This window comes from Coloeus monedula, assembly GCF_965178545.1.
Source record: "Coloeus monedula genome assembly, chromosome: 3".
Taxonomy (NCBI): domain Eukaryota; kingdom Metazoa; phylum Chordata; class Aves; order Passeriformes; family Corvidae; genus Coloeus; species Coloeus monedula.
In genome coordinates this window covers 89962678-90020869 of record NC_138783.1, presented here as the reverse complement: position 1 = coordinate 90020869, position 58192 = coordinate 89962678, and the positions used below count along the sequence as shown (strand labels likewise).

The 58192-nt window shown below is 40.4% G+C and overlaps 2 protein-coding genes across 2 annotated transcripts; both read right to left on the bottom strand.

Moving 5' to 3' along the window:
* Nucleotides 1-2089: 2089 nt before the first annotated feature.
* SLC9A4 (solute carrier family 9 member A4) lies at nucleotides 2090-34583 on the bottom strand (the record flags this gene model as incomplete). Its single annotated transcript, XM_082278460.1, has 12 exons — nucleotides 2090-2388; nucleotides 5757-5844; nucleotides 6558-6689; nucleotides 8454-8550; nucleotides 14264-14425; nucleotides 16707-16777; nucleotides 17986-18072; nucleotides 19200-19402; nucleotides 22865-23082; nucleotides 26136-26395; nucleotides 31673-32136; nucleotides 34322-34583. The coding sequence occupies 12 exons, from the start codon at nucleotides 34581-34583 to the stop codon at nucleotides 2090-2092; spliced, it is 2343 nt and encodes a 780-aa protein (XP_082134586.1).
* A 2516-nt stretch (nucleotides 34584-37099) lies between these two features.
* On the bottom strand, nucleotides 37100-51797 carry IL18RAP (interleukin 18 receptor accessory protein; the record flags this gene model as incomplete). Its single annotated transcript, XM_082277843.1, has 10 exons — nucleotides 37100-37470; nucleotides 38104-38274; nucleotides 41770-41907; nucleotides 43137-43291; nucleotides 45710-45830; nucleotides 45997-46065; nucleotides 48568-48742; nucleotides 50088-50262; nucleotides 50402-50669; nucleotides 51728-51797. 10 exons carry the CDS (start codon nucleotides 51795-51797, stop codon nucleotides 37100-37102), a joined length of 1713 nt encoding a protein of 570 aa, XP_082133969.1.
* Between the last annotated feature and the right edge of the window lie 6395 nt (nucleotides 51798-58192).

Genomic DNA, 58192 nt, shown 5'->3' with positions numbered 1-58192 from the left:
ATTTAAGACCTGATTTTGTATGATAACTCTTTCCCTTAATATCGTGTTTTAATTTAGGTTTATGATATGTCAATATAACTTGCTATAGGACTGAGATCTGGCACAGGGCTTTTGTTTAAAAAGCTGTGGAGCACTTCCTCCTTTGGTGGAGCTGGGTTTATTTGTTGATTTTCAGGTACAGAACTGTATTTCATTGTTAATTCAGTATCGGTACAGAAGCAAAATCCTACCCTGTTTTAATAACATACCACTGTTTTAATAAAAGGAAGTCATATAATTTCTCTGGCACAATAAGGAAATACAAACAGAACTAAAGTTTCGTAAAGCTTTGTACAGTTTCAGTACAGATGATTCATTATAACTTACTTAGCATAAAACCTTCAGACATGAGAAAATGGGGAAAAGAGCTTGTAGGGTGTTTTTCCTCTGGTGGTGCTTTTCAAATTTGTTAGTTTATATTCTACCTGTCTTGAATCAGAAACCCTTTGTAAGAAATGGGAAATGATAACTTACAGAAATAAGTTATTTTATGACCAGGACAGACAAGTGCTTACCAGCAATATAAAAAACAGAAACAAGTAGGTAGCACTGCTAACTCTAACTCTTGCCTCTCTGACTCTTAGAGTATCACTTACAGATACTTGAGTTGGGCAGCCAAAGTCTGAGTGGAGGAGACAGAAGGAAACTTGACAAAAACACGACTGAACTTGGTGCATTTCTTAACCATAGCTTTGACTTTAGTGCAGCTGTAATGGCGGGTTTATGGACTTATGGACTCCAGCTCAACTACGGTGCCACGACACAGAAGACAGTGGCGATGCTGTTTCCATTCTGCAGAAAATAACTTCATAAGAGGAACTAGGTGTCTAAGACTTAGCTAAAATTACTCAAGACCATACTTCTTGCTTCTCCTGCTGCTAGGGAGACCCACCATTGAGAGTGGAGCATGGGCACAGAGAGCCACTTGGAAGGGAGCTTTGTAGAAAGGTTTAGAGGTCAAGGGCTGTAGTGCACATCCCTCTGGTTATTTCCACTTTTTTAAAGGAAAAGTTTCTCTGTACAACATATAGGCAGACACACCACAAAAAGCTGGGAGAAAAATATACGGCCTCTCTTTCCTGCTAGCTAGCAGGCTACAGGATTAGGGTCCCTTTACCTTTAATCCCAGATTCTTGCTTCCTATCTGCAACTTCCGGTTGTAGCATGAAGAATGGTGTATGCATTTGAGCATACAAGGTGGGATTGGGGAATGGAGAAGTTACATACTTTAAAAGGAAGTTTCCCACTTGCTGAATCACAGGAATATTGTGTATGTTCTTGCCAGCCCATGCTTACAAATTAAATCCTGACAGCACTCCTGCCTGAAAACTCCTCTGGATTTGTACATACAAGGATACCTCCTTTATCTGTCCAAAACAACCATAGGTGAGAGATAGGAGCCTGCATGTTGAAATTGATTTAAGTGGCAGGAGTCATGGATCATCACAGCAGCTGACTTTAGGCACTTTTGCACAGCCAAAACCTAAGCTACCAAGAGGTTCCCAAGTGCTGAAGATGTCTACCAAAAATCCTTTTGACTTAAGGTCTTGCTTAGACACCTTCAGTAACATTTACATGCCCTGAAAAATGCCTTTCTGTTTTTAACTATTTCCTGGAATTGCAGCTAATCTGAGGTCAAAAGCAAGTTGAAGTAATCAATCTGTGCATTCACATGTCAAGGATGCCTTTATATATGTCTTTCCTCTGGATGCAGACCATAGTATGAAACAAAGGCAGTGTCAGCTTCCACCCATAGCATTGCATGCACCCAACTACTGCTGTTTAAATCCACGTCCAAACCCCTACAAATATCATGTTCTCCTCTTTCCTGCAGTGTTTAATTGGAAAGAAAGCTTGATATAGGCACAGAAGAATTTGAGTCTTCTCTGAGCCACTAGGTACCTTAATACAGCTCTTGAAAGTGATATGAGAACCAGTATGCTGGTCCCCAGAGGAAAATCATACTTTGGGCTGTATAAGAGCTTTGTTATTTCTTTTGAAGCAGTGTATGAGGGGCCCTAGAGATGCAAACACTGATCTTCTCTGCTCCTCATATAACTAATGGCCTGGCTGGTGCCATCGTTTCTGTCTCTTCTTCTGACTCATACTCTTCTACTTCTCTGACAGCAAACCGAGCCTTTGGCATTGGAGCTAGATTGTCTGCTCTGGTGAAGCGATGACGGCCACTTGAATTTCCTCTTTGACCTGGCAGATTGGATGGAGCTGCTCCTCTATCCAAGTGTGCCATTGGAATCAGTTCTTGGCGGTGCTTGGATTCCAGTGGCCGTAGTCGGGGCTGGGATCTCGACACTAATGGGAACGCAGCATCAGAGCCACTTCTATGCTGATCTAAAGAAAAATAGACAAATAACACATTTTTTAGAGAAAAGAGAAATGCCATGGTATTGTCAAGGAGAGATAAAGGGTATTCAATACAATACAATACCCTGGAACTGAAGCATTTTAAATAATTACTATAGAATAAGGGAGAAGTCAAGAACTAAAAATAGCCCTAGTTTTTAATTTTCATCTCAAAGCTGATGTTTAAAATATTTTATTTATCTTATCTCAGCTCTGAAACCCCAGAGGATAAGCACATTCAGCTACCTTTGGGTGTCTCACAGACCTGCCCTGTGCCTTCACTGCAAGGGTGAAGGGCAAGAGTGAAATGCAAGAGTGTTCCTTTATGTAATTTGAATTTTCCTCAAATTTCACAAGTATACCTCGTGCCAAGGTATAAAGCATTTTGAAACCCACAGTGATGAAGAAGAAAACTCTAGTCCATTAAAAATCAAGTTTACCAGTGTCCTGTGACTAAGAAGAGGGAAGAGAAGGGTTTCATCTGAAACCAGGGGTGCTTTGATTACTTTAGATGTCTCAGATCTGCTCCTACCAGCTTGCTTTGCCGTAAGTACATTGTGAAAATTTGTCTGCAATAAGCCAATAACTGACATTCTCATCCTGTTGAGTTTATAGAATATAACTTTTCACTTTTCTTAAAGCCACTTTTAGTCTAACTACACAGTAGCAAAGTAGTTAATGTAAGAAACAACTAACAATCTAAGTAGGAGGCTCTGGGATGTAAGCACAAAAGTCTATGAACAATAAAATTAGTCCAAATCCTGCTACAGTTAAAGTGCACATGTATTGCATATGGTCACTGAGTCAAAATTTAACAAATTATTGCAGATCCATAATTATTACATTATTGTAAGCTAATATTTATTTCACAGTTGGCACAGTAAAGCACTGCTGCTCATATGCCACGTGGACATATTACACCCTAAGCAGGATAGGATTTCTCAGATTTCAAGGGCTTCTACCTAGCCCTTTGGGAGCATTACTTCTTCGAAGTATGAATGATATATATTGCCAAAGAAATAATTCATGGAATCATAGACTGGTTAGGGTTGGAAGGGACCCTTAAGATCCCTTACTTCCAGGCCCCCTTCCATGAACAGGAAACCTTCCACTAGACCAGGTTCTCAGTCCCATTCAGCTTACTAATGAGCACCTCCAGGGATGGGGAGTCCATAACTTGGCTGGGCAACAACAACCTCTCTGGACAATTCATTTATATGAGTGGCAAAAAGAGCTGATAGGTGACTTAAGGTTCTAATTGTGGTCATTTCTGGCCTCTTAGTTACTAAACTTTCTGCACATGCTATATATAAGAGCTAAACCAAGCTTGCTGGAGGATGCTTTCTCCAGAAGGTCTCCCAGGCATAGACAGAAGAGATGACATTTATCTCTGCAAATGCATATGTGCATATATGAGGTTGTCACTCTAATTCCCTTCATACTGAGTACTTCTCTTTTTATTTTCCAAGTGCAATTCATCTTATCCCAAGAGTTTATGAGAGGACTTTAGGGTGGATTTTTCCTGCTGAAGACACCTAAAATGGTGTTAATGCTACACAACGGCCCTAAGATGGGACCAGAAGCTGGACCAAAAAGTCTATTTATTTGCATAGATCACAAGGCAGGGCTCAAATTCAGGCCTATCTAATAGTAAAAAAGTACCTCCATTCATTGCTTCAGGATTTAGCTCTCTCCCCACTAAAATAATATGCCTACCTCCTATAGCAGCATTTGGTCCCTTGAAAGTGTCTGCAGTGATTTTAGGTCTGAGACTGCTGTGTGGAACACTTTAAACCTTTTAGAAAGACACATATCTCCTGTGATGATGTCCTGATGAAAAGGACAACAAAAATCCCCTTGAGTAACATTTATTTTCCCTTCTGAGTAGATCCTATTGGTTTCCATTTTGCTGTCGTCATGTGTGGGTGCCCATACCGGACTTAGGATGGAGTGTTTAAGGCAAGAACCAAAGACAGTGAAAGGAAGAATCTTGGGAAGTCCAGGGAGAAACTAGTGCAGGAAAATAAAGGAAAAGGAGGATAAAAAGGGCCAGTCAGTACATGTGTCCAGTAATGCCCTGCACTTGATCCACAGAGTTTATCCTGTTTTTTTCATTTGACTGTACTTCTGACTGTGTTCCTCTATTAGCAGCTCCCTATACTGTGTGCTTGTGTGTGTGGAGGGCTGAGTGCCAGCAACTGGAGGGACTGGGATGCATCTGTCAGTGCAAAATTACTGGCAATCATCAAGCCAGAGTAGCCATTAAGTAGGATAAGAGGCTTGGGAACTGCCTATTGGAGCAACCACGAGTTTGGAACAAAGACTGAGGAGGGCAGAAGGTCTGTAAGCTGACTACTGGAAGAAACACAAGGTCCAGAGCAGTGACTGAAGAGACCATGGGATCTGTGGTTGGCTACTAGTAAGGCCATAATCTGGACTGGGTACCAAAGAGAGGTTTGCATGTGTGTGTTCCTGTGTGTGAGGAGAGGAGACCAGGGGATCCAGGAAGCTGCTCCAGGGAAGACTGGCTGTCCAAGGCCAGCTACTGGAGGGTCCTACAATATATGGAGTGAAGACCACATCTCTGTGTGCATGTGTGTGCGTATGTGTAGGGCTGCGTACCAGCAGCTGTTATGGGGCTGTGTCTCCAGGGGCTTACATGCCCAAGTGCCACCAAATGTGCAGATGGAAGGTCCAGGGCCAGCTACTGAGAGAAGCATGTATGTCAGGCCATTTGCTGGGGATTCAGATAGCATGTATGTATTTATAATTTTTCACTAACAGTCTGTCAGCCTCATCAGCCAGAGAGGGGACAAGGATGACGCCATCAGTGCTGTTTGCATTTGTGTGAGCACTGTGCCATGTCTGTGCTGCTCTCTGTGTCTAGCTGTGTGTACACGTGCACTGAATTTTGGTGTGGGGCTGTGCATTGTGAATACCTGCTCAGTCTTGGTACCTGCAGGACCTGGGGGCATGGAGCTCCATCAGTCTCACCTGGACTGGGCTACAGGTTCAGCAACTCACAATAATTTTGCATACAGTTTTGTCTGTGGGGCTGCGGGGAGCACATAATTTGTGTTCTTGGGCTTGGCCAGGTGGAATTGCAGGGATCACAGGAATGTTTGTTCAGGAGGGAAAAAGAGAAAAGTAGGAGGTGCTGGAACAAAACAGAAACTGCTGCGGTAATGATCATATAAACAACACAGATAAAACAGAAAGGAGAGAAGGGTGTAGCTCATTTAAAGAGGCCATGGACTTCCATGGGAGTATTCACGTAGTACGGTTAAATCCACCAAACAACTGGCCAAGTTTCTTTTACTGCTGGAGTAGGACACAGAGTAAAGTGTTTCCATTACCTGTAAAAGTAACATGCCTGGTTTTCCTTCTAGTGGACTGGCGTGGACCCTGAGGCAAGGAGAGGTAGTGTACTTCCCTGGTGTTAACCTGTGTAGGAGACAGAAGTGTGTTCAGTGCCCGTGGTTGCCTCCACTTGGCACTCACTTGGTGAAACAGTAAAGAGGAATGGTAATATGCTGCACCTTTACAGCCAGATTTTGAGAGGTATGATCAATGGTTAATTTGGATGGTTGAACTCAACGTCAGCTCCAGTGAGAATGTCTGTCTGATATAATAGTCATAGGGTTTTTTTACCATCAGTGGAGAAAAACATGTTCTTCTAAGATAAACCTTTCTTATTTCAGGTGAAAAATTTAAATACAAATCATGTATCCAAAAAGAACTTATTTCTCTTCCTTAGCTGTGATTATCTCAGCTGTAAATGTCTGTGCTGTTCAATGCCTACCTTTGGTCAGACAAATCTCTCACTGATTGAGAGCCCAAATCGTCAATGTGCCAGACACTTTGCATCAGGCCTTTTTTGATTACACTATACTTTGCACACGCAAAATCAATGCAAGTTACATTATTTTACTACAAGCAGCCAGAGTAGCTGATTTCTGACCAATGTATAGAGATCAGACATGAAAACTTTGCTGTTCACATGCTAAGTGAAGCTCTTTCTTCTTAGGTGCTGCATGAGCATACCGGGGGAAATATCCATTTTAATTATAGCAAAGAGCACATAAAAATGGGTGTCTTTCCATACTTGCAGAGAAGCAGAGGCAATTTTATATAAATAGCAGATAGATAACAGGTACCGGTCTACCCCAAGGCAAGCTGTTTCCCTTCCTGCAACTTTGCCTCAGGCTGTGTTCCCGACGGATGAGGATTTCTTGCGCTTGTTTCTCACTTGTGTTAGTAGGTAGATTGTGCCGGTTGTATGCTGGTGCCTGAAACAGAAAATGCACCCAGCTCATTTCTGTTGCATTTGCAATGTTAATCAGTCTGGTCAATCACAGGGCCAAGGGGACATCTGCCTCAGCTCGGTCACCAGCTCACCGCAGATCTCTCTGGTATCTCATGGCAAAATGCAGCCATGCACAAACCTCACTGCCAGAGCAAGATGTGAGGAAGCACGAACACAGCTCTAAGCCTCAGACCTCAAGGGCTGCATTTTGATGCCATTTTTGATAGCCTCTTTCCTGCTCATACTGCAGGTATATAAAATACACATGCCTAAGAAGGTTATTCTCATCTGGGCTTGTCATCTCTTTTCTCATCACACATTTGGGAGCTACAGATATGATGCAGGTCCCAAGAATGAGAACTCAGCTCTGAGCTTTGGTACTAATGCTACTGAGCATGGGGCAAGCTTCAGGTGCACTCAGGAACAAAGAATGTATCTCCAGAATGAGATGTACAGCTGAGTTACCTTTCCATACTTGGACAAACTACAAATTAATATTACCCTAAAACTGAGCATCGTTTAAGACAAGCTTTTTAGTTTATTGCATATATCTAGTGAAATGAAGGAAATCATTATCTGCCTTAAAGAGAAAAATTCATTGAAATTTATAAATGCTCTTAAAAAGTAGAATCTGATCTTAGTCTCATGTGCAAGGCTGCTTGTAAAGCTGGTCTGCTAAGCCAGAGCTTTTCAGAGCTGAAAAAAAGTAGTAGAAGTGGCCTTATTTTTCTTCCAATCTTTCATTTTCAAAAGCACAGCATTGTCAATACTACACAGGAAATGACTGGCAAAAATAGCCATTAATGTAATTGATTTTGAAGAGGGAGAGTTCATTTCAGTAAGCTAACTATATATGCAAATTGTCGCTGGTAAGATAAGAAATTAATATCATAAGGATAATTAGCCATGGCAAATCAAACAACGTTAGGAATGAATAACATATTAATAATGCCACATTTAAATGAGCAGGCCCTACCATTTTCTAGTACACGTGTGTTACATGAGTTAGCCCTGTTTATCAGCATAATTTCAAGGTTGCTCTAATACATCCTCTACCACTCATTGCTGTGGGCAAGCACTCAATTGTCTATTCAGTGCCCGAGACCGGATTAAGTAGATACCATACCCTGGGCTGCGTCAGGGTCAGTGCGAATTTCTGCAAAACACATCCCTGCTGAGGTATTATCACACCATTTTTACAGCGGAAAAAAATCCACCAAAAAACAAAAAACACTTAAATGTGTAAAATGAAGCTCCGGAGGACGTGGAAATTTTTTTCCTTCGTTTTTTTCCTCCTGTGGCGCGGGTAAATGCCGCTCCCACGCAGGGCTGCGCAGTGTTTGCCGGCGCTGGTCCGCCCGCCCCCGCAGCGGAGTTTCGCTGCTGCCAGAGCCCTGCCAGCCCTGCCTCCCGCAGCCAGGCTGCCCTCCCGGGAGCCCGGGGAGCCAAGAGAAGGCGGCTTCCCATCCAGACAGCTGTGCAGCGAGGGAAGCCTGACCTCTACAGCTCATTCATAGATTTTCCCGACTTTTCTCGATGCCGTCAGGGTGAAGCCAACGGAAAAAAAAAAAAACCCAGCTTTCATTTATTCCACCCAGATCAGTGCCCAAGCCCGGGGTTCTTCCCTGCTTGCCCTCCCCGGTCGGCTGGGAGCGGCTGCGGGCTCCCAGCAGGTGCCCCGGCACGGGGAGGGCAAACAAGAGCTGCGGGTCTGCAAACAGAGCGCGACAGCCGGTGGCTCACACACCCTTTGTCGCACTTGGTACAGGTTGTGTGCCAGGACATCTCTCATGGACTCCACCTCTGCGGGGGACAGCCTGTGTGCACGCCGGTTCCTGCTGCTCCTGTAAATAAAAGGGAAAATTAAATACGATATTAATGAGCTGATTAAATACTAATACCATTAAATAATGCACAGTCTATTTTTAGTGCTAGAACAGAAGGATATGAAGAGCCTTTCAGTGACCAGCAACACCTGGAAATCATCCAAAGATGAACAAAAAAAAGGTCAAATTTTGCTCTTTCATGGGTTTTATCCATACAGTGGGTAGTCAAATTGGGCCCTAAGTCGTCATACAGCTGGCAGCAGAAACTCTTCTTTCTTAAATAAGAACTTCTTTCTCCATAAAGAAGTTCCTATTTAAGGATTAGATTAGGCCATAGCCAGCTCAAGAAAGCACTGAAAGTTCCCTCCTCTGTCTGAATAAAGACCTCAGCATGGTCTAGCAGTCTGGGCCTTGTCATCTTACTGATTTTTACTCCTTTGAGAAAGTGAAGAAAATCCTTAAGAATGAAAGGGTATGCCAATTGTGAAGCCTGAGAGACCTGCCCTGTGGTGAGGAGCACATATAGAGTTTCCTTGCTACTGAAAGTGTTTCTCCCTTTGAAATGAAAGAAGTACCTAAAAGATTGTGTTTTTAAAAAACTTTGACAAGCCCACAGTCACTTGTAGCTGCCTGGTTTTTTCACTAGCAAAACAGTGGAGGAGGGCTGCGGTGAAATGTTATCGGGTTTCACTGCATCAGTCAATCACTGTGAGAGGTAGTGTTCAGATGAATTCCCAGGAAAAGAAAGGGAAATAGATAGTGATCATCCAGGATGAATCAGTCTGGGTTCATCTAGTTGTTTCTGATTTTTTCCTTTCTCCATGTTGTTTTCTTGCCTCTTAAAAAAAAAAAAAAAGTAATTGCAAGTGTTTGTTTTCAGCTGTTGTCCTAAAGTGATGTCTGTAAATTGTGCAATTAAAAAATTGATGATGATCAATGTACAGTATTGCCAAAGATTTGTGTGCATCTATCTCATACTTCCTCTAAAATAAATTAAAAACTTTTAATGGCAAAGGAAGATGGATCTCAAGCTAAACTGAGATTATGATGTAAACATAGGAAAAAGGCTGGAATTTGCAATTACATCTAGTTTAACAATATTACCACTGTTTTGTTCTATAATCTAACATGAACATCTTGAAAACTTTTAGGACCAACTTGAACTGCCTCGATTCTATATTTTACTGCCTCTTACCATCAAGTAGACAGTGATCCCTGGTGCCCTGGCCCTGTCCAAAGCCTCTGGAATATAAGAGTTAATTCCTAATATATTTCAAGGTTTCGGGATGTGTTTTCATTCTGCCATCAGACTAAAACTGAGATCTGACATTTTTTTTTTTTGTGAAGTAAAACCAGAGAGAAATTAACAACAGACTAAGGTGTAGTATCAGAACTAGGACTGGGATAAGCAAGAGGTTAAGGACCTCACTGAAGCATGAGACCCATGAGTCTGCCACTGAGCTGCTGGCAAGTCAGTGTGACAGAAAAGGACTGCCTTTCTGGATTTGACAAGAAATCTTATCTTGTCCCTGACAAATACTTCCCAACAAATATTTAATTGATATTCATCAAGTCTCAACAATTGTAGCAACAACAAAGTTATTTAGTTACCATTAGGAAAAAAAGACCTTCAGCACTGCCCAATTCCAGGCTGGCTGGGTGGGTGGGTGCATGGGTTGGTTGGTTCCCTTTTCATTTGCTTTCAGTTCCCAGAGATAACACTGAGACGATCCAGGGATGCTACATAAGGCTTGGGTGTACTGCACCTTTACTCCAGCTGGGTGTGGTGTGTCTCAGACTGGGGTTCAGCCCATGTATCCTGCCTTCCACAGCAAGGAATCCGGACTCCCTGCTGTCAGCAGCCCCCATCTGATGTCCCTTTGGACAACAGGGAGACCCTAGGTATACCTGGGAAAGTACACACAAGCACAAACCCTGCGGACTGTCAACAAGTATTGGTCTCTAAAATACAGGCTTGGCTCATTTGTGTAATGCAAATGGAACTGGAATAGTTGCTGCAGGTGGCTTTGACATCACAGGGAACAACTGCCTCCCTGCTTTGTGCTTCACTGAATGTGTCCACAGGGTCTTTATCCCTTACAGTTGGGAATAAATATGGGAAAGGATCTAAACAGGGAAAAGCTTGACTCCACTGGGGAAACATCAGATTCTCTCTTTACTTTTCCAGCTGCATACCTGACTTTCTCCACATGCCAGCACAGAAGTAGCCAGTTCTAAGTCGTTTAAAAGCTTATTATTTCACTCTTGAAGTGAATTAAATAGAATAAATAAAACTCCTTGAGTTTCAGTTGAGCTGGGGTAACAAGAGAACAAATAGCATGAAGATAATCTATATTGTTCTGGAGCACAAATAAAAAACAGTCATTCCTTTCATGGGATTGGATATTAACCTACCCAACTGATAACAATGCATATATATGGTAATAAGGAATAGATTGTTTTTACATTTTGCAATACCTTAAGGAAGGACTTTCAAAAAACCCCAAACATGTTCGGTATGTGAAGTAATCCTTATTGAAACAATTTCTTTGTTCTTATTGAATCTTCCAACATGTTACAACAAAGAATAGCACAGGATATATATTTGTGATGAAAAAAATTATAATACACCATGAAAACTGTCTCTCTGTAATGATAGCCATGACAGTATATCTTTCTTCCTTAGATATGGAGATAGTTGATACTTGATACATTGATGCTTGCACAAGCTGTGTAATACTATTTTTCATATTATATCTAAAATTTTGAACTTTGTAAACTCTCCATTAATCTTCACTAGTCCTGTGAAGGAATAACATTATTGGGCACAGCTCTCTCATAACTGTACTACCACAAATGACAACACACTTGGTTCTGATCTGTACTGTATTGATATGTTTTAAGATTTACCAAAGCCAACATTGCACCAATATGAAGCCAACATTAAGTAAACTCAGTATCAAACCATCTTTTTCTCTAATGGTCATATTTCCTACAATTTCCTACAAAAAACAGCCATAAACCCACAGTTTTGATAATATCTCCTAGACTCTGCTTTTGCCATTTCCATCCTTGTTTATAAGGCTTATATTCTCCAAAACATCATAACCAAATGCTCTGCTTTCATTCAAATGTGGATTTTTTGTTGCACAATCCATAGGCAAATTTTTTCACTCTGCACTGGAAATACTGTGAATTGGACACCCACTCCACCTGCAGGAATCACACCAGCATGAATGCAATTCTGCTAATCCACAGTATTGGAGATCTGCTTTGATTCTTATAAAGTAAATCTCTTTCTGTGCATAAAGGCTGCAAAACTGATCAGAAGTGTGAGTGAGAGTTTTCTCACTACTCTGGCGCTGCTAATAATGCTTTACTTGTCATACATTGGAATTTTATTTCAAATCTCCTCTTGTTCATGGTCAGAGTTTTGTATCCTCACTGAAGACAGGGACTTTGGGTACACGCTGTCTCAATTATATCAATCAGACAATTTATAAATACACTTAGAAACCTTTTCCACAGGTTCATTTAATTGCTGTGAGGAATGGCAACAGGAACTGCTGTATTGGCTCAGACCAAAGGTCCAGCTAGCTCAATATCTTGTCTCCTGCAGTGCTCAACAGCAGACACTTATCAATGAACAGAGGTGGGAAAACGTGTATTTTCCTAGAACTCTCACAGCTTGCAAGATCAGAATGGTTTTGAGCCACAGGCTGCTTTTTTGAAGTTGACACTTCATTTTTATAAAGGCTTTCTCATCAGAGGATGAAGCATAGCAAAATTCAATTATAGCCAGAGTAGAGACAGCAAAAATTAGTCCATCATATCAGCTGTTTATTAAAGAGTATTTTTCAATCTAAATTCTCAGCTCAGGAGAGAATTTCTGAACTCTGATGGAGCAATTTTTCTTATTTTCTCTCTCCCTTGGGAAAAGAAGAGGGATGTGGTTTGACTGCCATGGATTGTCTAACAACCTTGCACATTTTCTCTTGGCTCAGAATGGTTAAGGGATTACAGCAGACAGGAAGGAGCCTGGCATACATGCAGTCTTTTTTAATATCATCCATTCACCAAAGAATAATTTAGAGAGAAAAGGGCTAGGTCTTACATTGTGTGCTGACATCAGTACAAGAAAGCAGATTGATCTTGACATGATTAAGCCAAAGTTCCAAGAGAGATTTTAATTTAATATCCATTTGGTATTTGGATTTTCTGTTATTGGCAGAGATCATCATTCAAAAAAAATAATATGCTGGACCCTCTCAGAGGCTGCTGCAAAATGGAGAGCGGTTTAAGGATGCAACAGGGAAGAGCAGGCAACAGCAACACTGGGCAGCAAGAGCCTGGGAAAGAATTTATGGAGGCAAGTGCCTTCAGCAGTACCTGTACTCTGGACAGTGTGTTGCAAGGTGAGGATAAATACATGCATGTCAGTTATGGTGTGCAGGAGGGAAGATTTGTGCAGACTCTTCTCCTAGAGGGTAGTTCCCTCCGTTCCCTCTGGAGATCCCACCAGTTTTGTTCCCTGGTCAGTCTGATACCAAGTTGCATTACTGTTTGATAGAATCATAGAATGGCTTGCATCTGGTTCCAAACCCACCACAATGAGCAGGGACATCCTCAACTCTTGCCAGGTTGTTCAAAACCCCATCACATCCAACCTTGAATGTTTCCCAGGATGAGGCATCTACCACCTCCCAGAGCAACCTGTTCCAGATATTCACCACCCTCATCCTAAGAAAGTTCTTGTACCTAGTCTGAATCTACCTTCTCCTAGTCCTGCTGCTACAAAGCCTCCTAAAAGGCCTGTCCCCATCTTTCTTGTAAGCCCTCTTTAAGTACTGAAAAGTTGCAATCAAGTTTTCCCAGGGCCTTCTCTTCTCCAGGTTAAACAGCCCAAACTGTCTCAGCATTGTCTCGTAAGAGAGGCGCTTCAGCCTGCTTTGTGGCACTCCTCTGGACCTGCTCCAACAGGTCCATGTCTTTCCTGTACAGAGGATCCCAAAGCTGGACATAGCACTGTAGAGTCTCACAAGGACAGAGCAGCAGGAGAGAATCCCCTCCCTCAACCTGCTGGCCATGCTACTTTTGATGCAGGATATGGTTTGTCTTTCTGGGCTGCAAGTCCACGTTGACAGTTCATGTCCAGCATTTCCACCAGAAGCATTCTCAAGTCCTTCTTGGCAGGCTGCTCTCAGTGTTTAATTGGACAAAATTGTTTGTTTGGGAAATACCAAAATAAGGCAAGACGGTTACAGGATTGCAAACTGGAGTTGCAAAAATTGCAAATGATGCAAAAGAAATCTGCTCTCAGAAAAAAATTCATGGTTGGGATAATGGAGTCAGGAGCAGTATGCTAAGCCATCCCGCAGGTGTCTCAGCACCTGGCAGGGATTAACGAAACCCACTGGCCAGGTAAGTGATAAGTACATCTGTCTTGGGTCACTACTGTGATTTAAAGCAACTGGAGTGGCTTCTGTACCTGACTCATGGTTCAGGAGTGCCCATCATTGAAAAGAAACAGAGAAAATGTCCATGAATTTAATTTTCACTCTCTGAGCAAAGTGCAAATATGACAAACACCAAATTGCACCTGCTCTTTTCATAACTGTCTTCTTTTTGCTTATATTTCAATTGAAGTCATGGAGTACCTTGGGTACTTCCTCATTTTTGTCCCATTCTTTCCTGCCCCTACTCTGCAAAGGGTTGGGAGGTTGGTACTCACTGTAAAGAAGTAGAGGATGATTTTGAAATTTTCATGCTACTCTCAGCCATCTCAATGGCCAGTTTTATCTCCATCTTTTTGTACAATGACACAAGGCTGGATTTGGGCTGGTGTTCCCGAATTAAAATTTTCTTCAAATACTTATTGTCAAACTTCTTAAATCTGCAAAAAAGATAACAAAATCAATGGGTAAAAAAGGAAATATGTTTTCATTTCTGTAGTACAAGCTGATCTTCATTCAAATGCACACATCTACAATTCAGTGGTGGAAGCTGAATACAAATTAGAGGCACCTGTGGACTCCTGAAGGCCTGGTGAGCAGAGACTTTTAGGGGGATATTTGGCATAGTCTACTGGTCCGCAGAGATTGCAGAGCCCGCTAGACAAAAGAAAGAAACAAGCTGCAATCAGAGCAAAAAAGAGGGCTGCATGTATGTTTGCATATTACACTGCCACATTTGTCAGAAAAGAATATGGGCAGTCTCCCGGCTTTTGTACAAATGTTGTATTATAGTAGGGCATAACAGCAGCAGCTGCTCTTACTGTAATCCTGGCCTATTCAGCCAGTCACCAATGAGGCTCTAAGTGGCCCAGCAGTTACAGTAGTTAGGGCCCATTACATTGCTGATAATTTTGAATCCTGACAATTAGAGCGGAGAAAATACATTTCTTTGTACTCTGAATAACAGAGAAATTGAAAGGACCCCAAAATACTATGTGCTTGCATGCTGCAGATTGTAAAATATCACTAATGTGTGGCATAATTTGAATGCGAATGTGTGTGTGTGTCTTGGAACAGGTACGTGCTTTCAGGCAGACATTTAGCAGAACAACAGTAGATTTTCAGCCGAGCAACAGTTCCGTTTCTTTCAAAGGAACAGTTTACCACAGCAAGGTAAGGTGCTCCACAACGCTGGGAAAAGTACTACAGCATTTGTATCTTTTTTCCTTAGCAAAGGCCATTTTTTATTCATTAGTAGCAGAGGAAGGGACACAAATGTTTGCACAGGGATTAGAGCTCTTAATGTTTTTCTGTGTAACAGAAAGCCTCCTGGATTGTCATCGCTTAGGTAATTAATTCTGATACACAACTTTAAAGTTGCATAGATAGGTTTAGGGATTATTTTTCATATAATCTTCTTACATTAAATGTCTTCAGACACCGTGTGTTTTTTGAATGTCTGTGAACCAAAATACTACATTTATGGCTAGTTTGGGCAAAATTCTCTTTTCAGAGCTATCAGGTAGATGTGAGACAAAGAGATAGCATTTACTCACGGGTATGTGTAAATGCAGCAATTTCAATGGATTTACTGCTCCAACAGAGATTTGTTCCGTTTATTGACCGCACAGACAGTGATGTGGTCCCAGCAGATGGATGTCCTAAAGCTATCTCTGGACTGTCAGAGCCAAAAAGGCATTTTTAGTTTTGGGTTTTGCCCTAGTACATTATATTGTTACTCCCCACTGGGACAAGAATTGGGTGCAAACTAGTCATCCTCTTCCCACTGTTAATTCCTGGTTTCCATAGGGAGAAATCCAGTCATGAAAGGACTTGCCATGTGTCCCAGCAGACACCCTTGGCTGCGTTACTGGAGTCCAGTACTGAAAGGTCAGACAGGATTCCAGCACGGAAGTCTGGGCATAGCTAGGATAACGAGGGATAATTTTTAGCCCACAGTATCCTAATAAGATGTTTGGGGGAAAGAAAAATCAGTCTTTCCCCTACTTCCCTTCACATGCTCTGGTGGTGGCCACACCACACATGTCCACAGGGCTCCCTTAGGGAAAAGGTAGAGGGAGCAGCAGATCCATCTCTTCTGGACAGTGCTTGGAAGAGCCACAAAGCTTCACAAAACCACCTCATCCTGCCTATGGAAGAGACAAGGCGGGCCCTGCATTTCTGGGTGAACACTAGCTCGAGAGTATCTGCTTATGCTACTGGATGTTTAAATTCAAACAATCCTTTCAGCACTCTTATTTTAGATATTACTGAATGCAAAGACCTGTAAGGACAGGTGACTGATTATTACTGAATCTCTACTCACCAGCAAGGGATCCTATTTGCTATGGAGGCTCACAGCAAAAGCCAGTGTGGCATTGACACCATATGTAGCTTATGTTCTAAATCCAGAGTTAAAGAAGCATTGCCCAGGATCCTAGATTTATACCAAAGCTACGTACACAGGCTGCTGTCTGCAGCATGAGTTCCCATGCTATGTTTTTCTTTCTGAAGGCTTATTTTCTGCTTGTGCAGATTCAATTTAGCAGGCAATGTATGAGCAATGGACTCAAGAGTTAATGGTTACTCAGGAATTCACCTTTTTAAAAAGAGATATGGCACATGACCCCGGTGTTTTAATTTTCTATTCTATTTACCTACTATATTTTACATGATAGATAAGTTATTTTATTATATTAGACTGCAGTAAGAGTTACTTACTTATCTCTCAGCTGATAATGACTCCAATGTCCACATATGTCTTCAATACCAGCCTTCAAGTGATCCATCAACTGTAGAAAAAAAATTGAAAAATTTTAAGTGGCCATTGTGAAAAAAGAATGTTACCACATATACGCACTTGCTGACATGACTTTGAGATTTATTTTGTTATTGGAGCATGTAAGTTAATTCTGAAAGGACCTACATTTCTCTAAAAATCAAGGCAAAGATCCCACTGTGGCAGCTTGGCTTTTTTTTTGATGGAGGCAAAAAATTGCCTGGTCCTTTTTGCCTGCTGAACCCAAAAAATAAATTCTTGGTTCTGTCAACCAGGTTTCCCCTCTGCATGTGTGACCTTCCTGGGAGAGGCACAGGGCCAGGTACCAACACTTTCACCTTGACTGGTAAGGTGTCTGAGGAATTTGCAGAATGATGTGAGACTGGTCATTGCTAACCATGATTACTTTCAGCCATTTTTTTGTGCATTTCTAGCATTATAGAGACAGAAAAATGCCAATTTTTACAGACATATTGTCATAAGGAATGCTTTTAAATGCAAGGTTAAGTGTAAATGTTCAAATAGTAAGAATTTAATTCACTTTAAATTCAAAATCACTTGAGATACTCTAATTTTGCCAATGTCTCTGTGTGTGTTTCATTTGAAGGCACAGCGTTTCTGTTAATTTCAAACTTATCCCCGGTTGTGAAATGAAAGAAGGTACATACCTTTTCTATAACGTTAAATCAGATAGAGCAACTTTCTGTTATTTTATATAATAGTAATTTGAGAACTGAAGTAAATGTTTGAGAGGAGAAAAGATCACTGCTCAGAATAACTTGAAACTAAGTTCTCAGTCCAAAAGTTCAACTCAGTTCAATAAATCTTGATTAAAGACTTATAAGGTTTCAGTATGTCTAGAAATGGTCAGAAGTTGGCAAAAAATGTTTCTGACTGATCCAGCTGGGAAGGATGGTGAGTGCATTTTGTAAACATTTCATTTCTGTTTCTATCCTCCCATGGTCAAAGTACCAGTAAATAAGAGACTTACTGTGCTGCAACACTTGTGAAGTGATAGTATAATATGATAGTAAATACGAATATAAATAAGATGCAATATTTTAGAAAATTACACCTAGGGTTACCTCCATATATTCTTAAAAGTATTGAGTGTCCAAATCCACTGAATGCCAGGCTTCCAAGTGCCTCGCTCTGCCCAGCCCTTTTGGAATACCTGTTCTCTTCTTTTTGGGACACCAGCTACTGATATAAAAAACTTACTCGCACATGAATTTCTTCATTGATAGATTCCTTTTTGTTTGTCTTTTTAACATCCAGATATCTGACCAATGGTCCAATTGTAATTCCCTGCATTTGGAATAATGAGTTGAATTGTTAATCATCTTTTAGGCAAAAATAGAAAGAAAGTGAAAGAGGATAATTTTAATCAATTAGGAAAGCTGTGTCTTAGCACAGAAATGAACTATTACTTGTATGGAGAGCTAGAGAAGAGATTTAAAAATCAAAAACTTTGTTTAAAAAGGGTTTTTTCAGTGAGATTATATTTATTGGCATATTTTAATTATGTAAAGTAACTGACTCATTAACAATCATCTTCAGAAGTGGACTCACTTAAAAGAAAATACTATCTTTGTGAGGTCTTGCAATCTTTTTCTTTTTTCATTTTGGTAAATGAATCCATTTACTTCAACATTTCAGTATTAAATATTCCAGGGGTTTTTCACTTAGAAACAGCTTTCAGATTTTCTTCTTTCTTTACTGCACTGCTACAGAAAACCATTTTAAAAGGCAAAATAGAAACAAATTGTTTTTTTCTGAAACATTCTGGTGGAACCTAAGTGCCTTTCTTATCATAAGTGCATAGTGCCCCATTGGCACCCTAGATGATCTGAGACCTTGGTATTGGAAAATACAATATATGGGATGCACATTCTCTAGAAGTTTCAGTTCTTCCAGCTACAGCAGTAAGCAAGGTGGAATAACCCAAATATCTAAAGTAGACACCTATACTTAAAAATGTGATTTATTCACTTGGAGTTTTTTTAATATGCTTTTACAAAGGATTTCAAAATATTTGTGTTCGGTCTCCAACACAGACAAAGATAAAAGTATAAAATTCAAAATCCATCATAGAACAGGCATACTGTTTTCTGGTCAGTTTGAGATACATCACTAATAAAGGATGAATCAGCGCTGAAATGTAAAGTTAAAATACTTATTAAATTGGAAGCACCGGGAAATGCATGGGGAATGAACATAAGCAATTTTGAATATTTTAGAAGATACATGTTTTCAATAGAGAATTTTTGTAATATCTAAAAGCCCTAAGAAGGCTAATTACACAGTGCAGTGCTAAATCTGGCCCTAAAATGCAATAACTTTTCCTAGCCTAAGAGTAAATTCAACACAATTTAACTAGGAAGCTTTCAGTCACCTTGATTACATGAAGGTTATCCATTAAGGAATATACATACTTGGATGAACACAGTGAAATATATAACCACAAGAGTTGCAGTGATGAATAGATTTTTTCTGGGGAAGAGATTCACTGGAAGCAAGAATGCAAGAGAGAAGCTGCTGGCTCCTCGGAGGCCACTGTAAGAAATAATGAGTTGGTCTTTGAAGGTGAAGGGATATGTCCGGAACTTGTTACTGATGTAGAAGAGAGCAAAGACACCTAGGAAGGGAAAAATCCACAGCTATTATTAATCAAGAAGAAAAAGAAAATATTAAATATTAAAAGCAAAACAATGTCTTGGCTTGGGGAGCTGTTGACAGCCCATGTTTTTTTCAGTTTTGGTTTCTTGCAGCTCCTCTTTGACCAACTGCTGAACTTGGCTTGTGTGAAATATCTCCTATAAAATACCGTGGTTCCTAATGGCTTCAGGATTTAAATTCATTAATGCTGTTTAGAAGAGAGATTAGGGGAAAATATTTACTTCCTATATTTATGTTCCATAGTTTTCTCCAAAATGTTCTGGAGACAAGAAAAATGACTGGTTGAGAGTTTTTCCTGTGCCTTCCCTTGCAATGTTTCCTGCCTTCTGCACAGTATCTGCCTGAAGTGTTTGAACAGTGCTTTACCAACAACTCCTGTGCACAGGTTCACTGAAAGACAAAGAGTAATAGCATTTTAATTTTTAATCCTTGGGCTTATTGTGTCTCTAATTCTTTGTTTATTTCTCGAATTTCATTTTAGTTTTAATAAAATTTAAAATTAATAAGAGAGTCTGAAGCTGTCTAAGGACTGCAACTTTTCTTTCTAGGACACTTTTAGCTGTTCCTTTGATTTACTCAATCTTCTTCATCTTCCATAAGAAATATGTATCCTATGATTTATGTGGAAACCGTTAAATTACTGACTTAAAAGCTGACAAATGCTGGTAATTACTGGTGTTATTTTACACAGCTGTCACTGATATATTCAGATTATTAGAGGTAAAGCCTGTAGCAGTATCCTGTTATGTAGGTTGCTGAATACCACTTTACGCAAGAGCTTTTTTGGCTACTTATAACTATGCTAGACATCAGGTACTCAGACTGAAACGGCATATGTGAGGTATCACCCTCAGGCCAATTCTCTTTACTTTATTCAAGCTTCAGAGAAAATGATGTAATCATTTTAAAACACAAATTTAGCAGAAAATATTTTGGCCATCCTCTGGAAAGCTCTAGCACTCCCCTTGGTGTCTGAGAGAAGGATGGACATGTGGCTGGAAAACAGCTTTTATATCAGGAGAGCACTGATTCTCCCTTGATTGGAAGGATATTTCAAAATGGAAAGCAAGCCTTTAAAAATTTACAGGCCATGCTTGGTCCAGATATAGCAAGAAAATATGTAATTACTTTCTTTTTGCTGTCAGCCCACAGGAATCATATCACCTGTACTGCTTGGTACTTGTGCCTTCCCTGTATAATAAAGTTGTTCAGATGCACATACTCAAAGCTTCACAGGTTTCCCCTTTTCTCATTTTCTTCTGTTCAATGTCTTCCTCCAGGGTTCCCAGACTTAAAAGTCAAAGGTCTTGAAAGGTATATTGGCTTTGTGGGTCAAACCATCACCTTCTTCCTGCTTTCCTTTCTTTTTGACTGAGGGATAAGCAGCCTAAGAGATTTAAGAAATAGGACCTTAATCTCAGATGTTTGTGGCCAACACTTGTCTGGTCCCAAATGTTTGAATCAGTACTGTAGGCTGGAAAATAACTCAGAGTTCATCTACTCATCTATTCTAGTCCCTACTCAAAGCAGAGCTAATCAGATCTTGTGCCAGATCTTCCCCAGGCTGCAGACTCAGCACTCCCAAAAATTCCTCATACATCCAGTTCCCCAGCCTCTGACCAGGTTGGTGGCCTCTATTGCGCTTGGTCCAGAACAACCCTGTTCTTCATATGCTGGGGAGCCCAGAACTGGAGAGAGCACGCTGAAGACAGCACGCATTTCCACCAGAGCTGAAGAGTGAGTAAGAAACATTTTGCTGGACCTTCTGGCTACACACTTGCTAATGTAGCCCAGGACGTGGCTGACTTCTTTGTCATAAGGACATAATTCTGGCTTGTGTTCAACTTGCTGTCTATCAGACCAGGACTTTTCTGTGGAGCTGTTTACAAGACTCCAAGCCTATACGGGTGTATGAAGTTACTCCAACACACAAGTCCTTGCATGTGCTCTTCTTGAACTTCATGAGCCTTCTGTCAGTCCATTTCTCAGCCTGTACAGGTCGTTTTGAATGGAAGCCATCCAGAATATTAACTACTCCCTGCAGTTTTCTGTCAGCCACAAAGTCGCTTGGTGTGCACTTCATTCCTTCCTCCAGCTCATTAAGGAAGACTAAAAATATATTGGTCTCTGTACTGAGCCCCATGGGGTGCCATTAGCCACGAGCTCTGGCTCTAAAGGGATTATAGACAGGGGCTGGTGGCTGAAGGAGGTGGTGACAGGTGCCCAATGTAGAATTCTTCCCCACATTATAGTCCTTTGACTGAAAAGGAATCATGGAGGAACTAAAGTGCTAACTTAGCCAATGTTGTTAGCTTAAATTTCAGTGTTCGGAATATCTCCTCCAAGGCCACCGGATAGAATAATTGGATTTTCTTTATTTTCTTTAAAATTATAAATTACCCTTACAAAAATTAGCATCTCCTGCATGGTCTCTTGAAGACAGCACTAGAAGGTTAGTCTGACCCAGCAGACCATTCCTTCTTTTCTTGTGTTGTCTAGAAAGTTTAGCAGGACAGTACCAGTAGATGAGGGAGAAGCTGGCAATGTGTTGCCTCTCTGCTTCCACTGTTGCAGTGAACTGGTTAAAAGCCACAAGAGCAGCTCTTAGGGGAAGTGTACGAGGACTGCTGCCACCTCCAGAACACCAACCACCAGCCTCCTTACTGCTTCTCCCTTTTCAACATTACTTTCAACCCATCCTGGACATTAGGAGAGGATGGGAAACTGTGTCCCACAACTCATCTCACATTATCTATAAACCGCCTTGCCCATACTAGAGGAATCCCAGTCTCAAAGGTCTGGAGTAGGAGACCTTTGCAGGAATGGGACATAGCATGTGCAAAATTGAGTCATTTCACATGGGCAGTTTAAAACTTCCGCCTTGACTTGTGAGGAGCAGTAGCATAGTGTGGTTGGCTTACATGTGGTATAAGTCCCTCTTTAGTTATCTATCAGCGCTAATTTTCACCTTCCCTCTTTTTGTATATCTCTAGCATTCCCAGCCCAGGACCTGTAGTGTTACAGTACTAGAAGTTTGATGATATACATTATCTAATTAGTAAGTTAATGATAGTGTGTGATGAAATCATTATGAGGCTCACTTACCCAAGGGCATATAGTAAATTAAGATATAAACATCTCTATAAGCATAACCATGATAATATTTTAATTTTGCTTAAAAAATTCAATTTTCACCTGAATGTAAAGTCTGTGCTTAAAGACTGGCATTCAGGTTTGTGTGGGGCTTTTTTCCCCTTTTCTCTGTGTGCAGATTTGTGAATTTTTCTTGTCACTAATATAAACCTAGTAAATTTGTTGTTAAAAAAGTTGTGCCTGCCCCACAGGCTTTTTTAACACAACAAAGAGTACAAAGAGTTTTTCTCAGAGGTGCAGAGAAGGTTGTCTGCAAAAGCTGACTTACTCAGTGTCCGCCAAATGAGGCAGAAGAGCAGAGTGAAGCAAATGAAGGCCCAGTTCCATTCATGGTTTTTCCCCACTGTAGACACTCCCATGAACACAAAAATCAGGGTCTCACTGATGCTGCTTAGCATCTTCATGAAATATTTTATTGTGGTATAAGAATTCTGGGAAACATTCTCCTCCACATATTTTTTCATTGTCACTGCACATGCTGTCATCCTGTATCAAGCAAAACATCAGAGATCAGCCACAACCCCTTCTTCTTTTCAGTTAAGGACAACATCAGCCATCATTACCAGCACTCTCCATCACCAGATTCTGACCTTCATCATAACAAGGAGCATTTTTGTTTTCAGTAACTTCAGCTATTTCATAGGATAGAAAAGCATCTTCATTCAGGTTTACAAATCTGTTTTACATACAGGATAAAGGAAGAAAACTAATCAACCTTCCTGACAAGGAAGTGAGGGTATCACATTCCAGTTCAAAGTCCATTTTATCCTGAATGCCTAACATGGAGCCACCAAGCACCAAATATTTGTCTCAAACAGCAGGCAGGTTGGTTTTGTACCAGCCTACAGGTGGATCAGTTAGACAGACATAACCTGCCTCTTAGTGATATTCTCCCTTGAGGTGGTAGCGGCAGACCATGGTAGTCCCATGCCAGGGCCAAAGCTCCCATGGCTCCTCAGCAGCTGGCTGCCATATCAGCAGTGCCAGGGCAAGCTTCAGGACTCTCCAACCACAGCAGGAGAAAGTTCAATTAACCTAAAAAGGCATCCTTCTCCCTTTAGTTACCTACGGCATGGGGAATGTGCCTATAGAAGCAAAGGGATGTTTTCCACTTCTTCACTGTTAATGAAGACTAGAACCTGTTTCAGAGGAATCAGCAGTCACCCAGCACAGATGCTGGTGACAACCCACATGGAGGAGCAGTCTTTGATCAGCCCTACTGAAGGGGATTCCCTTTTCCCCTTTGCATTTCCGTAGGTAGTACAGATTGAGTGCTATGCTAGTAGCATATTCCATCACCTATCTAGTTTCTACTGATATGATTTTAGTCTTTTGAGGCTTCTTGTAATGATATTTTTCCAAACTTGTGAATTCAGAGAATGATGACTCTTTATTAAATAACCTTTCTCTGGTTTCTGCTCATTTAATTTCCGCTGAAGAAATCTCAAGGGTATCCTGGTGGAGCTGAGTCATTTAGCATGTCCAAGGACACTCCAAGACAAGGCCATTAGGCATTAATGATTAATACTGTTGACTTTCAGATACACATACATAATAGACTTTCATGATCCAAGTGAAAAATGAATGAATCCTCAATAATTCAGAAAGGTGACAATAAGTTCCCATCTCTAAAACAAGCAATAATTTCCTTAATGAAGCAGTAAGAATAATAAATCCCAATTATATTAACATTCTTATATTACTAATAATTTCAGAACTCTAATGAAAATAAGAAGTGAAAGAAATAAAGAGCTATGTAGTCTAGTGCAAGGAACAGGCAGGGGAGCAGTATTTTGGGCAGTGCAGGTAGGAAAGGGTCTATATGGTATTAGTGCTCACTGCATAGTAGATCTAATTCTGCTCAAAGAAAGTTGCCAGTCACCTCAATCTGAGTATACGTGTTGGATATACAAAACATAGCACAAGGCTCATCTGCTTTGTCTAATTGTTCAAGATAATCTATATCCTGACTAACTACTTATTTAATGTTTAAATATTCAAATCCTGCTTCCCAGGACAATCCTGCTTTGTTTTTACAAAGGCAATTCTGCTCTGAACCTGAACAACCCAGGCTTCTTCAGCCTGGAGAAGAGAAGGTTTCAGGAACACCTTATTTCAATCTTTTGACATTTAAAAGAAGCCTATAAGAAAGATGGGGACAAACTTTTTAGTCACACCTATTGCAAAATGACAGAGGATAATGGTTTTAAACTAAAAGATTTAGGTAGATTTAGACTAGATATAAGGAAAAACTTTTTTACAATGAGAGTGGTGAAGCACTGGTACATGTTGCCCAGAATGGAGGCAGATGTCCCACCTGTGAAAACATTCAAGGCCAGTTTGGACAGGGCTCTGAACAACCTGATCTAGCTGAAGATGTCCCTGCACGTTGCCAGGGCATTGGACTAGATGGCCTTTAAACATCCATTCCAACCCAAACCATTCTGTGATTCTGTGAAATCAGATTCACAAGTTGAGGTGAGTACATGCAGCTGTCTGGTCATCAGCAGACATATGCTTGTACTTGTTAAGTTTAAACTGGTTTTTCCTCTATAAAGGGAAACACTTTCTGGAACATGAGGTCCTCCAAGACCCATCATGAAAGCTCAGAGCCAGTACAGGCCATGCAAAGCTGCTGCCACCAGCTGTGCGCTGAGCCTACGGCAGCCAGCAGCACCAGCTGGGGCATTTAGCAACATAGGTTCCCATCTCTTTATGTTTTACCCTGCAGATGGGCTGTTTGGTGTGGTATCCTTGAAACTCACTTGACAGCAGTTTTCTCCTTAAGTCTCTCACTTCATCCCTATTCCTTCCTTTCTCTTCCAGCTCCTTTCCTGCTGCCATCCTCTTTCCTTCCCACAATTCTCATCCTCTCTGAGTTTACTCCAGTCAAGAACCTGCCAGCTTTCTTTCTGCATCAGACACCCACACCATCACATACTTTGAGGAACATGTCACCAGCATTACAGCAGTATCAAGCTATCCTGACCACAAAAAAATATGATTGTCAATGTTCATATACATGGCTGTAAGTATGCAAGGGTAGGTGATGTTCTCTTTCGCCTGGTTTTGCCCAGTTTCAATCCCAGTGATGCTGTTCAAATGTAATGTAGTTCCATTAAATTGTGTTAGAGCTGACGTTCACAAAGAACTCGGGTGTCCTTTCTTATGTTTTTCATACTCTTACGTCTCTCTTATAATCTGATTGTGAAACTGCTTAGAAATAAATGCAGATAAACTGCTGCATTAACAAATCATTCTCTCCTGCTGTTGATCTTATCAGAGATCACAGACAGATGGTGGAAGCACTGACCACTTTACCCACAACTGGCAGTACTTTCACCAATGCTCCTTGGTAGCATACCTGTGCCTACACTGACTGTGGGTTTGATTTTCCTAGTTACCACTGCATTTTACAGATATCTAAGAAGCTGTCCACTCCCTCTCTGAGGCTGTGTTGTACCAGCCTTGAGCAAACCACCAAAAAGCAATGCCACTTCCTCCAAGAGATCATCCAAAAAGCCGAAAGGAATACTCACGCCAAAATGCCAGAGATGTAAAGGGTTTCAGCAGACAAGTATGACAGGTAGCTGAACATGAAGACCAGCAGGGGCTCGATTGAAGAGACGTTGTGGGTGAAACGAGTCATGAATGCTGAGACAAATCCAAATACGATGCCAAACAAGACTCCACCCAGCCCCACCACGAAGAAGCGAGCAAAGCCAGCAAAGATATCGATGGATTCAATTTCTTCATACCTGTGCATCTGGGTGAAGGCGATGAAGATGTTATATAAAACCTACATGTGAAAAGAAGAAGAAAGCAGTCAGGCATGCTTCTGAACCTGGCAGGTTTACTCATTTCGTAGGTGAAACATTGTGTGTGTCTGTGTCTTTGTATGCCTGAAATTGCATTAGACGTATCAGCAAAGTAACAATTGAAATCTCAGATTGTTCTTAACAAGTCCCAGAAGTAAGAGTCTGTTAAGTGTCCTGAAAAAGAGAAAAAAAAAGGTAAATGGCTGTGGAACAGAAGTAAATTACTGTGGGACCACATGCCACTGAATAATAAAAAAATAGTCTTTTTTTTGTTTGTTTTCTGAAGGTAAATTTAAGTTTTGGTCTTTGTATCAGAAGTTAAAAGCCCAGCCATGTACCTTGAAAGCCCCAGGCTCTATCTACCCTGTGCATTCTCCTTCTGACTCAGGATGGGGCAGGGCAGGGACTAAGAATCACCCATTTGATTTAAATCCCATTTAGGTTGTCTATAGGATCAGTAGACTGGACAAACTTCATTGGATGGACTCACGAATGTTACATGTTTTGCAATAGCACTTGACGAAGGGAAGGGAAGGGAAGGGAAGGGAAGGGAAGGGAAGGGAAGGGAAGGGAAGGGAAGGGAAGGGAAGGGAAGGGAAGGGAAGGGAAGGGAAGGGAAGGGAAGGGGGTAGCCTCAGTTTCATATTGTCTCTAGATAGATAAAGCTTCCCTATCATCATATATTTGGGGCTTGATGCCACTTAATCACCTCCCCAGAGAACAATCTCAAAGTAAGAACCAAATACTGTGACACTCTAAATGTTCTAAAGACCCTGCACTTATACACATTTTGACTAGAAATCTTGAAATTACAAAAATTAAAAGAAAATATCAGATTAAAAGAAAGATTGAATTGAATTCAAATTAAAATTTTATATTATGTATTTTATAATTTGGTCTGTAAAGAAAATGTCTTTAGAGCAGAAAACTTTACCATACTTCTATTATCAATAATTTCTATTCTGCAGAAACTGTTAATGAAAAATTTTAAGCATATTTCACTTTCATTCATCTTTTAGAAATTAATAGAAAATTTCCAGAGTAATGAGTGGTGTAGTAATAAAAAGGCCTTAGAGGTTGCTGACAATCAGTTAATATTAAGTCCTGTCAGATCTGTTTACAGTGCATGTGTCACACGTGAAAGTGACCTTTCAGTTTCAAAGAGCATTTGATAAACAACTAAAGACACCAGCTCTCCAAAGATGTTGCATTAAAGCATTAGTTCAAAAACAATAAATAGACCAAAGTAATTTGCATTTTATGGTTTTCTTTGGTCTTTCTTCTTCATCTAGTTAATTCCAGAAGGTTATTAAGAAGACTAAAGCAGGTATTTGCAGGTAGAAGAGTCAAGCTCATTAGGATAATAATTACTGCTCAGCTACTATCTAATCTTAAATTGCTGCTGGGGACATATAACCTTGAGCTGTCACACAGTCTGTTCTTCAGGAGGCTCACTGCTAATAGTTCTGGGAGACAGACAAAGCCAAACAAAATATTTCATTTAAGAAAATACCCAGAACTACTTTTTCCTAATGCCGGTGTATGAAATTTGGCTCTTCAGTGGCAGATAAGGAAAAGAGGGTTCATGTCTCCACAGTAAGCAAACCTCACCCTACCTACCTTATAGCTTTTAATTTCAGAGCCTGTTTTCTCTCTGTTTCCCTTTCTTGTAGACTTTGACCTCTTCCTAAGACTTGTCATTCTTTATAAATGAATCTATTGCTGACTTATGAAGAAAGAAAGTTATTCTCAGCAAATGACTTAACAAGAAATTTTTTTCTCTTTTTTAGTTCCTAAAGTGTCTATATGATTTAACTGACTTGGCATCAAAATGGAAGCTATGGAAATATGACATAATTTCCTTTTTTCTTTTGTAACATGCTTTGTGGGAGTAAATTGTTCTGTACCACAACATGCACTGTGTCATATAAGTAAGGATCAGCTAAGTTACATTGCAGTGTTTATGCCAGTAAATGGAATACTAGACTTCTTTTCATATTAGGAAAGCCTGAATCAGATTAGGAGGCTTTTGCTCACACAAAAAGAAGGGATGGATTGATAGTGGTGTCATGTAGCAAGACTGAGAACATCATGCTTTGGGTTGCTTGGAGAGTATTTTGTACCACTGGGCAGCTCTTAGAGCCAGGGAGAGGAAGAGAGAGCATGACACTGTTGCCACAGGGGACTCCTCAGGGACTGCTCCATGCTCCAGGTGTCTCTGTACAATTACTGCACATACCACCCACATCAGAAGCACTAGAAGAAAAGATTCACAACTGACTGCCTTAACCAGCAACACAGACTGTCTTGATAATTCTTTCTTACTACCCTGATAATTATTTCTGACCACTGTAGTTAGTTTTACTGTAAGCACAGTGGAACAACTTTTACAGTGGGAGCAGAGAATATCTCCATCATCCTTCCTGGCACCCAAACCAGTGGTCAAAGTCTTTCTCAGTGACATCAAAGAGGAAGTTTCAAGTCTCCTCAAATAAAAAAAATAATTTTACTTAGGTCTTCAACATGTATTAGACTTAACTGTTCTGCTGCATACAAAGAAGAGAGTGTTCCATTAGAGAATATTTTCTCTGCCACTCATTTTGAATACAGCATGATATATAGGTGTTCTCAGTATTTCTAAAATCAAGCCTCAGAGACTAAGCAGTAAGGGAATATTCCATTTCATGGTGCATACAGGTTCTCAGCTCCTGTTTAGAAACAAAATTATCTGTGTATATGTGGGAGCAGAGCTTCAGATACCTGAAGCACAAATTCACAGCAAAATCAGGGTATTCTACCTGAGTTCAGATTTGAATACGATCTGCACTGGATTTACTACACTTTTTTGAACAGGGCTTTGAAACTCCACTAATGTATGATGAATCCTAGGTCCAGACCTGTTGCTGTCTGAACTATTCTGATGCTAGCAGTCCACTCAGAAGTAAGTGGGGAAGGAAGCAATTAACAGGATTTGGACCCTTGTTGTTCCATCCACGAATATGGCCCTACTGAGGGGAATAGGAAAAGGTACCAATGTGTAAAAAGGGTAAATTACCCATTTTTTCCCAGCCCCTTAAGGCAAAGTCCTAACTTCTAGATTATAATTCTAATTCTACAGTCTGTTATTTTGCCATTTTTTTATATATACCAGGATATTGAACTAAATATAGAAGACAGAGCTATTGTTTCCTCAAATGTAACACACAAGTTCAACAAAACTCATACCAGTTTTTCCTGCTGGGGAAAAAATGTTCAAGCTGATAAGCTGGCTGGAGAGAACCAGGGGATATTTGTATTAAAACAATAAAAAGATATGTATGCTTAATGTATCTTGGTGATACTATCTTTTTTAAACACTTAGAGCAAATGAAACTGTTAAGAGAGAAAGAGAAGGAAATGGTAAGAGAAGACACCTGAGATAAATAGTTTTACAGTCTTGAAAAAAGTAAGTGGGATATCAGAGAGGGGAAAGTCACCTACTGGGCTCCATTCAGGTGACAAATAGTTCAGTGTTCTTAACCGTGAAGCCAGGTAGAGATCTTGAAAACTCAAATGCCCAGAAAGGGGATGAGTGGTGGTTGATACAGAGATGCAATAGCAGGAGCTGACAAACTGATGGCAACACAGCTGCTCTAAGATGAGCCCCAAAGATGAGAGTGTGTGGGGCAATGGGAACTCTCAGTGGTGGACCCAACATATCCCTTTCATCTCATTTACTAACACACCCAGTGCTGCTGAGGAGTGCCTAAGTCTGCTGTTTTAAAAGGCTTTCTGTCACTGCACTTTTGTACTCTAACAGGATCCTGACTGGAAGCTCAGGCAAATACTGTCAGGAGTTGGACCTGCACCATAAACATCTGGAAGAAAAGGAAAGGGAAGGTAGTGAGCCCATCAAAAAAAAGCATGAAACAAGCTCTTCCAGTATGAAAAAGAGGTATTACATTTTTGAGGTCTGTTTTTGAGGAAACCAAAAAGTGTAAGTAATAGATGCAGTGGGGATTTTTCTGTTACACCTGTAGTGCCCATGTAGTTTGCATGAAAATTAAATTACATTTGTCCCTTAGTTCTACATCAGCCCTGTATCTCAGATCACCAAGAAGAAGGATTTATGATCAATAAGCTGTGGCTGCAAGAAGTTACTTTGTTCCTTTTTCTTTTCTCGATACTCATAAACTGCACCTCTCCCATGAAGCCTTTCAGCAGTGAACTCTGTACAGATTTTACAAGTCCGAGTTGGGCTGTACCTCATGTATAGCAGTATCTGAATAGTTTTTACGTGGTTTAGATTCCTGTGATTTAAATTCTGTAAAGATCTTATCTAGTGAAACTCCTGAACCTGCCATTAACTTGTACCACATGAGCAGTCCTGTTGGTTTCTGAGCAATGAACGTCCTGCTTGAAATTTCTTCCTTGAAAAATATATGTTTTAAATGTTCTTGTCACCTATGCTTACAGCTAGAATTTCAGGTTGCTCCAATTTTAGCAGAACTAATGAGATAGGGGGAAAAATATTAGCAAAAGGAGCTCTGTAAAACTCTTTACCTTTTAAAAAGAAAAAAACACCAACAACAAACAACAACAAAAACCCAATCAACCAAACAAAATCTCTCTTATTCAGGAAACATTGTTTCTGGATATTTATGACAAGACAGCTAAAAAAGGCAAACATTTGTCAGATGTCAATTTTTTTACTGATAGAAACAGTTGTGTGAAGTTATTAGTGGCATTTTGAATTCCTAACTAAGATCTCTGGTGAAATTTCTAGAAAGGGCTGGAGGACAGAGTGTAGCCTCTAGAGGTTGTCCACATCTGGCTTGCCTTTTCTTTTTTTCCAGAGGACTCTCTCAGGTATGTGAGAAAGCAGAGTCTCCTGTATTTCTACCCTTGCCGCCTTCAGTCTTTAAGCAGTACAATTTTCTATTCATTTGCTTGTACAGTGTCAAGAACATTCCAAGGTCCTATACCGATCCTACCAGGAAAATCAGCTGTAGCTTATCCATTCACTTCAGTGAATGCAAGTGCACATCTCATACGCATATTTCCCTCTTCTGGCAGCTCTAAAATACATGCTTTTGAAAGTGGTAATATAAGATGTAATTTTTGCATACATTAAAATCCCTTGTGTGTAACTGAGTGGAGTAGTCATAAAATAAATAATGTATTAGGATCTCCTTTGAGCTGTTCTTGCCCTGTGCCCAGTAACCCTGCAAGCCACATGAGTACAAAGAGGGGAAAACAAGGAGTGGAAAGAAACTCACCACAGTTATGCCATCATTTAGCAATGACTCTCCAAAGATCATCATGTAAAGCTGCTCATTAACGGAGGCTTCTTCAAAAACTACCAGAGCTGCCACGGGATCCACTGCTGAAATCATGCTGCCAAAGAGCAGGTTCTGCAGCAGGTTCAGGTCAGTCAGGCCGAAGGCTTCAATCTGGCAGACTCCATAGAGGGAGAGGCCAATACCAAATGAGTTTAGCAGAGCTCCCAGAACAGACCACCAAAGAATGGATCCAAAGTTTTCAAAAAATGGTCGAGTTGGCATGAAATAACCCTCCTCCAGGACAATAGGGGGAAGGAGATACAGGAAGTAAATACTAGTGTTCATCACTGGTGGAGATTTGTGATGGGAGGCAAAGATGATTGCTCCTACTAGTGCTCCAATGGCAATCAGGATGCAGCTTTCAGGCATAAGTCTTGGTAATCGGTGATAGATATGGAAACCTTGAATAAAACATTTGGAGATTATTCAAGTTTAAATTACCTGATGTCACGCAATTGTCTTGCCTCCATTTGAACACTTTGTCTTCAGCCAGGCAGGTTTTGCTCTAAGGATTATGAAGGTAAAAACAGACAGTACTCTTCCTTTCAAAACTAAACATTCCCCCACTTCTATCACTCAAGCAGGGCAAGAGTTTGACCCTGAATTTCTTTTTTTCCTGCTGCCCAGCTCCTGATTTCTGAGCGAGCATGTCTGAGCTTAAGCTTCACTTTTGGAAAGGCAGAAACCTCTTTGAAAAGATCCTCCACAATTTGGAAGGAACATGTTCTCCAAGAATCCTGACTTCCCACCTGCTACTGGCTCATCTAGTCCCTATACAAGGAACTGTGTGATCATACCATGAGTGACAGGTGCCTGTACGACAAATGTCAGGATTTTTTTTAAATTTGAAAGAATGAGAATGAGGATGACTAAGAAACCTTTAAATCCAATGTCAGTGACCCCATGCTTGAAGCTAGCTCAGATTTCATCTTGCAGCTCTAGAAGGCTCTGCCATGACTGTATTTCTGTGATCCTTGAATTATCAGACTTCAAACACAAAGGAATATAAAAATATTTTTATGAAATTTTCAATTGTTTTTTAGGACACTTTTTTTTTTTTTTTTTTTAATCAAGAAGTATGTTAACATTATAAATCCACTCATTCACCTTTTAATTTAAAAAATCATTTTCAAGTCTTCTGCCAGAATAAGGGGATTGTTCTGCCTTTTAAGATCTTGGAACTTTTTTCCACCCTTAAATCTTGAAATCCAGAAAGAAGATCATACCTGAATAAAACACTGAAAACTTTAACAGTTTGGAAATCTTCTTCCCTGGGTAACCGGATTATTCTGACTAACTCTTTCATCTAATTATATTTGAAATTAACAGCTCCACACTTTTCATCAGAAATAATATTATTTGAAAACTCACAGTAAAAGTAACAGGTCCATCTGGGAGGCACCACACAGTTCTTCTAAAGTATCTATTTCTTGTTCAAAACAAGAATATTGTGTAGATGTGCCATATGTTAAGTCCTATGATTTTATGGATGACAAATAAAGAATTTGGTCGATATGTTTACTGTTAACACACTCTGCTGATGCCATAACAAATTTTATTTGTGAAAATTTTGATTGTTATGTTATCAGTGAAGACATTTTTTGGAATTGGATTGAGGGCATCAGCTATAATGAAACTGGCAAATTATGGTTAGTGGTAATGATTTTTGTCAGCTGGGTGACTATGACGTGAAAAATGTTTATCTTCAGGCCACCTCCAGAAAAACATCAGTCTCGCCTATGAGTCTGTTCTAAAGAAATGTTTGAAAATCCTACAGAAAGATCAAAAGAAAAGAGAGATTTTATGTGTGCAACTCTTCGCATTATTACTATCTTCTTTGTTTATTTGATATTGCTGCATTACTTTTGAATGGTCAAAATAATTTAAGTCCAGTTATGAAAATGTGTAAGGTATGATGAGCTTTTTTGCCATGTTAATTGCAGTCCCTACTGTAATTACTGCTCCATGAATTGTCTTTTCCCATTCAGATACCCACATGGAGCTCTAATAGAAGCTAGATGCATTGGTGTGTATTCAAAAGGTACTCAGCCTGCATCTCTGATGATCCACACCCTCAGAGACTCTCAGTCTCTCTCCTCTGGTATTACTTTTCACACAAACTTGAAAGAGCAAATATGTAAAACAAAGACTCAGAGGGAAATGTTTCCTCTTATTCACACAAAGGAAGAATTCTTTACACTTTCTCCTCAAAATTCAATACACTTGAACTCTCAGTCTGGTGTAACTGATTTCTGCAGCTGTGTCAGGTTGCAAATTCCAGCATCTTGTGATGTATAAGGACTAGAAAAATGAGTGGACAGCACTGTGTCAGGGAGATCTCTTGCTACTTACTACTCACAATCCAAGAGACATGAAGGTTAGAGGTCATACGTTAACTTAAGTAGGATGGAATCATTTTAAGGCTGAATTTTGGCATTGCCATGGTAATGAACACAGTTGTTCTTTTGAGAACAGACACTGTAAAATCAATCCCAGCTACAAAATGAATGAAAGTTACTTTGTTACATTGTACTTTTTTAACTTCTTTCCAAGATAGGAGGACCCGAGACCCCATTTTCTACTTACCTATTTTTGCAAAAGAGGCAAGGAGGATCCAAAGGGTAACTTCATAGGGAATTTGCACATAGTCATAGTCCAGCGTGAGAACATGTAGCCTTGTGTCTTGTGAGGAGCCAACAGCACCACTGGAATCAGGTTCATAGTGAGGCAAGGACCTCTTGCCCAAGCTGGGCTCATCCACATAAGCAGAAGCAGAGCAGGATACCACACTCAACAGCAACAGAAGCAGGTTGGAAAGCTTTGCATGTGCAAGCATGGTAGAGCCCATATTGGGCTGTGACAACTTTATTACAGATTTAGCATATAGTGGGTGCATGAAGGTGTGCTACTGTCCCTTCTGCTGATTCACGCTGCCCACAGCCACAGCCGCTTCTTTCTCAAGGCTCTTTCATTTGCCTGTTAGAGGTCATTTTATAGTCCTAATGTGCCTGTCCCGTTCCTTGTGTTACAAACGGACCTGGAGCTGCATGAAGATACCGGTTGTGCAGGTTCCTCTGACCCAGAAAATCCTTGGCCACAGCATCACCCGGTTGAGGAATAAAAAATCCTTTCCCACTGCATTATTTATCCAGCCTCTCTGATTTTTCCACTGTCCAAGAAAAAAAACCAAAACAAACCAGTAAAACCAAAAACCCAAACAAAACAAAACAAAAAACTTTTGATGCTCACCGTTCAGGCAGCAAGCGCAGCACGAGGGAACAGCATCAGCTGGGAGAGGTGGTGGCAGCCTGGGCAGACAGGAAAACCTGCTTCGTGCCTGCCTCTCTTGCCCTCGCTCCCTGGCTGCCTCCCCTGCTCAATGGCACCTCGGGCCCCACACTTGGCGCTACTCCCTGGTCCTGTAGCACCTGGTAACAAAACTAGTCGGTGTGTAAATAGACTGTGCGGGGCTCGCGGTAGGGACATCTGGTGGGGGACTGCGCAAACTACAGCCTCGTTTGGAGAGGGCCTCCGTCTCTTAAACGTGTATGTAATTTAGCAGGTAATAACAACGTAAAGAGGAAGGTCTGAGTCACAGCACCTAGCTAAAACAGGATCTTGAGTTTTCCTGTATTTGGAATTTGTTTTGCTCATACCAGTAAGGCATTTACTGGGCAGACACATTATACTCATCCAGCTACTCTCCAGGATCATTTTTTTAAAAGGTCAGGATATTAAGGATAACAGGGTGTACAAACATAGTGCTATTTATTAGAAGCTTCTAAAGCCTGTGTTACTTGCATTAGAACTGAGTGTATTTAATTTACTGACAAATTATTCAAAATACTCAAATTCAGTAATGATTTGATTGTGTTAGAAGACAGTGCAGATAGTGCAGATGGGGAGAATAGTTGTGATACCCTGAAACAACTAGTTCTGAGAACCCTGCAACCACACTGTGTGTACTCGGGAGGGGATTCCTTCAGACCAACTGATCTCACAGACTGAAAGTCCCTTCATGGATGGAGAATATCTTCCACCTGACTTTCTGCGGAAGGGATCCAGTGTGTGCAACTGTGATGCTCTATAATGCAAAACAAAAGGCAATATGTGGTGACAGCTGGGAAATTTGCATCAAAATTGTGATGATCTGAACCAAATCTCCAATACAGGTGCAGCTGCAATGTCAGCATTTTCTGTGGTACACTCAGTGATGGCCTTTGATGTTCTGCTTCTACATGAAAAACCATCTTCCATCAGCCTCACAGCACCATCAGTCCTCCCATGAAAGCTTTGAACCCAATATAGCATTAGGTAGATAATGCTCAGCCTGCTTGCAAAAGAGTTCTTTTTTCAGTATACTGATCCTGTTAACAGCAGTGTTTCTTGAAACCTCTTTCCAACAAGGAATCTGACAAATGAGATATTCAATTAGCATTATAAAACAAGAAGTTGTTAACTCAAAGGAGGAATGAAGTGAGCAGAACAGCAGAGCAGTGGCTATACTACTCAGATTGCTTAATATGGACCATTGCATTTCACTCAGATGCAGACATACACACACAGGCTGCAAGATGGTTTGACAGCAAGTGATAAGAACTCCGGAGAGTTGGCAGCCAGAGGACTACAAGGGAAAGACTTTGGAGTCCCTGGAAGTCTACTAGCTGTGACAACCAGGGCTTTGATTTACACCTGCAACACACCTATAATGCCAACAGGTTCAGTGGGCATTGAGTGACCAGCACCAGACAGGATGAGCAATGATCAGGTGCAGATGTCCCTGAGTGTGAATTGTTTCAAAAGTGGTAGAATTCTTCTTCTCACTGAAGAAAGGATGGAGATGCCTGGCATAAGCCTATGCAGTGGTCCCTCTTTTCTGAATCCCTTTGGCATACCCAGTTGTAGTAGTCTCCCACTGTATTTTCTTGGTGTTCACACTGGAGGAGGTAACTCATTTGAAATCTTTGGCTTTGTCCCACTGGACTGCATCAGAAATTAAACTGCAAGCTTCCTCTTGATTTCCCTATTTTTAATCTTTTTCTAGAAAACAAGTGTAAAAATATTCCAGAAAGAAATACAGTGCAAAGAACATTGTATGTCTCAAAATCAGAACAAAATGGTATAATAAATATAATAAAAATTGTAATTAAATATTAATTTATGAGAGATAGCTCACATTTACAGTTGTGTGAAGTGGCACAGTTTTGCTGTGCACTGTCACACTTCAGTCCTCCTGACTGTTTTGGAGGGAGCTATTGCTGGCTGTAGTGACAGTTGACAGTGGTCGGATGATATAGAAAAGGTCTTTGACAATCATGTTACCATTTCTGATCCTGATGTCATCCCCCTGTGAAATTTCTCCTATCAATATACCAGCCTGAATAACCTTTGGGATAAGCTCTTCAGGCTGAAACTTCCCAGCCTCTTAGTAGTTTTCACTGGCATGTGGTAATGCATGTATTTCCAGAACTTCTTGTGTGGAGCAGCAGAAACGGAGGACTTCCAGGTAACAACTGGTAAAATCCGAAGTGCTTTCTTCACTACTGGAGGCAGATTCTCTGGCTCTTGGAAATCCTGGAACTTTATTAATACTAGTTTGATTCTTTTATCTTCCAATGCACAGTTCACTGCTGCCTGCAGTTCAAAGATGCTTGGTCCGCTGACATAGGCTGGGCTTAAAACAATGATTACCCGTCTGCTTTGCTTAATAGCTGTTACAACTTCATCTGTGTATGCTGGAGAGAAAATGGTGAGAGTTACTGCATTCCACAATGGATTTTTTATCTTATCAGTTCCTTTATCAATAGTTAACACCCAGAAATAAGGAAAGCCAAGATTAGGAATGTTGAGCAATCATATAACCTCTAGAAATGTGTTTGCTATCAGAGGGTACCATGGCTGTTCTTATACAACTGAAGCACACAACTTTCTGCTCAGGACATGAAGGGCACAGCTGAGACCTCAACACACTTAAACAGAGTCTCAAGGGACACTTGGACTTGTCTTTATCTCTCCCAGGACAGATACACAGGGCTTTCTAACTACTGCAGGTGGCACTGATCAAAGTCGCTTAGAAAATAACTACTGAAGTATTTGAGGCCTTCTTTCCAGAGAACAGAGTTTGCTTGCAAAGAAATTCTTGTACAAGGAATTTCATCTCAGCCTAGTAGCTCCCAGTGATCTCACTCCAAAGTATGTATGCCTCAGCCACAGGGACCAGGTACAAAGATCAAAACGTTATAAGATTTGAACATAAATTCCACTACCAAATTATACAATTTGTTGTTCTGGTGCATAAGGTTTTTTTTGGAAATTGAAATACAATTTTATAAAAACTGAAGATTTTCTACCATCCCCAGGGACCTTACCTCCTCCCGGAAGAATATCTCTTTCAAGAATACATAACTTGTATCCATATTTATTTTCTAGCATATCTGGAAGAAGCTCCAGGGCAAATTTTTCTTCACTAATTAAAGCAGAGTCACTTTCAGAAGAGTTTATTTTTGCATAGGACACAAACGCATCAAATTCCTTGCCATCTAAAATAAATAAATAAATAAATTCTATACATTAACAAGTCTGGCTGAAGCATTCAGCTTCTTTCTTAATGCTCGGCTTCCATTTATATCTATCTAAGTAGGCACATTTCAAACCTAAAATTATGACCTGTTATTGGATTACAGCTATCCAATCACCAAAGACAACCTTGCTCCTCGCTGTCTTGCAGATTTTGTAGACATATGCTACCAAAGCAAACAAGGAAGGTACTCATGTTTAGTGCAAGGCAGTTTAAAGACCTGGTCCCTTCCAGGCAAAAGCAATGTGGTAGGGAATGATTCCCAATCTTTTCTCTCGTTTGCCCAAGTGCTGATTCAAAAAAAAGTCTTGTCAATGGTCAATCTTCTTTTAAAATATAATGAATCTTAAAGGAAAAATGTTCTTAAATATTAGCTCCTTGCAAAAGATATGCTGTTTTCATACATTGTTATGTTTGTGAACAGAGAGACTTGTGTAAGGAGCAATGGCTAAGTCTGATCAAAATATCAGCTCAGACACCAAGCACTGACCAGTTATTGAACTTTAAGTCTCGTTGAAAGACTGTTTGTGCGCAAATGAAACACAGGTAAAGAATTTTTCTTGGCTTTGATCACCCTGGTATCCATGTCCTGGGTTAGGCCCATTCTTAACTACAAGGCAAAAGCAAATTGTATCTATTTGTTGAATAAAATTTGAACTACACTTGAGGGAGAAGGAACAGAAAATAAAAGAATTTCTGGTAAAAGCAAAAGGCATAGTGGACCCAGTCCAGTTTCCCAGTTACTTTAGGCCATTTAAGGTGTCCTAAGACTGCCAGATTTGACAGGGGAAGTATTGGAGACTCAAGCCTTTTGGAATGGCAGGACATCCTCAGGCAGCCCAAATTACATCAGACACCTGTGTTCAATTAGCTGAATTGTATCACAGCAATAGAAACCAGAAAGAAATTCCCCTGTGAAGAGCAGAGTCCCACTGCAGGGTGCTGCTGCAGGGTGAGCTGAGAGGCTCTCTAGTTTTCACCACATGGACTGCACCTTCACTGCTTGGGAACTGAGATGCCTACCTCCAGCAGACACCTAAGTGTTGAGTATCATGACCCACATGCCTTGGTGTTAACCTCCTGATTTCTATCCCTAGGTGTAAGATTAGGATCACAGACATGAGCTAGAGTCACCAAGTTCCCACAGGATCTAGAAGAGCCCGTAGGTAAAGCAAATTCAGAAAACTAACATGGATGAGCTGGGGCTGAACGCTCAAATTCAGAACCAGCACGTAGCAGAAAGTATGTCATCAAAACAAAACAGAGGTGTGCAGATTGGGTTCGGAGGCCAAGAAAATGATCAGACAACACGTTGCATCTCTGCTCCTCCCCTCTACTCCTGGATACACACTTTCAATCACATCCTTCTACTGGTGCTGCGGGTCTTGTGATGACAGAGGAAGATGATTCACTTTGCTGGCTACCCATTGTCTTTTACTGAGTTGTTTTTCTGCCAGGTTGAGCCCATTTAGGCCCACAAGAGTGAATCACCAGCAGCAGGCACACAGGACTAATGTGGGAATTAAAGGTGGAGAAGAGATTCACTAGATTGGTTTAGCTGAACTTCAATTCCTCTATACCCTAAATTGAAGCTCCTTTGAGAACGGATTTTAAGTGACTATAAATTGCACTACAAGCCAGGTATTCCTTATTTCACCCACAGAGGTCACTGCAATCTTATTAGACAACAACCACTAACATACACCTTTGTAACATTACTATTACAGTAGCAAGTTAAAAATCAAATACAAAATAAGCACCATTAAGCCTTTTTTCACATAACTGTACAGGACAATTACAAGCTGAGGAACATTTGGTACTGTATTTAAGATGCTGAAAGTTTAGGAAATGAAGAATACCTGACTTAAGCAAATTGATGGTATATGTGGTCTATAAATGTTAGTATCAAATCTCCTGCATTATTTTTTTCTCCTTATGGGAGAAGGCAGGAATTTTAAGATATGTATCTTAATTGGCTAAGGAGGCCAATTAACCCCAGAGGGGTTCTGGTTTCTCTGTTCACAAGGTCCTGCACAACATGGTCTAGGTTGGCTCTGCTTTGAGCAGGTACCCAGGGGTACCTTCTAATCTTGCAGGATTCTTCAGTTTTCTGATTTTGTGCTGAGAGGGACATGAGAGAAGAAATTATAGAAATGAAGAAACAGCAAAATCAAGTCATAACTGCTGCTTTGCTGCTCTCAGACCTCAGGTGACTTGATATGCATCCACATGACGTGAGAAGGACGTGATCCTGCAGGTGAGAACACATTTTCCTTGGACAGAAAACTATCTGGTCTGCACGCTGCAAATGGTGCTTTGTGCATGAGGTACACGAGAGTGTACAGGCAGGGGACAGGGACTGCCACAGTGGAGCCCAACAGTGACCTCAACACACAAGCCTTGGCAGGTCTGTCCTACTGACATGCAGGGTGTGCTCTAAGGGGACTTCCCACAGGTCCTTAGATCACTTTTTTACCAAATAGAGGGGAAATTTTGAGTGATGTCCCAAATTGATTTTGCCAAATGCTTTAGGGCTCACGAAAATGTTTTCCAAAAGGGCAGTTAATTTTCTAATTGTGTATGTACTTACAGGTATCTAGATGTAGCTGTTTCACACTCAGGGGTAAGATACGTATGCAAACACAAAAACAGACTCAGACACCTCTATCTCAAACTGCATCAAGATGCAAGAATTTTTAGAAAAATTTTCTCAGGCACGAACTATCAGAATTCTTTCAACCCATGTAAGAAAATTGTACGTTAAGTTCTTTGAAGTAGTCATAGTGATTCCTGATACATTTTTACACTGTGCTGTTTTGGAGGCCTCTTTTAGCTGAGATGATGGAGCGATGCTACTACGGAGACTTGAAAAATCAAAAGTTAATCACTCAGGTGCAAATGTCAAGTTGTTTCCAAAGTTTTAAAAAGGAAATATGAATATTTCCCAAATATTCACTTCTCAGTTGGTGCCCTTTATCGTCTTATTTCTCTCTTTTTTTTATTCTTCTGAGAAACTTTTTGGCTTCAAGTGAAAAATACAATAAACTGGAGTCCTTCACCTTGTTATGCAAGGTTGTTTCATTCTTGCCCAAAGGTTTTGTTGAACTTTTTCAGAGAACAATTTTGAAACGTTGGAGATGCTAAATTATTTCCTGCAAATGGACTGTCAAAATTCAACTTCCTGCTCTAATGGGTACCCTAATCTTCTATGGGTAAATTAGGGTAAAAGTCTAACTGACATTTCAGTTGGTGTTAGATATTTCTTTCACACTATCTTTCTTTTTTTCCATCTGCATTCACTGAGCATCTTGTAAGGTTTAACAGTCCTTGTATTGGCTCAAAGAGAGCAGGGTCATTAAGAGAACTTAATTAAATGAGTAATTCATACCTGATTATCCCACATGGCAAAAAGCAGCAGAAAAACTGGAGAAAATTAATATTACACAAGGTTTCTTACCTTCTGTATTTTTGTTGTGGACCAGATAACTTCGATACATCAGCACTATTTCAATCCAGTGCTGGTAAATAAAGGCAGTGCACAAAACAAATGCAAATAGAGTAGAAATGGCACTGCATAGTACATATAGGAACAACACTGCAGAAAGAAAAGAGCCTATCATAACTCAGGTTTCCAAAACAGTATTGACATTTAGATAAAAAACTCAGTCCAGAAATGGGGACAAACCATCTCATAGTCTTTTTCCTTATCCCACTGGCAAAATTTAGGGAAGTCAAGATTTCATGTAGCCACAAACCTAAACACAGAATTTCAGTCTACCATCAATGACCTTTTTTGCATGGTATCTCTTTGCTGGTATGAAAAGCCAATCTGTGACAGAAGGCACAGAGGAAACAGTCTCTGGTACACTCAGCAATGCTGAAAATAGTAATTGCCTGAGATGGAAAAGCTACATCAGAACAGACATAGCTGCACACAGTGCCCTGCTGGCAGCTTCCTGTGCAACTACAGTGATGAATCTTCACTGTGAACTATGGTTCAACATTTTAATTTCCTCTCTGATTCTGGTTTGGGCCTTGAAAGGCTTGAAAGGCAGCCACATTCATATCAGTTATGGTAACTTCTTAGAAACATGCATGTGGATACAAATATGCTGGTAGCAAGAATTTCTCTTGCTTCTTTCCAGTCCCATGAGATACTTTTCTCTCTCACGGAAGATATTTGTAGAGTTCTATAAACTATGAACACCTGCAACCTCGCAAAGTTTTGTTTATAGTACAGTAGAAAAATATTTTGACAATGGATGTTTTAGGATTTTAGCCAGTCACCCCAAGGGGTAGCTGATCCTTTGTCCAATTAGACTATGAAGAAAAAAGTCTATAAAAGAGTTGTAAAATAATTAAATCAATCAATCTTGCTGCACAATTCCTGCCTGCTGGATCTCTCTTCTCCTCCCTACCACTGCGGGATACCGCAATACATGCATGATAAGGACTGGGAAAACAGACAGAAATGTCCTGTGAAAATCAGGGAATACTGCTGCTTTCAGCAGCCTCTCTGCTTCAGTTTAGTAGACTGCCTGTTAATGTTCAGAGATGCTACTCTCCTCTTCTTCCTTCCAGTTTCTCTCCATCTTCCACTTGGCTCACCCACCTGCAGTAAGTCCCCAGATAGTCCTGTCCTTCTGAGTAATCCTCAAAATGCTGAGGCTGTCAAGATATCTGACAAAGCAAACTTTTCCCACCCAGTTTCAAGAAACTTCTGCAACTGGCTAAAAGCCAGTGTGAATGGGGAATTAATTAGTAGCAGTAGAGTAAATCAAAATGTGTCTTCAGGGGCAAATAGTCACCAAATGATAGCTTTACCTCTCTGCTTTCTTTTCAGCTGGATCACAGCGGTGGCATTTCCCACTGAATTCTCAGCAAAGCATGTGAAGTTGCTTCTGAGGTCCTTTTCAGTAACTTCTTTCAAAGTTGCAACATGAAGAAGTGTGCTCCCCTTCAAACCTTTTGGATAGACACTAGAGAGAAAAAAATGTGTATTTGCATGATACCTTTGCTGCTCATTCCCACAATCTCCCAATGTCTTACACACAAAAATAGAGGAGCTTGCAACTTCTTAACATTGATCTTGAACTTTTAATAGTGATGCAATATTCTGGTTTGAAACCTCTATTTTGTTTATACATGGTAAGAAAATACTAACACTGTAAGAAAATACTTTGATAGGCCTGAAGACTGAAAGGTTTATTCCTAGTTCATCTATTCAGCAAAATATTTACCGCTTTCCTAGTTTTCAATATATAGTCCCCTTTACTTCTGTAAGATTACTTATGGTTTTCTAAGACGTAAAATATTCACCCAGCAGAAATGCAGAGAAATGAAACTTCAAAAAGGAGCCCCAAGAGAGAACTAGCTGGGCAAAAAGACTGAGCAGCACAGCCTCTTGCACAGGGGTAGAAAGCCCAAGGACAGGATAGGCAAACAGAAAAAGATATATATAAGGGACAGAAGTATTAGAAATGAAGAGGAAACGGAGGAATCTCTTCAGGGTTGAGTGGAGGATATGGGTAACAGATCTGTGTCTGCAATCACTCCAGAATACCCAGAGTTTCTGAGTTTCAGTGTTCCTCTTCGAAAGCCACAAGTACAAGCATCTCTGGGTCATCCTAGAAGGCATCTCACATCAGGCCACTGCAAAATGACAGCATCCTACAGCCCTTCCTCGTTACCTCAAAATGTGGAGGAGTGAGCAAGGGCAAGGATTCAACCAAAATCTGTTGGGGATGTTTCATTTATTCGTATTTTTAAAAAATAAACAGAAACTCTAGCCATTGTCTTGGGGTGACCTTATGATGTGTATCCCATATCGCTGCCTATGCCCAGAAATTAATTTCTGTGCCTTTCTATGCCTCTAAACTGAGCCTGAGAGGGGGAAGGAAAAACTGAGCAAAACTTCTTCAAAGCAGTTTGCAGCTTGTTCAAGGAGACACACAGATAGCAATTAGTTTTCCCAGCTGTGGCAGGGGAGGGAGGAAGCACCCAGCTTGCTGTTCTCCAGTCAGTTTTTTGGCCAGGGGTTCAGCTGCTTTTTCTCTGGAGAGAGACTGAGAGTTGAATTTTTCCTTCCCTGGAATTTCAGATTTTCTCCCTTTTGTACTGGACTGTTTCAATATCAGAGCACATTGGGAGGACTTTCCACCAGGCACAAAGGGCCTGGCCCTGGGCCAAGCCCCAGCTCCAAGGATACCAAAAGGAGGACTCGAACACTTTCCCAGGTTGTTTTCTCCACAGCGAGAGATTTTATTATTTAGCATTATTTTCCTTTTCCCATGTGTTTGTTAAATAAATAGCTTTTATCTCTTTCACTTTCCTTTGAGGAAAATTTATTTTTTCCCAAACCTGGTGGGGGGAGGGGTGGTTGTGCCTTCTCTCAGAGTATATATTTCTAAATTTGGCGAAACCAGAACAGCCATGAAAAAAGCTAAAACCTTGTTAAGAAGAATATTCCAAATCTAAACATTCTAAAGTTAGGAAAATCCAATTTCCTGTCTACCTCATGAGTGTGTGCATGTGTGTGTGTGATATCATCTTTTTTTTTCCCATATGACTCCTATTATGAACTTGATTTTAGCAGTGACAGCAGAGCTTTTGCTTCCCCCAGTAGACAGAAAATTTAGCCATACAGTTGAGTCAGGGCTGTGTAGTAAAAGATGCACTTGCCTGTGTTGCCTCCACTCTGTTGCTTGCCCAAGTTGAACACTGCGTAAGTGAATGAGAACAGGAAGGAAAGGGAAGTGTAGTGACTATAGGGGTTGTCCCCAGGTCACAGAAAACCTTTCCCTTACATGTTTCTTCTCTGCAGGGCCTGGTTAATTCTTACCAGAGGAAAAGTCCCAAAATTCAGTGTCCTGAAACACAGTGCTGCAAGTCCTCATATCTAGTCTGTAAATACACCCCAATGTCTGAGGTACACAAGCTCCTTTCAATGTCCACAGTATTGTTTTGCTGATCTGATTTATTCCCCACTCAGAGACAGCTTCCAAAGAGAGATTGTGTGAATTGCTAGCAAGGCACAACAGAGATCGTGCTTTCAAGAACACTTGAAAGCAAGAACACTTGAAAACAATGGATGCAGGGACAGGCAACCAGGAACCCTTCATGTTGAAGCTGTCTCTGAGCTCTAAAGCTTTAAGAAGAAGAGCTAAGATTGTGGAGAGTTTGAGTTCTTGATTTTATGGCCATCAATATGTGCTTCTGTATGTGAAGGTCACATGCTTGTGGACATACACATTACTAGGTGAAAGAAAAGAGCCTTCTAAGTTTCTTTCAATTAAATGCATTCAGTAAAGTTGTTATAGATGGACTTTTACAGTTGTTTGTGGTGGTAGTAACTAGGTTACTGGGGCAGGAAGGGGGCGAGGGGTAGGTTTTCTCACCTTGTTTCCTGATTCAGTTTCTCATTTATATTCTCCTCATCGCTTCGTTTCCATGTTACCCTCATTGGAGAAACTGTTTCAAACCCAAACTGTACACGGCATTCCAATTCAAGTGGCTTGCCTGGAACAAATTAACACAGAAAAACCATGCCTGCAGGTCACCAGAATATTATTCACTTAAATAGCTTAGAAAGCAAAGCTGGTTTGCTTTATCAAGATCTACCATTATTTATCAATACCTCATTTAAATATTTTCATTTGCTTTTAGGTGAGGAATTGAAACTTACCAAGCTCTGCTTCGAGGATCACAACACCATTGGGATACAAAAGGTTTGGTGGATGAATAGTGTTTTTTGCTGCAATCAACAAGAATATCATTAAGTATAAAGTTATTATCAGTGCAGAGGACCAAAGAAAACAGCTTACAATTTGATTTTTCAGGTTTTAGGTGGAATTTAGACACCTAATCCAAGAGGATGATTTACAGTTCTTGAGGTATCTGAGTGTGCACAGATAAGGGAGTTTCAACAACAAAACTTGTGCAGCTACTTAAACACCTGTTATCTCATTTACTCTGAGGCATTGTCCTCTTTCATGAGCTGAGAAGCTCAGCATCTAGCCTGCATTTAAGATTATTTAGGATTCAAAAATTAGGAACCCCCCTAGCAAGGCCCCCTGAAGGGTACAATCCTCATACCAGTTCCCTGCCAGGCCTCTTTCCATGCCCAGTAAGCACAAACAACGCGCACACACACCTCATTCACAAGCACAGATACTTGCACCAAAATAGCCATGCTGTTTTCAAAACTCAGGCTGCCAAAGGGCACAGATAATGACACCCACGGGTTATACCATAAAACCCACAGCTCTGAGGTTCTAGGAAAGTCCCATACTGCAGGAAATGGTGCCATATAACACTTTTTTTTTTTTTTTTTTTACCAAGCCACAGCAGAGAAATGTATCACAGAATAAGCTGAGTTGGAAGGGACCCACAAGATCATCAATGTCCAACTCCTGGACCTGCACAGAACCATACCCAAGAGTCACACCATGTGCCTGAGAGTGTTGTTCAAACACTTCTTGAACTCTGTCAGGCTTGGTGCTGTGACGCGAGCCTCTTCCAGTGCCTGACCACCCTCTGGGTGAAGAACCTCTTTTTATTATCCAACATAAACCTCCCCGGACACAACTTCAGGCCATTTCCTCAGGTGCTGTCACTGGTCACCATAGTGATGAGATCAGTGCCTGCCCGTCCTCTTGCCCTGGTGAGGAAGTTGTAACTGCAAGGAAGTCTCCTCTCAGTCTGCATGGCTCTGGGGTAGTATATATGCATACGGCACCTTTTACGTATTTTTCTCACTGCGCTGTGAAGTGAGGGAAAAGAACTGAGAAGGATAGTGTATCAGCTCAGGTTCAGTCAGATCAGAATAAAAGCAGAGCTAGTCCAAGCCTGCCTGGAGAATATCGTGGGAATATTCCACAGACGAATATTAGAAGGAAGAGTCAAAGAGCATCAGATATTTTAAGCCACCAAAGAGCTCTCACAGGTTGGTGAGACATGCTTTCCTGTCCTGACGGGATGGATACATTTTCCCTTGAGACCATGGAATTTCAAAGGTGTGTTTTTCACTAGACCGCAGAATCAGGTTGCCTCATTTGACACCTTTCTTTGGTCCCCTAAATCTTGTCCTCCCTTTCACAGAGTGGCCCACTTTCCACCAGGATGCTGAGGACTAGTCCTGTGCTGTTTTCAATACAGAAACAGCTGGACTGCATCTATACAGTTCAGGATATAGAGTAGATATATACTCTTCCTATGGGACCTGTGATTGACTGGGGTGACTACAAAGTCTTAACAGCACTCAACCGTAGATATCTGGAGAAAAGCATTGCCACATCACTCCTTTAGCAGATCAAGCAGTCTCCCCCAGTACTGATCCTGAGTTGCTAGCATGCTCCCTTGCACTGCATTGATGTCCCAAAACACTCTGCCAAGGCAGTATCTGGATTTTGCCTGAAGGACAATCGAAGACAGTAAATATTAGAGGAAAAGTCACTGTGGTTTGTAGGAGAATATAAGACCATGTCATATCACTGTGCCATAGAGTTCTAGCCAGTTTTCTTTAGTAATGCATGCAAAGCCTGAGAGAACAGCTCATGCAGGCAGTGATGTTCTCCCCCAAAGAGCATGCACAACAACAAATGGCTTGTTTGCTAGATTGCTCACAGCTCTCCTATTTACTCTGCTGCTAAAAAATTACATGCAAGAGAGGTAGAGATCCCACCAATATCATCTTCCCTGTCACTGTCAAATGGAGAAAGTGAAGGTTTCACCCATGCCACAAGGAACAATATTTTACCTAACTCATAATTTCACATAATCCTCTACTTCAGGGAGATGGGTAGGATTGAGATACGCTGCTTTTGCCCACATTTCCAGTGCAGGATTTGCAATCCTTCTTCCTAGTATGCAAATATGTTCCTAATACTCCTCACACTGTACATGGAGAACATTGGCACCAGTTGGAGTTTCATGAATTCTACTCCCAGATCAAGAGTTCTAAATCTTTTGTGGATTTGATCCCCAATGTTAAGAACTACAATAAATCCAAGGCACAATTAGATTTTGAAAATTACAGTGTTGTATGCTGCATGCTATTACTGGTATTACTATTGGATGTTCTAGTTAGTGTCCCTAGATGTCTTCAGAATACTTGGAAGAGGGTTTTAATGATCCTGTAGCTAATTCAGTTTATGGGTTTTCAGAACAAGAGCCTGAAAAAACCCACATAAATAAACATAATAAAGAAAATATACTTTACTTCAGGTATTTTATTTTGAGTTATTATATAACTCACCAATGACTTCTACTGTTACTGCTGTTCTCACTGTCCAGTTGGTAGTGTTGTCAGGCAGAGTGTAATCACACACATATATTCCAGCATCTTTGTCATAGGTTGGATTCAAGTAGATTTCATTCTGCTTAAGCTTTAGGCTTGGTCTGCTTTTCCTGTGTTTTACCTGGTGACCATCCTAATGAAAGGAAAAGGAAAAGGAAAAGGTAAAGGAAAAGGAAAAGGAAAAGGAAAAGGAAAAGGAAAAGGTAAAGGAAAAAGAAAAGGAAAAGGAAAAAAGGAAAAGGAAAGGATTAAAGTCTTTTTTCATCTTGCTGTTATTAAATTATATTTTAATGTATTTGGACAACATTTTCATGTCAGTAAGGCTAAACCAAAGTCTTTCCACTGAAGCCCAAAAAGGGATGTATTAGGAGTCTGAGAACATTTTTCAGTTATGCTAAAAAAGATGCGAATACCCTTGACTTTTTAAAAATTATTTAAAATTTACAGTTGATATGAAACTGTGAAATCATGAAGATAATCTAAATTAAACTCCTATTACTAAAGAGCAACAAAAAGAATCACTTTTTTGATGGACTGGGTATTTTTAATTTTGTAAAGAAATTGTTTTGAAAGCATTTTCCAGTTATATTATGAGAAGTAAATCATGAGTTTGTATTGTCTGAGATTGAGAACACTGTCACTACTTTTAGAAGCATGAAAATTGTCTGGTTTTGAAAAGCACCCCTATTTTTCAGCTTAATATATTGATATTCCACTGAGACCAGAAGAATTTTCCTTAAATGAAGTTCCTGAAAAAATCCACTAATGCAAACAGGAAGAAGCTCCTTAACTTCAGCGGGCTTCAGATCAAGATGTAGGTAAAGATATACCTCATTTAAAATTTGAAAGCAAATGCAAAGTAACTTCAACTAGATCATAATTCTGCTTGAAAGAATAAATAATGTAAATAATACCAGGTAGGAAAATGCACAATTGCAAATTTTAGTCATCTTCCTTTGCTCATTTATGCAGGTTTAGATGTTATATTGCCCTCCTTATAAACACTAAGTCAGTAGTGGTTCAGCAGAATAGTGTTTCATTAAAAACAGGAGTCTTGGATAAAATGGTTTGAAACATTCATCTTAAAATAATTTTTCACCTAACAAAGCCAGTTTTTCTTTGGTATATTTGATAGTTTCAAAATTTGAAATGTCAAAACAAAACTTAAAATGTTACTTTTCAATCATGTCTGTTTTGCAAAGAATTATTTTAATTCTCAATTACTTCAATTTCTTAGCTGAAGAGAAACCATTTCTTGGATTCTGTTTCACAGAATATTTTGGATGTGGTAAATTTCTTCAAAACTCTTCCTTAAATACTTGATATGTATTAATTCAAGATTCTGCTCTTGGGTTGAATTTCTTAGGCTGCATTGCCTGCCAAAGAAGAGTTCAAGTACTATGGCACATGGACATTAACTAGACCTGAAGCTCCACCTCCACTCAGCTGTTTCCAACACTCGATAGACTGACTCTTACCTTGTACCATTTTACAGCTGGCTTTTTAATGTGGCTGTAACATTTTGTCCCAGGACAGGTTATTGAATTCCCAATGCCAGCAAGCAGATATAGCATGTTTGTGTCATAACCTGAACATTTTGCTGCCTTCTTTGTTTGAACATCCAAAACAATTTTGAGACATGGGATTTTTCCCCTGAGTGATGTAAAAAAATAATAAAAGAAAGAAAAAGAAGTTAAACATTAATACACAAACCAAACCAATAATTCTCCTATAGAAGTAGAAACCTTTTGCTCCATTAATCCATTACTTACCCTTTTGCTCCATTACTTACCACATCCTACAGATGTACACTCCAGAAGCACTGTCCCTTATTGGTTTAAACCAAAGTGCATCCCCTTGGAAAGCCAGATTTGAGCTTTCCTTGATAGCCTTCAGTGTCTCTTTATCCTTCTGATGCCAGAACCATTCCACCTTATGTTGATTTAGAAGTGAGTTGTTATAAATGCTGGTAGCATCTCTCTCTGGTAAAGCACACCGTAGAACGAACTCCTCACCATTAATTGCACGATACCATATTTGAGGTTCAACATGGGAACATCCTGAAAAGCAGGAGAGTAAGATATCAGTGCCATCTGAAAGAATGCAGAGTCATGGTGAAAAAATTAAAAATAAAAATTAGGAACACAACAAAAATAGAACTTTACCTTTCTTTAGTTAAATATCCCTTTATGTGATCACAAGATGGACTAACAGAAAACAGGTTTTCTTAAATATGCAATTTGTCAATGTTCTTGAAAATTTATCCAAAGGTTTCCAAGGGTTCGCTAGACCTTTTCTCAAAAGATTAATGCAAAGGGTTTTTTGTGATGTGTAAACTTTTGCATGATGCTAACCTGTTAAACCTCAACTCTGTTGTGTAGACACAGCTCTTCTCAATCTCATATTAACGGACAAGGGACTGACATAAGCCTGAAGAAGCAGATCCTGCCCACCACATGCCCTGTTTATGGTAAGATTGAGAAACATCATTGTCTCACTGCTTTTAAATATTCATCCTCCCAGGTTTCAGTAACTTTCCCTAAAGTTAAACACATTTTTTAATTTTGAAAGGTGTGGTCAGCCATCCTAATGCCCCTCCTGCCACTCAGATGGTTGTGACCCTTGAAAGTATGGCAGGATTTCACTGCAGCAGAAGGGAGGGCATGACATCTGTTCCTCACCTGCTCACCTGGGAAACTCTTTACAGTTTCATTTTCTCTCTGCAAACTAAATTGCATCAAGCTCCTCCAGATATATTGTGTGTGTGAAAGACTTTGAAAGATCAGTCTCATTCTGCTTTTGTCTTCCTTCTCTCCAGTTCCTGCCTCCCTGGACCAGATGCTGGAGTCCTAAGTCACAGAAGCAATTCATTTGTCCCATCTAGTTCTCAGAAATTCTTCTTTACATTTGTTCTTTTCATTGGGGAACTGATTTTTGAGTCAAATTTATGGTAGACTGTATAACCAATGCTTCAAAAGTTTGCAGAAAGGCTATTTGTCTGACACAAGCATGGACATGTACAGGAAAAACTCACAAAAGCAAGGAAAAATTAAGATCTCCTTTTTTAAGTTTTCAGAAAGCACCACAAACACCAAACCTCACTGGAGCAGCCTCTTACCTGGCAAGTTAATCTCTCTAACTTCTACCCCACTGACAAACAATGTTAGTATCCAGCACAAAGTGAGCATGATTTCCTTTATCAATTTGGGTTGATGCTCTAAGACATTTTTTTTAATAATCATCTAGCTTTCTGTAAAAGAGAAAAACGGGGGGGGATTTTTTGTAAATAAGAGTCCAAATAAAATAGATCATTGCATATTTCATTATGTACCTCTATAAAACTTTGCAAACACTATTTCCTGCATATTGTGTTTTTTAAAAATGGGGTTTGCAGCACTTTTCCTGCTCACACTATTTCACAGAAATGGAATGATTTCACAGAATGGATAATACTCAAGACTATGCAACAATCTCTCTAAATGCACCTTTCATAGAATTTCTTACAGATGGATTTCCAAGTCATACCTACAGCAATGCAGAACTCCACCTCTGGAGTGGAAATGCAGATCCTTCCTCCTTTGATAGGAGCATGTTCTCTAAGATGAGAGGTAAGATACCAAATAATATCAGCCTTCAGCTAATGATATTATCAGCAAAAGGCTGAGATAGGCATAAATGGCACCAAAACTCCATGGAACACCACTGTAGCTTGAAGGTCAACTGGCCCAGAGTGAGCTGATTGGATTCCTTTGGGATTAAACTAAATCTGAAGATGTGCTGCAGCTGCAAACAGCATTGAGCCCATGAGACTGGAGGACTATGCAGGAGTAAAACCCTCAAAGCATGTCTTGTGTGGGCACAAGTCTTTGGCTCTCGCTTTCACCCAAGATATGTGCTCCTACCAGGCTTTGCTAGCAGCCAAGATGGACATACATTAGGATGTCTACCAGGGCCAGCAGAGCAACCTAAAAACCCCTTCTCCTCCTCCATGGCTTACCGGTGTGTGCAGAATCAGGCCTCACTTTTGCACCACGATGCTGTTCTGCACTGCTTGAACAACCCTGGCAGAGCCCTGCTTAACAGGGTAACACCCAGAGGATCGTAAGGGACCAGCTCTGTGGTGTTCCCTCTGTAAACTGAGACTGGGAGCACCCAGGGGATTTGGGGCAGGTCCTCAAAGCACTCAGCTGCATCCAGAGCCCTATATGACAGTACCCTGAACAAGGTGAAACCCCAAACCATATTGTTATGTCTTCCCTCTTCTACTAAGAAGTCTGATCTGCATGTCACAGCCTTCTCAGCTGCAGGCTGTGCAGTGGGCATACTCAACAGCCATGGCTTAATTCGGGTATTTAGTAAGGACATATCCAATGCCTATGACTGATGTCTGGAGTGCCTGGTTCAGGAGCAAAGGGCATCTACTTTGCTGATGTTCAGTTTGCGCAGCTGTGCATTGTGCAACTGAGCCCTCAAGGGGTTTTTTTCTTTCCTTTGGCCACAGAGTGACTCTGCATTTACAATGCTGTCAGAGAGGCATTGAGTCAGCCCAAGGGAAAAGCAGAAAATGTTGGGCAAAGGCTAGTCCCTTGTCTGTTGGCACCTCATGCAAATCAGACACTATCGATACTGGTTAGCATCAACAGAGCATCCAGCGCACACTGAGCTAGAGAGAGAGGTGATGAGAACTCCCACGCTGCACTTTTCCAGGCAGCAGTTCTGTGTAGCAGGGAGAACTCTTAGTCACCATTCTCTTCAGAATGTCTCTATTCCTTGCAAGTGAATGGAATGATCTATTTTTATGCTCAGAGCTCACAGGAAGTAAGTTAACTCATTTGTCTGACCCCATCCTGGTGCTTTGTTACAGGTTGGCTGCCAGCTGTCATCACCCCACACATCTTTTAAAATCATCCTGAAACTCCAAGCCTGTATGTATGTCTGAATAAAATGAGTTTGCTACCAGCACTGGGAAAAGCCCTCCATAAGTTTATCCAACTTTTTTATCCACTGCAAAAAGATCAATGGATCCTGACTCTCAAATCTGGATTTATGACACCTGTGAAGACCTTGCTCAAGGCATTCATTAAGGCTGCATCTCTAGGCATGCTAATTCTGTATAAAACCAAGAATGATGTTTTGAGTTATGTCATCCAACAGCCCACATGGCAAAGGCATGCTGGTGCCTGTAGCAATCAGGACCCAAGGCCCATTTGTGAGGTTCATTGCCATAGTCCCTTGAGCAGGTGAGATGATGGAATAGGTTGCTGTTGACTAAAGCAGATGGGCAAGAACTGATCTCTTCACTCTGGTGACCAGTGACACAACTCAAGGAGACAGCATGAAGCTCTGTCAGGGGAAGTTCAATTGGATATCAATTGTTCTTCACCCAGAGGATGGTTGGGCACTAGAACAGGCTCCCCAGGGAAGTGGTCACAGCACCAAGCCTGACAGAGATCAACACTAGACAACACTCAGGCATGTGGTGTGATTCTTGGGGTGTCCTGTGCAGGGCCAGGAGTTGGACTCAGTGATTCTGATGGGTCCCTTCTAACTCAGCTTTTTCTATGATTTTATGAACTATTGATCTGTCCTCCACACTCCACTCTCCCTTGACCACAGGCAAATGGTCCAGCCTCTCTCCTGTGACAGCCCTGGTACTTTCTGGTGACCAGAAGCTATTTGAAGAGTGCCTGACCTAGCACAAGATAAGCAGTGGAAGCGTTTACTTCCTGGCTTCCCATTTGTGTGTCACTGGGGACATACAGGCCACATGTAGTGAAACTACAACAAGTGACCATTCACAAAGCATTTAATAGTGCCAGCGATGTATAATCTCTTTGTTCTCCAATTTACTGCCATATAAACAATACCCTCTAAGCTGAAAAAGGTCACCACAAATGGGAAAGAAGTGCCAAAGGGAAAGAGTTGACTAGTGAATGTTACAGCACTGGTTAGCAATCTTTATAATTTTTCTGTTGTCTTTAGCTAGGCATGGGAAAATACACCACTGCCTTTTTTTTTTTTTTTTTTTTTTTTTTTTTTTTTTTTTGCTATCGGATAATGCTTTCATTAGAGAATTTGTAATCTTTGCATTTTTATAGTGTTTAAAAAGTATGGTAGGATGTGAAATTAAGAATCATCTTACAAGTGTGCTTGACAGGAACAGGGAAATTCACAGCAGAAGCAGACAGCAATCACCATTCAGGTGTATTTGCACTGCAGATGGACTTAGGTGATTTGGTGACTCAGTTTACTCAAGGACTCATTTTATCTTTGTCAGTATCTACCAGAGAAGAAAGTATTCTACTCTCGGCAACTTATTATCAAATGTCTTTCTACATTCTCCTGCTATGTACACAGCCATATTATCATATCCTTAGTCTAGGGACTTAGGATGCCGCTTAGTTGGAAAGTATCATACATACAAAGGAAATTAATGTGGTCTTCACATAATTCCCTGTGCTAAAAAATTGAGATAGAAAAATAGGAATTGTATTATATTGCCTATGTTTCAACTCCTAAAGGACTCTTAGAAGAAAACAGTAAATTTCTATTTCATAGAGTTTTCACAGTATCACAGAATAAGGTGAGTTGGAAGGGACCCATAAGGATCATCGAGTACAAATCCCAGCCCTTTTTGAACTCTGTCAGGCTTGGTGCTGTGACCATGTTCCTGGGGAGCCTGTTCCAGTGCCCAACCACCCCCTGGGCCAAGAAGCTTTTTTTGATATCCAGCCTGAACCTCCCCTGACACAATTTCAGGCCATTACCTCGGGTCCTATCACTGGTTATCACAGTGAAGAGATCAGTGCCTGGCCCTTCTCTTCCCCTCACAAGGAAGCTGTACACTGTGATGAGGTCTCCCTTCAGCCTCTTCTTCTCCAGTTATTTACATAAAATATAAGCAAAAGAAATCAAAATCAGTTTCTTGAGAGCTGTGCCAAATTTCATGATATCTCTGAAGTCTAGTAAAGAGTGGCATGCCACAATCATTCCATCAAACAGTTCTGATTCTGATGGAAATCACTTCACTATGAAAGATATCAATTTCTGTGTCTTGTATTCAACTTATCAATGAAAAGGGAAGCATAATCTGATTCTAGGACTAAGATTAGTAATCTTAGAATTAGTAATCTTAGAATCTTAGAATAGCCACATAGGAGATGAAAAAACTTTACCATGTCTATGAAATAGAAAAGAATATCTAATGAAGCTACTTACTAAGACACTACTGTTTGCCTGACCAAGCAGTTAAAGCCAATTTACTTTAAAATGCACATTCAAAGGCAATAGAATTAACTCACCTTCAAGCAGATGGGGTAGGGAGAGCTAAAATCTGAAGATAAAACATATAGTTAAAAAAAATTATCTCAAAATCTTACTTGCACATCCTACACAACATGATAAGAATTGTGGTTAGTTCTAGCTGTGCACTGCGTTGAGTCTGTTTCCTTTACAGGAATTTCCTCTACCTCACTGTCATCATCCCTTCCTTTCTCAGTTCAGTTGCATTAAGTTGAAAATTTCCGGGTCACTTTCTTGTAAAAAGAACATGGGAAACACCTCCTAGTAAAAGATCAAAGCCTCTTGGGTTCTAAAGTCTTCTATTTGCAATGTGTGCAAAAACGTGTTGGATTTTTTAGTTTGCTTCATTTAAGAAGGGTAATGTTTCCCTTTTTTTTTTCCCATATGCTGGTCTTAGACAGTTCACAAAAATTCCTAATATCTGAAATCTACAAGATTATTTCAATACAGAATAATATTAACTGTAAGAGGTGAGTTTTCCTTACCATTAATGTCCTCAGCTGCCTTCCACACCCACTGCAAGTGGGTGCTGTAAGGGAGCACTGTTGCCTCCTGTGTCCTCCAAGTTCAGCCTCATTAGTTACCCGAACACAGCCTTGCCAGAAAGGGAAGAGAAGCCTTGATGAATCTGAGCCACCTGCGGCCTGCCCCTTGGACCTGAAGGCAGAACACTTCAGCATACAGTTCCACGCAGTCCAGCCCCTCTTTCTGGCTTCCTGCTTGGGTGCAAAACTCGTAAAAGATAGACTGCACATTGACCCAAACTACATAAAAGCATCTCAGAGCACTTTGCCATCAATTCAGATCCAAATGATCCCTATTCCAGTAGAGGCTATGTAAATATATGTCCATCAGTTTGCACCAGACTTATTTCAAGAACAGTAGAACTTGTTTTTCTTTTCTTGTGTAAAGTGCTCTATCTTTATTGCATATTGGGTCAATCACTCTATTTCCACAAGAAGGTAAAAAAGGCTGTTTGTTGTGTAACAGGGGATTTCAATGTTGCCTCTGTTTATGTACATATTCCTTTATGCAATGACCAGTATTAATGCTTGATCCTGTTGGGGTCTGAGCACTTGGAGATAGAGGATTTGTATTCTCGGCTTTCACCATGTTTTTATCTCTCTGCTTATTGCAGACCAAAGCCCACTGATGATCAAGTTTGGTGATTGTTTCCTAAAATATATTCAATGTTTTGCCCCAATACAAAATACACATTTGGTTTATAAGTTACAAAAGGCTCCAATGTATCTCTGGAGATGTCAGTATAAAGAATTAGGCTTTTGAAGGTGTCCTGACTAGAAAAAAAAAGCACTATTGTTCCCTCTTCACTTAAAGGAATTAAAGAGTGCAACACAGCTGAAGTCAAGGCCCTTCTGCTTAAAGCTCAGATTATCGGAAACAAATGGTTCTTTCACAGAGATGCATCTTAAAGACAAAAAATATACTTCATTCATTTCAGCACAAATTGTTGTAGTGTCCAAGTAATAAGGTTTACCACAATCAAAAAATTAAGCATAACAGTCCAACTATTACATGAGAAATACATCTTAGAAATACAACAGGAGCACCAGTCACATAGAGTTCTGAAAGCCATGCTACCAGAAGTCTGAGTGGTATGTCATACTGGTAAGCACACTGGATGAAAGTCTTGTACATAGTACCAAATATTTGGCTAAGCCTCTCCTCCAATTCACCCCTTTGTCTTCTGTAAAAGTAATATAGATGCTAAAAAAGCAGCCTCACACACTTGCACTTCCAAGGTTCATATTTATCCTTGGCTTCTAGACAATGTGTATAAAGAAGAGGGTAAAGGACCACTCCAAAATATCCTCCCTGTTTCCTCTCTCTCCCCACCCTCTCCTCCCCCTTACTCTCTAACCTTCCCACTCTGCTAAAATTTACCAAATTTTACGCTATAGCTCCAGAAAATTGTACCTCCCCACCCCTGTGGAAAGTCAAGTTTGGGGGCTTTATCTTACCTTGTCCATTTCACTTCTGCTCAAGTGAGAAAAATATATCATCTCAAGATGTATGCAGTGTAGTCTTATAGTACTGGGAGGATAACTTTTTTTTCTATTCTCGTACTATTCTGGCACTACTCTGGCTTGACACATTTACACATCACCTCCTCCTCTGCCCAGCTATGGTTAACACCTAGCAGGTAAGAAATTTTCCACCCTGATTATCTTCTACACCGTGTCAGTCGTGTTGGTTCTGCTGTTACAGGAGGTGTCTGAACAATATCTAAACATGAACCTCTGTCCATTTTGTACTAGTT